General features: G+C 36.8%; 4 protein-coding genes across 5 annotated transcripts; 1 reads left to right on the top strand and 3 right to left on the bottom strand.

Annotated features, from left to right (window-relative positions):
* Positions 1 to 8,655: 8,655 nt before the first annotated feature.
* On the bottom strand, positions 8,656 to 11,537 carry MED19A (mediator of RNA polymerase II transcription subunit 19a-like protein). Of its 2 annotated transcripts, none has more exons than XM_078996888.1 (7): positions 11,281 to 11,537; positions 10,171 to 10,237; positions 9,780 to 10,072; positions 9,486 to 9,701; positions 9,256 to 9,315; positions 9,011 to 9,162; positions 8,656 to 8,928 (listed from the first exon to the last, which is right to left on the bottom strand). In XM_078996888.1, exons 2-6 carry the CDS (start codon positions 10,199 to 10,201, stop codon positions 9,112 to 9,114), a joined length of 651 nt encoding a protein of 216 aa, XP_078853014.1. In that variant the 5' UTR covers positions 10,202 to 10,237; positions 11,281 to 11,537; the 3' UTR covers positions 8,656 to 8,928; positions 9,011 to 9,111. The 2 variants fall into 2 exon arrangements, with proteins under 2 accessions (XP_078853014.1, XP_078853013.1); XM_078996887.1 differs by having other exon boundaries at positions 9,020 to 9,162.
* Positions 11,538 to 46,058: 34,521 nt separating this feature from the next.
* LOC145048412 (uncharacterized) lies at positions 46,059 to 48,105 on the top strand. Its single transcript, XM_078996886.1, has 5 exons — positions 46,059 to 46,349; positions 46,854 to 47,026; positions 47,105 to 47,227; positions 47,327 to 47,545; positions 47,632 to 48,105. Exons 2-5 carry the CDS (start codon positions 46,868 to 46,870, stop codon positions 48,010 to 48,012), a joined length of 882 nt encoding a protein of 293 aa, XP_078853012.1. The 5' UTR covers positions 46,059 to 46,349; positions 46,854 to 46,867; the 3' UTR covers positions 48,013 to 48,105.
* Positions 48,106 to 48,124: 19 nt separating this feature from the next.
* LOC145048411 (uncharacterized) lies at positions 48,125 to 50,603 on the bottom strand. Its single transcript, XM_078996885.1, has 3 exons — positions 50,471 to 50,603; positions 48,675 to 50,182; positions 48,125 to 48,591 (listed from the first exon to the last, which is right to left on the bottom strand). The coding sequence occupies exons 2-3, from the start codon at positions 50,145 to 50,147 to the stop codon at positions 48,514 to 48,516; spliced, it is 1,551 nt and encodes a 516-aa protein (XP_078853011.1). The 5' UTR covers positions 50,148 to 50,182; positions 50,471 to 50,603; the 3' UTR covers positions 48,125 to 48,513.
* A 7,234-nt stretch (positions 50,604 to 57,837) lies between these two features.
* On the bottom strand, positions 57,838 to 60,159 carry LOC145048410 (large ribosomal subunit protein uL18z-like). Its single transcript, XM_078996884.1, has 9 exons — positions 60,057 to 60,159; positions 59,476 to 59,545; positions 59,300 to 59,391; positions 59,072 to 59,198; positions 58,897 to 58,976; positions 58,689 to 58,805; positions 58,467 to 58,601; positions 58,207 to 58,376; positions 57,838 to 58,121 (listed from the first exon to the last, which is right to left on the bottom strand). Exons 1-9 carry the CDS (start codon positions 60,057 to 60,059, stop codon positions 58,001 to 58,003), a joined length of 915 nt encoding a protein of 304 aa, XP_078853010.1. The 5' UTR covers positions 60,060 to 60,159; the 3' UTR covers positions 57,838 to 58,000.
* Positions 60,160 to 72,089: the final 11,930 nt, after the last annotated feature.

Genomic DNA, 72,089 nt, shown 5'->3' with positions numbered 1-72,089 from the left:
GGACCCGGTGGCAGCTATGAGGTGGATATCTGATATGGAGGGATGCTTCTTCACTTGCTCGTCCCCTGAGCATTTGAAGGTTCGGTTCGCGCTGAACCAGCTTCGCTTGGGAGCGAAGGACTGGTGGAAGTTTGTGACTGCGCATTTCACACCGACTGAGCTTTCGGCAGTGACCTGGGAGAGGTTCACTTCCATGTTCCGAGATGAGTATGTTCCTCAGGTGGAGAGGGAACGTCTGGCACAGGAGTTTCTGACCCTCAAGCAGGGTACCGAGTCAGTTACAGCGATTACGAGGATGTTTCAGGAGAGGGCGATGTTTTGCCCTGAGCACGTGTCCACCGAGCAGGCACGTATGAGCCGTTATCTGAGCATTTTGAGGCGGGATATTCGGGAGTTCGCTGCGAACTCCTCGTACCGGACATTTGCCGAGCTTCAGGCAAATGCTCGGAAGAGGGAGATTGAGCTTGAGACTCAGGCCAGGGAGGAGGCGAAGTCTATGGGGAGGGATCGGCGGCCGGCACAGTCCCAGCCGGCAGCCAAGCGGGCCAAGCCCGCTGATCCCAGACCCGGGAGCCAGAAGGGCCGCACTTGTGGGAAGTGCGGCAAGGGTCACGATGGCACCTGTCGGGCAGGGTCTTGCTACAAATGTGGCAAGGAGGGGCATATGGCTAAGGACTGCCCCAGGGGATTTGCAGTGTGCTTCCACTGCAACCAGACTGGACACCGGAAGGCGGAGTGTCCGCTGCTGCGCGGGGCATCTCAGGGGTCTGCTCCCGCCGCCATCAGAGCTGCTGCTGCAGAGAGTCGGCCCGTGAAGGCCGAGGCACCGAGGGCTCGGGGGAGAGCCTTCCAGCTGACTGCGGAAGAGGTCCGCGCTGCACCCGACGTTGTGGCTGGTATGTTTCCTTTTCATTATTGTTTATGGTGTTGAGATATTATGCTTATATCATGCTATGCTTAGGTACCTTCCTTGTGAATTCTGTACCTGCTTTAGTGTTATTTGACTCGGGTGCGAGTCGATCTTTTGTGTCCTTGGCATTTAGTCAGCGTATTAGTGTTAGTCGTGGAGTATTGAGTCGGCCCCTGCGGGTTTCCATAGCCGCCGACAGAGTGATTTGTGCTACAGAGGTCTTCCGGGGATGTGTATTGGAGATATTCGGGGTCGAGTTTCCGATCGACCTAATTCCGATTACGATGGGTGATGTCTGTGTTATAGTGGGCATGGATTGGTTGAGCCGATTCGGTGCGGTTATCGATTGCGAGCAACAGCTGGTGACTATACGAGATCCTAGTGGGGGATTTCTTTCAGTATACGGCGAGGGTACACGTTCTGGATCAGCCTTTTGTTCGGCTGCTAGGGCGAGGCAGTGTTTACAGCAGGGCTGTAAGGGTTATGTAGCGTATGTGATGGATACGCGAGTGATCTCCGAGAGACCGAGCTCTGTGGAGGAAGTTCCGGTGGTGCGGGAGTTTCCAGATGTATTTCCCGAAGAGTTACCGGGTGTGCCTCCCGCGAGGCAAGTGGAGTTTGGCATCGATTTGGTTCCGGGGGTCGCGCCTATTGCTAAGGTGCCGTATCGCCTTGCGCCTCCAGAGATGCAGGAGTTATCCTCGCAACTTCAGGAGTTGCTGGGGAAGGGGTTTATTCGGCCGAGTAGCTCGCCGTGGGGAGCACCCATCTTGTTTGTGAAGAAGAAGGATGGCTCGCATCGCATGTGTATTGATTACCGGGAATTGAATAAGCTGACAGTCAATAACCGTTACCCGCTACCGAGGATCGACGATTTATTCGATCAGCTACAGGGAGCATCTTGGTTCTCCAAGATTGATTTGAGGTCGGGCTATCATCAGGTGAGAGTGCGGGACGAGGACGTCCAGAAGACAGCATTCAGGACGCGTTATGGGCATTATGAGTTTGTGGTGATGCCTTTTGGGCTCACTAATGCCCCGGCTGTGTTCATGGACCTCATGAACAGGGTATGTCGGCCGATGTTGGATCGGTCGGTGATTGTTTTCATTGATGATATTCTGGTATATTCGAGATCTAGTGAGCAGCACGAGGAGCATTTGAGGGAGGTGCTTGGGGTTTTGAGAGCGGAGAAACTTTACGCAAAGTTCTCCAAGTGCGATTTCTGGTTACGGGAGGTCCAGTTTCTGGGACATCTCATTAACCAGAAGGGGATATTGGTCGATCCGGCCAAGGTTGACGCAGTGATGAGGTGGGAGGTGCCGAGGTCACCTTCTGAGATACGGAGTTTCCTCGGGTTGGCAGGGTATTATCGGAGATTTATTAAGGATTTCTCCAAGATTGCGGTTCCACTCACCAGATTGACCCGGAAGGGTGTGGCATTTGCATGGGGTCCCGAGCAGCAGACCTCCTTTGAGACGCTTTGCCAGAGGTTGTGTGAAGCTCCAGTATTAGCCCTTCCGGAAGGTATGGAAGGTTTTGTGGTATTCTGTGATGCATCGATCCTAGGATTGGGAGCGGTATTGATGCAGAAGGGTCATGTGATAGCTTATGCATCGAGGCAGTTGAAGCCTCACGAGACGAGGTACCCCACACATGATTTGGAGTTGGGGGCAGTGGTGTTCGCCCTCAAGATTTGGCGGCACTACTTGTATGGGGTTCGTTGTACGATTTACACGGACCATAAGAGTTTGAAGTACTTGATGGATCAACCTAACCTAAATATGCGGCAGAGGAGATGGTTAGATGTGGTCAAGGATTATGATTGTGAGATCTTGTACCACCCGGGCAAGGCTAATGTGGTAGCCGACGCGTTGAGTCGCAGGGCGGAGAGTACTCCCCTGCGAGATGTATGTTTGAGATTGACCGTGATAGCTCCAGTTCTGGACGCCATTCGTGGGGCTCAGGCCGAGGCCGTGCGTCCGGAGATGCAGAAGAGAGAGCGGGTTGTTGGGATGGTTTCTGAGTTTATATCGGATAATCGAGGCCTTATGACTTATCAGGGCAGGATTTGGGTACCGTTTGTGGGCGGTACCCATACCACATTGTTGGAGGAGGCTCATAGATCGAAATTTTCGATCCACCCCAGGGCCACGAAGATGTATTTGGACCTAAGGAAGGAGTATTGGTGGCCCTGTATGAAGAGGGATGTAGCATGGTTTGTCGAGAGGTGTTTGACCTGTCGAAGGGTAAAGGCCGAACACCAGAGACCGCATGGAAAGTTCCAGCCATTGGAGGTTCCCGAGTGGAAGTGGGAACAGATCACTATGGACTTTATCACCAAATTGCCGAGGACTGCCAGAGGAGTTGATGCAATTTGGGTGATTGTGGATAGATTGACAAAGAGCGCTCACTTTCTTGCCATCAGTGAGAGTTCTTCAGCAGAGAAGTTGGCGGAGGTTTACGTGAGGGAGGTTGTATCTCGGCATGGGGTGCCGATCTCGATTATTTCAGACCGCGATGTGCGTTTCACTTCCCGTTTTTGGAAGAAATTTCATGAGGAGTTGGGTACTAAGTTGCATTTTAGTACCGCATACCACCCCTAGACCGACGGTCAGAGTGAGCGGACGATACAGACACTCGAGGACATGCTTCGAGCTTGTGTATTGGATTTTGGGGGTAGTTGGGACTCGTATTTGCCTTTAGCGGAGTTTTCCTACAATAACAGCTATCATTCGAGCATTGGTATGCCGCCCTTTGAGCTGTTATATGGTAGGAGGTGTCGGACCCCCATATGTTGGGGAGAGGTTGGGCAAAGGGTAATGGGCAGTACAGAGATCGTGAATCAGACGACAGAGCAGATACAGCTGGTCAGGCAGAGGTTATTGACCGCTCAGAGCCGACAGAAGAGTTACGCGGATAGACGCCGGTCCGAGCTGGAATTTCAGGTCGGCGACTTTGTTCTCCTGAAGGTCTCTCCTTGGAAAGGAGTGATCCGGTTCAGGAAGAGGGGCAAATTGGGACCCCAGTTTATTGGCCCGTTTCGTGTGATCGCCAGGGTAGGCCGGGTAGCCTATCAGCTGGAGTTATCAGCAGAGTTGGGACAGATTCACAACACTTTTCATGTATCACAGTTGAGGAAATGTATAGCCGATGAGTCGGCAGTGGTTCCACTTGAGGATATTCAGGTTGATGCGAGCCTGAATTATGCGGAGAGACCAGTGGCTATTAGGGATCGGAAGATCAAGGTTTTGAGGAACAAGGAGGTACCTCTGGTATTGGTTCAGTGGCAACATCGGAAGGGATCAGAGATGACCTGGGAGCCGGAGGGTATGATGCGTGAGCAGCATCCGGAGCTGTTTTAGAGCGGGACTTCGAGGGCGAAGTCCAGTTCTAGTGGGGGAGAGTTGTAACGTCCGGATTTTTACCAGGTATAATGTAAGTTTAATTGTGTTATTTTGTGAGAGGGACTCGGCGAGCTGGGGCTCAGACTCGCCGAGTAGGGACGCGGGATTGATCGAGGGTGCGCACTTGGACTCGGCGAGTCCAAGGTATGGACTCGGCGAGTCTGCGCTGTGTTATGAAACCCTAAATCTCCGGGTTTGTGGCCTATTTAAGGGGCCTTATGGCCGTCATTTGCGCTCACCCAACCCCCAGAGAGTGTCCCTAGAGTTCTTGAGCGTTTTGTGAAGGAAAGAGAGCCAATCTTGATCTTGTGTGTGTTGTTTAGCAAGAAGAAGGAGGCCCTAGGCAAGAGGAAGCAAAGGAGGTTGCTATTTCGTGGATTTGGAGCTTGGATCATCACTCTAGAGGTATTATTTTCGGACCATTTTCTGTTTGGTGAAACTTGATGCAAGTTAGGGCTTAATATGATCATTTATGGGGTGATTTGGTGCCCCTTTGGTTCCCTCTTTGAGTTGAGACCATGGATCTGGATCCATAGAGGTCCAGAGGGCCTCACTCATCAAGCTTTGTGGGTGGAAATGGAGTCCTTGGCCTTTTGTTGAAGTAGTAGAGTCAAAAACATCATTTGTGATCATGTAGAGGTTATTTATGCATCAAGATTGTGACTTTACGTGCTAAATAAGCATGGGGGGACTGGATTTATGGATTAGTGGACTGGATCTGGCCTTTAGAGCAAGATTGAGTCAGTGCATGGCACGGACTCGCCGAGTCCGAAGAACAGACTCGGCGAGTAGCTTGAATGTTACACGACCACTCAGCGAGTGGCCTCGCCGAGTTGGGATGAGTGAACTCAGTGGGTCAAGGGGGAGTCAGGATGGACAGGTGGACCGAGTCAAACCGGACTCGCCGAGTTGTTCTTGAGACTCGGCGAGTTGAGTCGTGGTGGCCCCACAACTCGTGCCAGGTGGAGCTCGTCGAGTTGGGAGGGGATGCTCGACGTGTCAAGAGAGGATTCCAGGGAAATTGGTGAATACGCTCAGAGTCGCCGAGTCGCTATAGTGCACTCGCCGAGTCGGTCAAGTTGACCGTTGACCAGCGTTGACCTAGATTGTCTTGTTATGGTATGGTCAACCCTAGTTGGGAAAGTGTTAATTAGAGATGTATTGTGCTATAGGGGGACTTCAGCTCGGCAGATCGAGTGTTTAGCGATTTCAGGGTTACGGTTTACCGAGACACGCGAGGTGAGTCTTCTCACTATACTTTACCTTGAGTAGGTAACCAGAGTTATGTGATAGAGTATTTGTATGCTATGTATGTTATGGGTTGTACTGCATTACTTTTATGTGTTTGATGCTGTGCATGTTTACAGAGTTAGAACCGGAAGGTTCACAGAGTTAGAACCTGAGGGTTCATGGAGTTTGGGTGCACGGACCCACAGAGTTATAGCCTCGAGTGGCTAATATGTGTTATATGTAGTATTTTGGGAAACTCACTAAGCCTTGTGCTTACAGTGTTGATGTTATTTGTTTCAGGTACTAGTGACGACCGTGGAAAGGCGCCGGCTTGATCCGTACACACACGTTTGGAGCTTGACATTTTGATCTTGGGATTTCGTACTATTTTGTTGAACAATTAAAAGGGGTGTTTCTATGAATATTGATGGAATTATGTTTTATAAAAATCGAAAATTTTGTTTGAAAAATTTAGTGTTACAGTATGTTATGTAATTGTATGGTATGTGGTATGATGGGGGAACTCACTAAGCTTTGTGCTTACAGATTCAGTTTTGGTTTCAGGTACCTCTTCGTCCAAGGGGAATGAACCAGCGGTGTAGCAGCGCATCACACACGCACACTTATGATTTCCACTTAGAGTTTTCTGGGATTGTACTCTGATATTTTGTTATTTCAGATGATTTGGTTTTGAGATATGATATTATGGTTTTATGTATTGACATGATTTTGGCAACGTTTTGATGAACCATTTTATAAATCACCTAATCAAAAGTGAAATTTTTAGCCTCGAATTTTGGGATGTTACAATAGTTTTGATAAGACCAATTGTCAATCTTAGGGAGAATGGATTCAGTTTAGATAAATTCAAATGTTAATTAAATTATAAACAACAAAGTAAAAGAAGGGTTTTATCTAAACTTAATTAAAGTCAATAAAACGAACACAAAAAGAGAGAATAATTTTAGAGACAAAAGCGATAAAGATGTTTTCATATAGAATTCGATTTCGCTTTCAAATATGGTGGATTCCAATCGAGTGCGATGAATATTAGTTATTATTTATCGATTTCTAATGTATTAGTTATCTTGATCTAATTATGTAACGTCGTGGTTTCATCATAAAAAATTTCTTTATTAAAATACCATTTAACATAAAACATGCAACGGAAGTCTTTAATCAAATGTTTCAAAAACAAGAACGATTTACTTAACTTTAAAAAACAACCCCAAATGGAAAATGTTAGTTTAATAATTCAAATTACCAAAAGCGACTACCATGAAAATCCCAAGTGGTATCAACTAAACATAATGACAAACTACCCAAAATCCCAAACTCACCAAACCACACTATCAAACAACCCAAACCAATACAAGGAAAACATGGCAAACAACAACATAAATAAATGTCAATCAGTGCTTAGTGAGTCAACCAGTTGTACAATGTCAAAGTGAAAACATACAATTCCTCTAACGGATCAATCATTCGAATTGTCTAACACATAACATGTTTTCAACTTTACATAGCACATAACATTGTATACTATCAACATTCATCGTTATATTGATATGTTTTTTTATCGTTTGATTGTAACTATTTGTCCCCATTGATCATTGTAATTGCAATTTTAATTTTCATTGTTTTAATAATAGTATTCATCGTTGTAATTACTTATCATCATACCTTGTTGTAATTACTTATTAATAATAGTTCGTCGCCATAATTACACACTCTCGCTCTTTGTAATTACTATTATTAATTTTCACCTCTCACGGGTCCCTACATCGTTAATTGAGTTTCTACCTCGCTCAACCAAAAGGACCACCCAATTCACTACTAGCCTGTCCGGTCGGACTGAGGCAAGAGGTGAGGCATGACTCTCACCCAAGACATGTTGTTCCACTCCGACGTTGCGTAATACAAGTATTCCACTTTTTCATTAAGGATTAGTACAGACAGTGCCTAATTCAACAGTGACACACCTCTCATAGCTCACGTGATGTTTGCACCAGCTTTCCTTGTAAAGCCAACATCACTCCAATTCACCCATCTTTGGTGAACCATGTGTCAAATTGGTCGTCTAAAAAAACATTCGACTTGCTTTCCTCGTAGAACCAACGTTAATTGACTTTCCTCGTAGGATCGACGTTAACCAACTTTCCTCGTAGAGTCCACACATTCTAAATTTCCTTCTGGATTCATAACTAACCGGTTTTCCTCGTAAAACCATCACTACAAGGTTTTCCTCATAGAGCCAACACTAGCCTTGCCCCTCTATGTATATTTCCCATCATTTTTAAATATTTATAATTATATACAAAAGGGTCATTTCATTCCATATTAGTATGTATAATCTTCCTTGTTCAATTATTACATAACACCTAACGGTTTGAATGAAAATTAAAAGATAGAGAATCAACTAGCAGAGTGGACGTAATTACCATATGGACGTTTCATGTAATTATAGCCTGAATGATTTAAGGTTTTAAAAGCCTCATACGGTCATACTCATATACTCATTATCATATAGCTTTTTTTTTAATTCTCAAAAGCAAATTTTAAATTGCCATAGTATCATTATATACGTTCTCATGATTCCATGAACAATTCAAACTTTCACCATACGTGTCCTCCATAGAATTAAACTTGAATCTTGCTAAATGCGGAACTTTGAAGTTTAAACAAAAGAACATTTGTATTTTTGTTTTTGATCAAAATGAGGAATATTTATGGTTTAAAATTATATACCCTTTTGAACCTTGTGATTACGACTACTTCGAGTACTTGTACTATATGTACATATTGTTCCACACAAAAAAGAATCATTAATGACAAAAGTGACCCCATTTTGGGTTTCTTTTCAAGACTTCGAAGCGTCAAAGGAACAAAATATATCCTTTTTTGTTGGTAGTATAATATAATATATGGTTTGGATCCCAAAGAGGAACACATGAAAGGGAATATTTGAACATGAAAACGGATATTTGTTAAGTCAAATGGTAAAATATAAAAATAAGAAAAAAAGAAACACATTTAAAAGACTTGATTAAAAATCAACTATGGTTAATCAATATATAGATGTTGCAATGGAGTTTTAACCAAAAAAACTAGTGACAGAAATATTCATTTGATCTTTTCTAATCTCACTAGTATTTACAAGGTCAAAAAACTCTTACACACATCAACTTAAAAGTTTGTTAAAAATGATTAGAATTGATATATCAAATATGCATGTCACTAATGACTAAACTAAACCAAAGGATACTACAAAGAAGTTTGTTTTCCATCTTTTTTTTTTTTTTTTTTTTTTACCTTGAATAATAAATCAATGGCAAAAGGTGAATTCACCTTCTTGGACATCTTTTAACTAATCCTGTGGCTATTCTGCAGAAAAAGAAAACTAAAAGTTAATTTCTAAATGTTAATCAAGTGGTTTCTTCTTATGGTAAAAGATAAAACATGCTACCTTTGTTACCTCAGTTAATTTTTTTACTACAGTATGTATGGAATCCTTTAGCTTCCATTTGCAATATGAGAACAAACAACACTATACACCACATGCCATTTTCAAGCTGCTATCTTTATTCCCCCTATCTCATCAATCTTTGAGCTCTTATGCTGCAAAATTACATAATAAATCAACACAAAAACAAAAGAAAAACACAAAACTATGTTTTGATGAAAGCATATCTTAAGTGCATTCCAAATTACCTTACTTTTCTTCTGCCTGTGAATGTCATTAACATCTTCATTTCCATCATGCTTCCTTTTCTAAATCCAATTTAAAATAATCCCATCATATTAAATATTGTCACATGTCTTAATGAATCAAGACACCAACCCTTTACTTATTTGCCATTCATTTTTCCTAATGTTAAAACTGTTTGTTAAGGGTAAAATGGTCATTCAGACAATTTATTCAGTCTAGAAAAGAAACAAACCTTGTCATGGTGTTTCTTTGAGTGTTCAGCACCAGAATCATGATGACTACTTTTATCCTTCTTTTTATCCTTGTCTTTATCTTTACTCCGATCTTTATGTCTATGTTTATGTTTCTTGTGCTCTTTATCTTTATCCTTGTGTTTCTTATGCTTCTTTTCTTTATCCTTTACCTCACTCTTAGATTTTCCAGGTATAGTAGGCATCCCCTTCTCAGACTACAAAACAATCATTCAGATTAAATACCACAAAACTGTATTGATTGAAGAAAAAAAAAAAGAAGTCAACTTTCTTACAGATGGAAGGTCAACAGGTGCAGTCTCCTTGAGCTGAAAGGCTTCCCTGAGGAGGTCAAGGTCAAATGGTTGTATGCGTGTGTTTGTATCTCTAGAAAAAGAATTGTTGTATTGTAGGAGTTGATCCAACTGCATCCCTTCACCTTTTCTAATCTCTGTATCCCCAATAACATCATGAAGGTAATGTGTATCTGAAATTGACAAAGGAAGTGACTTCTTGCAGAAGAACTCATAATGTGGTAACAATTTATAGTAACTTATAAGATCCACTGCACCAGTGAGCTCCCTTGGTCCTAGATTATCAACACAACACAATGTAATATTAATTAGTGACATTATTTTAACTGGATATGAAGTGGCAAAAAAGAAAGTATTTGATCTTCAAGATTACCTCTACCAAAATTCTTGCTTTCAGGATCCATTGATCAGTGTCTTGTATGAGGATATACCATTATCACCTGCGAATTGATAGCAAGAATTGTAAATGGTCTTCAATATGAAATTCAAGAACAAATATGTACATCATTATAATTTGGCTTTCATAGTTTCATACAGTATGTGCATACCAATGCACTAATTCTTCGGTAACTACTGAAGAAACTAAATGTATTATCATCGATACTTTATGCATCGTTTTCTTGGATCTGTAGCTATGTAGCTAAGTTATTAGTGTTAGAAAGTTACACTTGGCTAAATATAATAGGACATGAATTGATTACAAGATATATTCATATGTTGGCCCCACTATAATGAAACTTTACAAGCCAAGCTTCTTAAGAGGATTGATAACAAGCATTTAAATTGCTTAGAATCGTAAATCAAAAGACTAGACACATAAAATTGATCAGAGTAAATGAATCAAATATATATCATGTATGCGAATATCATAGATCTCAAATTTTGGAAAATAAAAGCAATCAGCTAATGTAATGTACAAATTGCAAAAGTTTAACCTTTGGGATAAGGTTAGAAAGCAAAAATGGGCACTATTGTATCAATCTTTGTGCCTATCCAAAAGAGAAACTACTATAACAAAACACACAATACTCATGTCCTCATGAGTCACAAAGTCACACTAAAAAGATACAGTTTTCGAAGTTCCCAATAAGGAAAAAGCAACCCCAAAAGAGAAATATCAGAAACAACCAATTTGTGAATCTTATGATTTATCAACTTATCGCGAAAAGTCAAAATCATATTCTTTTGCTGTCAATATCTAAAACAACATACATTTACGCAATCTCCGATTTCAAACTGGACAACACTAACTTAACTAAATTTCGAATCTCATCCAAAATTCCATCCCCCGGAAACCATTTTTTTACACTATTTTATACAATTCAACACCAGATTCCATATTTGCACACTAAATACTAAAATTTGTGCTTATTTCCTTAGCTTAGCATAAGATAGAGGTTGATCTCATTGTAGATCGAAGTAATGGGTTTCAGCAACTATGACTGTAGTTGTAGAAACTTGTAATGCGAAGAGCTTAACTTACCTTATTTGGAAGATGTAGAGCTCAAATGGGATCAATTTGCGTCTAATTTTTGTATGTACTACGAAATCGATGGGTTTTTTTGGGTCTTTCTCGTCGTTTTCCCCTTAACCGAAATAAACCCTAATACGTGTCGAGAGAGTTGAAAAGATGGTGTTCTATCGCGGCGAGGAACTATAAATAGCAAGAGGATTAATCTCAAAGGGTTAAATTGACTATTCGCCTGTGCTTCCTGAGCTTGTTCAGTTGGATGGGAGACCTCGGTTTGTTGGGTTAATATGTCTTATTGTAATGTTTTTTTAATTTATGCAAGAAATATACGTGAATTTTAGACTAGATTACATAAATGTTCCTGTGTCTATATGATTTTTACACTTCTAAGTCCAAACTTTTTTTTCTAACCATCCAAGCTCCATGGTATTGGTTGCTTTCACTAATGGTCCTTCCATCCATTTCCGTTTGTTTGCACATGTTCAAACATGTAAGCTCATGTGCCTCCTACACGAGGGCACAATGGTCTTTTGGTTGGACTCAAGATTTCATATTAGGTGTAGTATAATAGTAGCATATTTTTTTTACATGGTGACACAATAATATAAAAAGTTCAAAAATTTTTGCATTACATACACGAAAGTTAGGCGTTATCAATATCACTGTGAGATACATAACATAACCGCCCATCGTCTTTTCATTTAGCCACTCCATTACCTCCACCCCAAGTTGAAGTTAATTATTAAGACTTAAGCTTACATCAAATTTGGCATCCCCAAACTTATTCGACTATTTATCTATATTATATCATATCATACTATATTATAAAGGAAACATTTTTCTTTTCAACAGATTCATTTAAAGTTCTCATGCATTTTTTTCTTTCACCACATTTATTTGAAACTCCCATGATTTTTCAATTTCTTTCTAATAATAATTATAAGTTGGTTAATAAGGTTAAAAAAATATCAAATCTAAAGTGTAATCATATATAAACTAAATTTTAATATTAAAATAATATCTTTACTTCTACTTATAAAGTTATGTTTTTTAACTTTTAACATAATTTATTAATTTTAATATATTATTGGATATAAATCATTATCATTTTAAAGATACAATTTTGGAACAATTTGTATAAAATATTTCAATTATTAATTTGAATATAACATTACATGGTCAACTTAAATATAAATTTTAGATTAACTTAAATAATCCAAAGAATATTTTGTAAATAGTTAAAAGTGATTAATTGTGGTGGCTTGCTAATAATGATTATAAGTTGGTTAATAAATTTAAATAAGTATCAAACCTAAAATGTAATCATAAATATAATAAATTTTAATTTTAAGATAATATATTTACTTCAACTTATAAAGTTATGTCTTTAACTTTTAATATATTATACTTAATTTATTAGATTTAATATGTTGTTGTGTGAAACTATTATCAGTTTAGAGTTACAATTTTTGAACAGTTTGAACAAACTACTTAAAATGTTAATTTAAATATAACATTACAATGTCAACTTAAATATAAATTTTAGTTCCACTTAAAAAAACCAAAGAATATTTTGTAAGTAGTTAAAATTGATAAATTATAGTGATAAATGCAAAAAACTAAATTGTAATCTCAATTTAACTAAAATATTTCCTAAATATATTTTATAATCAATAAAAGTTTTCAAATAAATAGCTTAAAATAATTTATAATAACAATAGTTAAAAATAATTCTATATATAAATGATTATATTGTTACCTTTAAAATCAAAAAATAATGTCTGGTATTTTAAGTAATTATAATGATAGAAATTAAAGTATTAAGCTGATAAATTTTATAAAATTAATTAACAATAACATTAAACCAATTATATTTAATTATATTCATGTGTAACTCACGGGTACAGTCATTCTAAAAATTGAGATTATGCAATTATAATAAATGTATATATTATCATATAATTAAAAATAATCAATATATATATATATATATATATATATATATATATCAATTTAGTATACGAATTATTATATCAAATTTAACAACCAAATTATTGTTATATTTATAAAAAAAAAAAACATACATTTGTAAATACTTCAATTATATAGGTGTTTATGTGCAACGTGCGGGTATTCGTTTAGTTTTTTTCTATATTGTGATGCATTTGCAAGAGTTAGTGTCGATTATCATTTGGTGGTAAAGTAAAGTGTGCTAGTAAACAAACAGTAATAACAATGGTCTCACATTGGAAAATCAAAGGTGATTGGACACACGAGGAAAGCTAATGCAATCTATGGTATGTCTTATGTCATCGACACTATTGATTGCTTTGTGGTTAATGTCGATAACCTTATATTAAAAAGTATGTTGTATTTTGATATTATCTTGATGTTCATTTTAGTGTTCTAATTATACTTTCTTTTTTGTTGTCACGAGCAATAGCCTTTTTTATATCCAATTGCATCATGTCGGGTATTTTGGTGTTCTCCGGTTGTGATTTTATGTGAATTGATTTCGCATGTCAAAGTATTGTTTGTGTTATTTTCATTATTTAGTTTTTAGTAAGTACAATGTATTAAACTTACATGATCTCTCTCTCTCTCTCTCTCTCTCTATATATATATATATATATATATATATATATATATATATATATATATATATATATATATATATATATATATATATATATTAGTCATAGATTTGAAGGATTTAATAATCAAATTAAGGTCGTATCGCTTTTTTTATAAAACTTAGTTATCAACGTACAACAAATGAGAAAGCAAACGAGTAACAAGTTGCGCCAGCTAAGCCTTTTTATATGGTAAAGTCAATTCTTTTGAATACTACATCCATAGATCTAGGGGATATATATTATTGTTATGCATGATCTATTGTACTCTATTAAGAAGCTCTACCACATCCAACACAACAAATACAAATAGTATGAACACGTGTTGATTTTCCATGCACGGTTTTTCATGTTTGGTGACCTTGCATGTAGCAGCTTTTAATGCAGCATGTTCCGTTGTGAAACCCCCGACCCTTAAGCCTACGAGAGAGGATACCCATGTAAGGTCTACACATGCATATTTCCCTCCAACCCATCGAAAAATCAGAACGTCAGCCGGTCTAAGGGTCGACCTTCCTTCTATTGGTTCAGTCGAGAAATTCACAAGAGCCTCTTTCTTGGCAAAAACTCTGACATGCTTAAATATGTCGAACAAAACATCCTTAACCATATCGTGACTATATTTGAAACTCGAGAGTTCTTTGCAATGAACTGCATGCTCTCCAAAAGAGTCCAAACATGCCTTGCGGCACACTGTACGTATCTCATCACCAAGGAATATTGGAATCATGAGTCGATATTTGAGGATGGTAAGATACTCCACATGATACATATGTTGGCCAAGCCCATTTATAGGGATAGTTAGAAGAAAATCTTGAGCATGTAGTGCACGTAAACACTGAAAAACGACATTCTGAGCCGTCATGTTGAAATTCACTTCCATATCTTCAATAATTGTACTAAAAATGGAACTCGCTAGTGTATTCTGGGATTTAGGGGGTGTCCTTAGTAGTAAAACTGCTAAAGTCAATGTCCGGAACTTAAAACATGGTATAATCTCTTTAATTAGAGATATAATAACATAGAGCATGTTTACAAATTATATATATATATACACACACACACACACACAACAATTTTTTTGGGGATGCTGTAGTTCCCCCAACGTCCTATGTAGCTCCTCCAACACCCCATTTAGCTCCACCACTGTATATATGTAAGGCTTTGCTATAAGATTAGAGAATGACAATTTTTTTTGAAATGGAAAATTTAACCTACTCCTTAAACCCACCTATGTCCATGACGAGACTTAAACTCTCAACCTCAAGGAGGGAGGACAACACCGGATACCGCTGGGCTAGAAGCCCTTTGACACTTAGTCATTAACAACATTCAAGGATCAATTTTTTTCATTAGATATAAAAAAATGAAATGACTCCAAAATGCAACCATGAACTACAACATTCATATTACAAAAGAGAAAGGAACGAGTTAGGTTAGTGCAAGAGGGAGAAGAGCGTCTTTTTTTTCAGAGGTGTTTTTACATCTTACCAAATAAGATGTATTTTTCTTTTTAAGATCATTTATTAAGATCTAAACAAACAATCTGAATCTTGAAGATTCATATATGGCTTCTTTTAAGATTCATTAAGTGTTAAACAAACAACCCATTAGTTACCATTAGAGCGGTAAATAAGAAAATACATACAACTGGTAATGAAAACAAACTTCGAAATCATAACATTAAACTTCATCTTCTCCACTTCAGCTTACATATTGTCCATAACATGTTAAGTAATCCAGTTATGGCCTTATTTGATCTTAGGTAGATTTTTGGTTCAAATAATTGAATGAACCTCTCTCTAAGACTACATCATATTACTCCAAAACATGCTACATGCATATTCATAATTTCGACGTTCTTTATATGCACGCGTAGGAGAAATTATACTCTACAACTTTTGTTTAGACTTCGTTGACTAATTTTGACTTTATTTTTAATATTATTATTTTTAACAGACCGGGACAGGAAAATCCGTTAAAAATTCATAACTTCTTCATCCGACGTCCGTTTTTGTCTGTCTTGTACCGTTGTACTACTATTGACGAGACATTCGATTCTCATTTAGGTTATGTCGGCTAAAACTCACTCGATCTTTATTTCGAGTTTTTTAGTTGTATACTGCTATACTGAAACTTAGAAAAATCATAACTTCCTCATACGAAGTTAGATTTGGACGTTCTTTTTATAAAAATTCTTGGTTTAACGAATACTACGACTTTCATTTAGATCACTACAGCTAAAAAGTAGTTTATTGAAAACTCACTTTTTATGCTAAATAGTGTTTTGCCGGTTTTGTCACGAAACTTCAATTGGTCTTAACTTCTTCGTTATAACTCGAATTTGATGAGGTTTTCGCCTAAATGTTTCTAACGAGATAATCAACAACTTTCAATAATATTATTTTTATTTATTTCCAATTTATATTTCTGTTAATTTCAATAGTTGACTTTTGATCGGAATCTCATAAGACTTCCAATACTTTCCGAATGATTCTAAACATAGTTTTACTTTAATTCTTCATAAAACTATCTTGTTAGAACTCAACACTCAAAATCATATATTAAATAGTATTCATTTTAAACAAAACACAATAACTAAACGTGCATGTTACAAATACCTCCTCATTTTGAGGATTTTGTCCCCGGAATTACAACGATTTAAACAAATGGGCATATTTCGCTCTTATCTCATTCTTATTTTCCCAAGTATAATTTGAGCCTCTATGGTGTTTCCAGTTGACAAGCACCAACTCCACTTTTTTGTTACGCAATTCAGTCATTCTTTATTTTACGATCTCTTCAGGTTCTTCTACATATCTTAACTTATTATCCAGTTTTACCTCAGATAACGGAATCGTTTCATCATATATGCTTAAACATTTACGTAGATAACTCACATGAAACACATCATGAATACCTGCCAAATCTTCCAGCAATTCCAAGAGGTATGCTTGCTTACCAATTCTCTGGATGATTTTGAAGGGCTTACAAATCTAGGACTCAAATTTCTTTTCTTCCCAAATCACATAATGCTTTTCCATGGGGATACCTTTAGCATTAAAAATCACCCACCTAGAATTGTATGGGTCATTTCCTATTTTCTATATAGGACTTCTGTCGATTCTGGGCCGCTTTCATTATTTCGCGTACAATTTGAATCTTGTCGGTGGTGTCTTGAATCATTTCAGGGCCTCCAATGATTTTCTGCCCTATATCACGCCAACATAATGGAGTACGGAATTTACAACCATATAATGCTTCATATGGTGGCATTTTGATTGAAGTATGGTAGTTGTTGTATGAAAATTCGACAAGAGGTAAGTACTTGTCCTAGTTATCACCAAATTCCAAGACACATGCACGAAGCATATCTTCCACTGTTTGGATTGTTCTCTCTATCTGACCATTTGTCTGGGGATGAAGGCATATCTTCCACTGTTTGGATTGTTCTCTCTATCTGACCATTTGTCCGAGATCCTAATTTACATTGGATACTCGCCCAAAAATGAGAGGTGAAGCGAGTATCACGATCGGAAATGATCTTTAGTGGCACACCATGTCTCGCAATAATTTCATCCAAGTATACTTGTGCGTATTTCTCCATTGGAGCCATTTCACGCATGACAAGAAAATGTGTGCTCTTAGTCAGTCGGTCGACAATTACCCAAATGCTATCATTCTGTCTAGTAGTCTTTGGCAACTTGGTAATAAAATCCATGGACAGTTCTTCCCATTTCCACATGGGAATACTAAGACTTTCTGGAATTCCGTAAGGCTTTTGGTGCTCTGCTTTGACTTGTAAGCATACTAAACATTCATGTATGTATCTTCCAGTGTCTTTCTTTAATCCAGGCCACCAATAATCAATTTTTACATCATAGTACATTTTACATGTACCAAGATGTATTGATAGCTTAGACTTATGGGCTTCATCCAAAATCTTCTGTCTTAATTTACCAATCTTTAGAGTCCATATCAGATTCTTAAATACCTTCAATCCTCGTGGATAATCAAGTAAAATGTCAATATAATGTATCATTCCTTCTTTTTTCACATTTTCTGGCTTTAAGGCCTCTACTTGCTCCTGTAACTGTAACTCAATCTCGAGCTCATGCCTCCTAGCGGCCTCTTGTAACTCTAGCAGAGTATCACATCGGTGGGTAGCAACAAACTGACGGATGTCGGTCTTGAGCATGCTCAAATAACATGTCATCTGATTCTGCTCAGAAGCAAACTCTGGGCAGAACATCGCCCTCTCCGTGAACATACGGGTGATCTTCGTCACCATCTCACCATCTTTTCTCAAGTCCAAGAACTCATGATCTAATCGCTCTCGCTCGACCCATGGGGTGTAGCGAGCACAAAACATATCTCTAAACTGCTCCCAAGTAACCACATCTCTTTGATCATCAGTGTAAGACCCCTTCATCAACCTCCATCGGTCCTTTACCCCGGACCTTAACAGGTTCAGGGCACATCTGACCTTCTGGTCAGTAGGACATGAGCACGTGAAGAAACAACCCTCCATGTCAGACAGCCACCTCATGGCTCTAATCGGATCCTGAGTCCCATCAAATATCGAGGGCTTCGTTTTATCGAAGTCCTGGTACTGAAATCCCCGACTGGCTCCCCCTCCTGCCGTTGTTATAGCTGTTGTAGCTTATGCGACAACTGTCTCACCAAGAGTTGCATATTTGTCATCAAAATACTCCATCATGGCAGTCTTAATAGACCCGAACATCTTTGGAATCTGACCATGGACAATATCAATGTAGCACCTGGTTCTTGGTACGTAATTTTTTTTTATTTTTATCTAAGTGTTTTGCATTTTTGGCCTTGGACTCGGCGAGTTGAAGGACCAACTCGCCAAGTAGAAGCGGGACGGGACGCAGGATTTAAGTGATGGACTCGGCGAGTCGGGTCCCAGACTCGACGAGTAGGCCATGGCTGGACAAAAACCCTAATCTAAGGGTTTGCACCCTATTTAAACATCTCATTCAGTCACCCATCGTCCCATTTGCTCCCAGAAGACACCCATAGCGAACCCTAAACGTGTGAGTGAAGATTTAAGGCCTTTTGAGTGATTTTGGTGCTTTTGTGATCTAAGAAAGGAAGGAAAAACTTGAAGAAACAAGAAGAGGCTAGAGGGATCCGATTTTGAGCATCTTCCATAGTGCATTTGAGGTATAAAGCTTATACCTTGCTCATTATTATTATAAATATATTCTTGAAGGAAGTTAGGGCTTCTAAGAGCCATTTTGGCTACCAACCATGATTGCAAGCATGGTTGAAGGCTATGGTTTTGGATCGAGGGGCTATGGTTTTGGATCCAGGGTTCTTGAGGGACCCTAAGGCAGAAAGCAACCATTTTAGAACCCATGGAAAGCCTCATGCATGTTGGGAGTTCCTTTTTGAGCCATTTGGGCTCATTCTTCCATGCATGCACGTAAAGTTTGTAACTTTACGTTCTAGATCAATCCTAGGGGCTATCTATCTTTTGGTTAAAGGTTGTACATCAAAAATCGAGGATTTAGGGTGTGGACGTTACCGACCCGGCGAGTCCAAGGCATAAAGTCCTATATCTGTTGAGGGTCTAAAGAACTCAGTTGGGTGTTAGAAGGACTATAGAAGGTCCGAAGGAGAGACCCAACGCTTTAGACTTAGCCTTGGACCTGGAATTCATGGGACTCAACGAGTGCTAGAATAGACTCGGTGAGTCAAAGACAATCTCCTTAAGATTGAAGATGACCTCGACGAGTTGTTCATACAACTCGGCAAGTCGAGGTTGGGACTTGTTCATCAGATGAATGTGAGCTCGACGAGTTGTTCATACAACTCGGTGAGTCAGATGAAGGATCATTCGATGTTCTTATAGAAGAGGAACTCATCGAGTCATCGCCAAACTAGACGAGTCGAGCCATGGATGATGTCGTGTAAAGGGATAGGGACTCGACGAGTTGACAGCCTACCTCGGCGAGTCGGGTCAACTTGAAGTTGACTTTGACTCGGACTTGATTGGGGGTAAAATAGTCATTTTACCCTAAGAGCAGATGTCAGTTTCTGACTAAGTGTTTTGTGGGGATTGTAGCTGAAGGATTTACGGAGCAGCAGCAGGCAGAGACTTCCTACACGGATTATTAGCAGCTACTTGTTCGAGGTGAGTTACCTTCCAGTAGCGGTGGGTCTACGGCCACAATGTCGGCCCACCAGTAGGATTTATATGTTAGATAATTATCTTTGTGATGTCATATAGGTTTGCTACTACCTGATATGTTATATGCTAGCATGATATGTTATATGTGATAGTAGTAGAGTTCGGTTGTTAGGACCGAAAGGGTAGGTCAGACATCCCATATATGTTTGATAGTATGTGATGATATGTTTATATGCTGGCACGTTATGTTATATGTGATAGTGGTAGTAAGAGGGGAATAGTTCCCGAGTTCGGTTGTAAGGACCAAAGGGTAGTTCGGACACCCCATATATGTATGACAGTATTTATATGTTATGAAATATGTAATAGTAGCAGTAGGGGTGGAATAGTCCCCGAGGGTCAGTTATTAGGACCGACGGGTAGGTCAGCACCCCATAATGGCTTGACATGGGTAGGACGGCACCCCAGAATTGTCGTCCCGGGTAGGTCGGGCACCTAAGAATTACCTAGCAGTATGTATGCTATGTGATTGTATGGTATGTGGTACGATGGGGAAACTCACTAAGCTTCGTGCTTACAGTTTACAATTTTGGTTTCAGGTACCTCTTCAGCGAAGGGGAAGGAGCTGGCGCGGTAACGACACATCATACACACACTCTTTGTTTTCCGCACTATGAATATTATGGGATTGTACTCTGACATGTTATTATTTTTTGACTTGGGTTCTCAGACGTGATACATTATTTTATGAAACGATGTGATTTCACAATATTTTCTTATGAATGTTTTTATGAACCAGTTATTTTAAAAATAAATTTTTGGACTTGAAAATTGGGTTGTTACAATCGATTACCTCCTCGCGGATGATCTCCCTTACATGATCCTCTGTCAATGCTATGCTATCTTGGTCGATGATCTCGGGTGTTGTTGGGGCACCCTGATCACCCTGTCCTGATCCCGATCCAAATCTAGTCATAAAAACACCTCGTAACCACTATACATAAATTACGCCAGGAAGATGTCAGATAATCCGCATAAATAACAGGGAACCAACTCCCAACTAAACCCTAGGGGTTGTGACTTACTTGCTACGCGTATGGGTCTTGTGCTTTTAGTAGTATGGGCCCATACTACCTTCCACACCTACCCATATTTGTCTTAAGTATCATCACAACACCCTAAGAATACACATATGCATGGTGATCGCTCAATCCTCACTCCTAGAGGAATGCTAAATATCTCATTATGGCCTACCGACCTCACACATCCCACCCATGAAACTTCCACCAACCCTACAACACTCGTGTATGCTAGCCATATATAATGTTGGACCCTATAGACTTTCAAATACCTGATCCTACCCTAAGCCCTTCATCAAACAAGAATGGGAAATAAGGTCAAACTAAACATTCTCAGGCTATAAGATATTAATTATGTACAATCGTGATGCATAGATTAAGCGACTACGGTAATGATGTCAATTTTATATAAGGAAAACCCTATGCTTTCAGGCATCATACAATCAGACAATTCTATCATGCAATTCCTGAAGATCTCTAACCTAGTACTAGCATGTTGTTCTAACATATCTCAATATCAAATAACTGCATGGTATTTTGGGGTCTACTTACTGGCTCCGACTGATTGTACACTCTGCATCCTCCTTTAATTACTGAAAACCTTTTACTTAGTTTAAGACTGGATTCACACGAGTGTTCCTCCAATTCACTCAAACTAAGGCTCTGATACCAACTTGTAACATCCATAAAAATCATACCAATTTAAAACTTTTTAAATCATTAAAAAACTAACAGTTATTACAAATTTGTTTTCAAAATAGTTCTATATCAAAGTATCCCATAAACAAAGTCATAAAATGTGAGGAGCTGTACAATCACGCCTTTGCTTCCCGCGATCATCCAAAAGTACCTGAAACCAAAATTGAAACTGTAAGCCGGAAGTTTAGTGAGTTCCCCCCAAAATATTGTTACATAACAAATAATACACATAATAACAACATGTAATGGGTCCACAACTCTACATACTAGATTACCCATGAGCCCTCGGTATGAGTCTGGCTTGCCTTTCAGGCCCACAAATTACATCTGGCTTGCTTCCGAGCCCATAACATAAGTCTGGTTTGCTCTCGAGCCCACAACTTATGACTAGCTTGCCCCCTTCAGTCCTAATACTATGATATAACTGATCAGCCCTCAGTGCGAGTCTGACATGCCCCCGTGGCCCTCAGCTCGCAACTGGAATGCCTAGGAGTCCTCAGTATGAGTCTGACATGCTCTCCTGGCCCTTAACTCACATATGGCATACTCCAGGGTTTGTTGGTTACTGCATGAAGCAGTGCAACCTCAACCCTACCCACACAACATGTAGATATATACAACTAAATGCATATACAAATAATCAAACAATAACACACGTAGTCCTACAGACCTACCAAACTAGCATGCATAACTATATTATACTAAACATATCATCAATTACTAGGATATCATATCAAATGGGCCAGACTTGGTGCCTTCGACCCCTAAGTATAGTGAGGAAAACTCACCTCACAAATGTCGACTGTAGTGATAACATCAAGCTCTCGAATCACAACTACGAACTCCACCACCTATATTCACCATAAAACCACTTCCATAAATTCTCAATTTACTAAAATATACCTAGAAGTCAAATTGGTCAACCTTTGGTCAAAGTCAAAGCCAACGGGCAAGGTCAACAATCTATGTTAACCAAACTCGTCAAGTGCAGCTCACGACTCGTCGGGTCCTTTCAGAACTCGAGAAATTGCGAAAACCCTAGTTGACTCTGTCACAACTAGAAATTTTGTGTCTTGTAATCACAACACTCAAGTAAAGTGTTGAATCAAAAACATAAGAGCATATAAGATGCTTACTTCACAGTAACAAAATTTCAATCAAGCACACCATACAAGCATTTCAAATAGTCAACAAGTAATTGGAAACCCTAGAAGTTCTTGTTTAGGTCCATTTTGGACTAGGACTTCCTTATTGGGCCTAATGGACCAATAAACTTCCAATTTGAATATCTTGGGCTTAGAACCCTTAAATGGTCTCTAATTGGACCCACTTTCATTTATTTCCACATTTTGGGCCATATTGGGCCTAGAATGAAATGAATTAAATATCATGAACTATTATGGACCATAATTAACCTAATCTAGCCTAATAAAGCATAAAAATCACACTTATATTTTATAGGGCCAACAATCATTCAACTTAACTCTAGTATGGGCTTAGGGGCAATAAAGCCCAAAAATCTTTTTTTTTCTCTTCAAATTTCGGCCCAAGCCCATGTAAAAAGGGAGAGTTGACTTTCATAGCCACCTCATTTTTGCCTGTTGGTTTTCCATGCAACATATCTCATACTTCCATGCACATATCACCTCAAGGTCTATTTCTTTCTTTCTCTCTCTTGCTCTCGGCCGAATACAACACACACACACACTCACAAAAATTCATTCCATTCTCTCTAAGTCTTGAAGAACATCTCCTCCTTCCTTCTTCAAAAATTTCGAGAATCAAGAGCTTTTCAAGGAGGTTTTTCCCACAAACACATCATCTAAGGTAAGTTGATGACTAATCCATGATCTAGCTACTTCATTTCATCAAAAATCTCTTCTAAATCTATTCCAACTTGTGATCATGCACCTTAGAAGTCACTAAACTCGAGATCTACCAAGGAGACTTGCTAGGATCGAAAATTTCTTCTTTTCTCTCTTCAAAACCGAAACTACAACTCAAGGTGAGATTCATACCCCCCCCCCTTATTTTTCGGTTTTATAAGTTTTGTGGGGGGAGAATACAAGAAAATGTGTAGATCTATGTGTATATGTATGCCTTGTGTGATTTCTATGTTTATATTTGTGTTTTTGTGTGATTATGATGGTGGATCTAGTCAAAATGCCCTTAAAACCGAGATTTACTTTGGGTTATATGATACTAGCATAAATTATATTACTACATACAAATCATTTCTAGAAAAATAACCAAGTTGTTTAATATTAACTTCTTTGGGCTAAAAACTCATTGTTGGACTTAAAATGTTAAAAATATAAAGTTAAAGGGCCCAAAATGACAAGATACAAATTCTGATGGTTGAAATATGTCAAAACAGTTTCAATAATGTATTTTCTGGAAATATATTCTTTTGAGGGATTAAAATGTAAAATATTAAGCATAATGGGCCAAAAATGGATTTTTCGGCCCAATAAAGCCCAATATACGAGATTTTCAAATTTGAGGGGCTGAAACTATATTTTTCTATAAAACAGGGGTCTACTAGTACTCCAAGTCCATTTCAAGGGTTAAAAACGCTTTTCATATTTAAAAAGGACCAAAGATGCAAAAAATTTCTATTTTGGGCCAAAAGTGTAAAAGTTGCAAAAAAATGAGGTTTCAGCCGAGAAAACTTCATTTTGAGGGACTAAAACTGTTTTTCAAATAAATTTGAGCCGAAAAACACCTTTTCAACAAGTTTTGATACTAAAATGTCAAGAAAAATGGTTTAAGGACTAAAATAGAAATTCTTTTATACAAAGGGTCAAAATTGTAAATTATCCAAAAGAAAGGGGCTGCAAAAAGAAAATCCTAATGTTGTAACCAATAAATCCGTTATGATAAAATACTAGTACCACGACTACCGACGAAACATAATACACATTCAACACCAAAATCGTTATCAAACGAATTGATTCGGTCTCGAATCAACAATGAATCAAAAATTAATACATGGCGAAACTTCAATACACACGTGGGAATTCACCAGAAGTCAATACACACGCGGAAATTCACCAGAAGTCAATACACACGCGAGAATTCACCAAACGTCGATACACCATCTTGGGGCCTGAAAGTTTCAAATCGTGCTTGTTGGGCCTAGCTAGTCCAATGACATGATCTTTAGGCCCAAAGGTAACTCGCTTACATGTAATTGGGTCTTGTATGACCTAATTTCGTGTAAAAGGACTTTCAATGGCTTTTGGTCTGTTGGGCCCCAAGGGTCCTTTGGTACTGCCAGCAAAGTCGAGAATTCACTAATGCGAGTCGGGCCAAGGGCCCTTCGCATTCACGATAGCCTTGAACAACCTATGGAAATATCGGGGGCTTCGCACCCTCTCTTCTCCTTGGTTGTGGGGCTATGAGAATTCGGGGTGGTTGGATTAAGTGAATGATACGGACGACGCCTAAGGGATCGTTTGTATAGTTGTAAACTAGTCGTTTTCATTAATGCGTGTTCATAACGATTCACAAACCATTTTTAATCCAATGACGCCTGCAATTTGATGGGTTTTGAGCATTCTAACACTTCCTAAGTGTACATGCAACCCTAATAACCTTGGATCTATGTTTGTCTAATTATCATGCAAAGTTGAATTCCAAGGTTATATTCCTATCTAGCATACATGGGGAACAATTTTAACATAAAGTATAGATAGAATAACTTACCTTGTTGTTGTTTGTGTTCCTTGAAACCTTGTGAGCCTAGCACCCCAAGTGTGATGCCTCAAATGCTTCACACAACACCAAATGCTCTTGGAAGAACTTATGAGAGAACACACACTTCTTCAAAATCGGCCAAGCCCTCTTATTTCTTAGTGTAGCCGATTTTAGGTGGAGAACATGTTACTTATATAGTGTTGGCACATCTAGGGTTAAACCCTAATGTGTCATGACTCTTCATTTCCATGACCCATGGGTTTGTAACTCCCATGGAGCATCCTATGGGTGGAACCCAACTTGATAGTCCATGGAGCCTTTTAGCCCACTATACAAGATATGGATGATTTACATAATCAACCCATATATTTAATTAGTTATCTTTTGATCACTTAATTAATTCTAAATTAATTCTTGATCAAACTAATCAAATAATATTATTAATATATTAGAACTTATAATATATTAATAATCTCCAAGTGTTATTTCTCTCATTTAGTCTATCCAATTGCATGGTGCCATGCAACCCAAATGGACCATGCCGGGTCGGGTCAAGTACATACCAGAAATAGTTATGGACTTAGACACCTTATCCAACAGTCTCCCACTTGGATAAGTCTAATAACTATTACTGCAAGTATGACTTCAGGAACCGATCGGCAATCGTAGCTCTTTACAAGGTTTCTCGAAACTGAGAAGATGATGGTACGCCATTTAAGATAAGTGATCATATAATCCTCTGTTCTAGATATCAGTCGGACAAATACATGGAACAATGTCTTACTTATTGTCCAACAATTTGTTTCCCGATTTCCGATTTGTTTGACAAAGAACTTCATCGAACACATCAATTTTAGTTCTGACCGGGCCCGGTACATAGGTCAAAACAAAATCATCGAGGGGCCCAGATATCAGCTTCTAATCCAAGAAGGAACAGATAAACTTCGACTCATATGTTTGTTCTACTACTCATTGAATTACACACAAGAGCGCGATTTATAACATCGAGTTACCAATGCGTTTTTCGTACAATCAATGCATAAGCAACTTGTAAGTAACAAATCATATCTCTAGGTTTAAAGACTTATATGATATTACCGTCTCACGATCACTCGAGATAGAATTCCATGAAGTGATTCCAGTGAGCGTGGGTTGAGTCCAATGCTCAGAACTTATGAGCACTCATGATTGTTGTAGCCTTGTCCAAGACCTCTACAACCAAACATGACAGTCTTGATTCATACCTACTTCCGACATATGACCGACTGTGGAGGTTTGAATAATATGTTATACCAAACAAAATTATTCTGGAAGTCAAAACATGCAAAAGAAATATAGTAAACGATCGACAAGAGATAGCAACACTTTACTCATAAATAAAACACTTTTATTCATCATCAAATGTCAATTACACTTTACAAATTTCGAGGTTATCTAACTACTAAATCTAATATCATCCTTCAGCCCTATGCTCCGAGCATGCTGGAGATGCTTAACCCGAGTCAGTCCCTTCGTGAGGGGATCTGCCGGATTCTCATCTGATGATACCCTCTTTGCCACGAGGAGTCATTCTTCGATCCGATGTCTGATGAAATGGTATTTTCTGTCGATGTGTCTGGATCTCCCGTGATCCCTTGGTTCCTTGGCTAAGGCAACAACACTTTCACTATCACAGAAAATTTCCATTGGCTCTTTAATAGCTGGTACAACTCCAAGGTCTCCAATGAAGTTCCTCAGCCATAACGCCTCCTTTTCCGCCTCGCTAGCTGCAATATACTCTGATTCACAAGTAGAATCTGCCACTGTCTCTTGCTTGGAACTCTTCCAAGAAATTTCTCCTCCATTTAGGGTAAAGACCCAGCCCGACTGAGAGCGGAAGTTATCCCTATCAGTCTGGAAGCTAGCATCACTATACCCCACAACTCTCAAGTCATCACTCCCACCGAGGGTAAGGACCCAGTCCTTAGTCCTTCGTAGGTACTTGAGAATATTCTTTACCGCAGTCCAGTGTGCCTTGCCAGGGTTCCCCTGAAACCTGCTAACCATGCTCAGGGCAAAAGCTACATCAGGTCGAGTACACGTCATAGCATACATGATCGATCCTACAGCCGAAGCATAAGGTACTCGACTCATTTGTGCTATCTCAGCCTCAGTGCTAGGGCTTTGTGTCTTACTCAGTTTGGCGTTACTCTGGATGGGCAACTCTCCTTTCTTGGAGTCTTGCATGCTGAATCTCTTCAGAACCTTCTCCAAGTAGGTACTTTGACTAAGTCCAATTAGTCTTTTACTCCGATCTCTCAAGATCCTTATCCCCAAAATATAGGCAGCTTCACCAAGGTCCTTCATAGCGAAACACTTTCCAAGCCAGGACTTTACTTCCTGCAGGGTTGGAATGTCGTTTCCTATGAGTAGTATGTCATCCACATACAATACCAAAAAGCTAACTATACTCCCACTAGCCTTGACATACACACAAGATTCATCTTCACTCCTAGAAAAGCCAAATTCCTTGACCTTTTCATCAAAGCAAAGATTTCATCTGCGAGGTGCTTGCTTTAATCCATAAATGGATTTCTCAAGCTTACACACTCTATTAGGGTACTTGTTGCTGACAAAACCCTCTGGCTGACTCATGTAAACATCTTCAGCCAACTTCCCATTAAGGTCTCATCATAATCCACTCCAGGAATTTGAGAGAAGCCTTTTGCAACCAGTCTAGCCTTATAAGTGTGTACTTTACCATCCATGTCGGTCTTCTTCTTGAAGACCCATTTGCACCCTACAGTCTTTCGACCTGGTACATTCTCAACCAAGTTCCAAACTTGATTGTCATACATGGATTGTATCTCGCTATCCATAGCCTCTTTCCATTTAGCAGACTCGGGGCCTGCCATGGCTTCCTCGTAGCTGTTAGGGTCATCTTGACTTACTAGTGTTCCATCACTAATAAGTGTCTCACCTTCTGCAGTAATATGGAAACCATAGTAATGCTCAGGTGCACTCCTAACTCTCGTGGAACGCCTCAGAGGTACAGATTCGTCAATTGGCTCCACAGGAGTTTCCTCCTCAGGTTGAGGGCTAGAGTTTGAAGTTCCTTCACCACTTGACTCTTGAATTTCTTCAAGATCAATTTGCCTCCCACTGTCTCCTTGGCTTATAAACTCTCTTTCTCGAAAGACTCCTCTTCTTGCTACAAAGACCACATTGTCACTAGGTCTGTAGAAGAGGTAACCAAAGGATTGCTGTGGGTAGCCGATGAAAATACACCTCTCGCTTCGGGGTTCGAGCTTATCATGAGTCTCGCGTCTCACGAAAGCCTCGCAACCCCAAATCTTGATGTGGTCTAGTTTAGGTACTTTACCAGTCCACATCTCGTGAGGAGTTTTGGCAACTTTCTTTGTAGGGACTAGATTAAGGATATGGGCGGCAGTCTCTAAGGCATACCCCCAGAATGAGATTGGTAGCGAAGCTCGACTCATCATGGAACGAACCATGTCCAACAAGGTTCGATTACGCCTCTCAGCCACACCATTCAACTGCAGTGTCCTGGGAGGTGTCAATTGTGAGACAATCCCACATTCCCTTAGATAGTCGAGGAACTCTGAACTAAGATACTCACCACCCCGATCGGATCGAAGCATCTTAATGTTCCTGCCCAATTGATTCTCGACTTCCTGTTTAAATTCCTTAAACTTCTCGAAAGTCTCTGACTTATGCTTGATTAAGTAGACATATCCATATCTACTGTAATCATCAGTAAAAGTCAAATAATAACGATTAGCATCCCTTGTGGCATGTTTGAATGGCCCACACACATCCGTGTGTATAAGGTCCAACAAACCTTCACCCCTTTCACACGAGCCTGTGAAGGGTGACTTTGTCATTTTTCCAAGTAAGCATGATTCGCAACTATCATTTGACTTTAGGTCAAACGACTCCAAGACTCCATCCTTTTGGAGTTGGCCTATGCGTTTCTTGCTTATATGTCCAAGACGACAATGCCATAATGATGCTTTATCCAAGTTATTATTATTAGTAGAATCAATACACAGAACATTATTTCCTAAGTTATCTACAACAGATACAGCTTCATACACACCATCACAAGGTAATGCTTTAAAATAAAGTACATTATTAAAGAAAGCATTAATCGAACCAACTTCATTATCAAACGAAAAGGTGAAACCTTGTTTGTACAATGCATGAAAGGAAATAATATTTCTTGCCATTTCTGGCGAATAACAACATTTATTCAAATCTAAATTTAACCCACTACTTAGCGATAAAGTATAAACTCCAATCTTGGTGACAGGTGTAACTTTCCTATTCCCCATGATTAAGTTTATTCTTCCTTGCTCCACATTCTCACTTCTTCCTAGTCCCTGCAAGTCACAACAAATATGAATACCACAACCGGTATCAAGGACCCAAGATTTCGAATGGGGTGAGTTATTAGAAATGATAGTGTAAATACCTGCATGGTTGGGTTTGACTTTCCTATCCTTCACATCCTGCTGGTACTTTGGGCAGTTCCGCTTCCAATGAGCTTTTTCATGGCAATAGAAGCATTCAGCCTCTTTTGGGTCAGAAGAAGGAGTAATGAAACCTTTCTTGGTTCCACTTGAAGAAGAGCCATCAAGGGTCCGAGCCTTGGTACCCTTCGAAGATCTCTTTCTCTTCCTCCCTCGACTTTGCCCAATTGCCAAGACCGGAGTTGAGTCTGGAGTTGGAGTGATAGCAACTAACTTCCCCTTAAGACCTGTTTCTGCGGTCTTGAGAAGTCCCTGAAGTTTGCTGAGGGTGACCTCTTCCTTGTTCATGTGATATGTCATGCGGAATTGATCATAGCACGATGGTAAGGAGTGCAAAATGATATCTATTGCAAGCTCCTCAGGGAAGTTCACATTAAGCTTCAGCAAACGATCCACATACCTTTTCATTTTCTGCATGTGGCTCGTGACGGACTCTCCGTCCTTCATCATGGTTGTTATCATGGAGCAGATGACTTCGTACCTCTCTTGTCGTGCACTTTGATGGTATCTTTCCATCAAATCTTGGTGCATTTCATAAGGGTAGAAATCTTCATAAGACTTTTGGAGTTCAGCTGTCATTGTGGCCAACATGATGCAAGCCACCTTGGTTGCATCTCTTTCATGAGTATGAAAGTCAGCGATCTCCTGTGGAGTTGCAGTGGACTCATCAATTTCCTTAAGCTCCTTGTCAAGGACATATTCTTTGTCCTCGTAGCGGGTAATCATCCTGATGTTTCTGATCCATTTATTGAAGTTGGATCCATCAAAGGTGACTTTCCCACACAAACTCATAAGAGTAAAGGAGCCATTAGGATTCAAGCCAGAAGCATTATTTGAAGACATCTGAAAGAGAAGAACAAGTTTAGTTTAGATTTAAGAGAGTCCTTAATAAAACACCCAAATGTAATATTAAGGCTAGGATCCAATCACAATATAATATAACTTAGAAGAGGTATGCCGTAATCTAAGCTATACCATATTTGAAAGGTAGATGAATGACGATTCACCAATTTCCACCACGAAAACCGAAATATTAGATATTTAGTTTTTATTGGTTTTAGAAATTCCTAGATTCTTTGAGATCCAATGAACTTTTCAAAGGCATGTTTCAATATCGAGAGTGCCCTCCAAGTTTTGTGACTGGGATGCCGAGGATCACAAAACGAGGTGTGAAGTAACCATGCAAATCACTTAGTACCCTTAAAGTTTATCACTCAATCGATGTGCCGGTAAACCACACACGCTCCACCGATACTATAATAAACCTTAAGTCACCCTTTACCTACCTTGTTAAGTCCAAGTTAGTGTGCCGGTTAACCACACACGCTCCACCAACGACTTAGACAAAGTGTAAAGTGTAATTTCATGGATTAGCACCTTATTCACATTTTCCTAAAGTAACTAAGATTGGGAATTTAATATGACATTTAGTTACTTTATTATATTCATCATACTTTGAATGAGAATTTATAAGTCCTTGTCTTACCCGTTCGGCTAACGACCCTCCACCAGTCAAGCAAGCGGTGGGTGAGAGTAAACACCCATTAAGTCACTATTTTATAGGCAACAACCTTATACCCACCTTATAGACCGGCTTCGTGAATGAGGCGTACTAGCGGTAAGACGACTTTATTCTTATACATATATATATATATATATATATATATATATATATATATATAATTATTAAATCATCATAATATAAGTATAAGGGTTGAATTTTAACTTTTAAAATTCTAGGGGTTGGAACTTAAAGTTTTAACTTAACTTTACTTGTTCCAAAACTTGAGGGCAAGTTTTGTAACTTTCAAAACTTTTCATTTCTTGTAACTTATGAGTTTAATAGAGTAATAAAATGAAGACTCTTCATTTTTCTAACTCTTGTATTTGTTTTAATGGTTTTAACTCAAGTGTGACTCTTGGTTTTCCATAACTTAAGGATAAGTTATGGACTCCATTAAAACACATTATGATCAAGAATTAATCTACCACATAGGTTACAAATAATTCCTATGATCATCTAAAACATCATAAGAACAAGAACATGAATATGAACACAATCAAAAATTACATTTAAAACTTTGTAATTTTGATAACTAGTTGTTGTAAATGAATTAGCAAGAACATTACACCACCAAAAACAAGTTTTCAATTACCAAAACAGTTTAGGGTAATGTTTCTAATTCATTTCCAGCAACTAAATCGAAATTCTGCACTCAGTCGACCCTACCCGCCGAGTGCATGAACTCACTCGCCGAGTTGGTTGAAGATACTCATGAACTCGACGAGTCCCCCTATAGACTCGACGAGTCCATTCGCAGACAGCAAGATTTCCGATTCTTTTTTCAACTTTTAAGCACAAATAAGAGCAAACAAGCCTAGGCTCTGATACCACTGATGGGTTTTGAGCATTCTAACACTTCCTAAGTGTACATGCAACCCTAATAACCTTGGATCTATGTTTGTCTAATTATCATGCAAAGTTGAATTCCAAGGTTATATTCCTATCTAGCATACATGGGGAACAATTTTAACATAAAGTATAGATAGAATAACTTACCTTGTTGTTGTTTGTGTTCCTTGAAACCTTGTGAGCCTAGCACCCCAAGTGTGATGCCTCAAATGCTTCACACAACACCAAATGCTCCTGGAAGAACTTATGAGAGAACACACACTTCTTCAAAATCGGCCAAGCCCTCTTATTTCTTAGTGTAGCCGATTTTAGGTGGAGAACATGTTACTTATATAGTGTTGACACATCTAGGGTTAAACCCTAATGTGTCATGACTCTTCATTTCCATGACCCATGGGTTTGTAACTCCCATGGAGCATCCATGGAGCATCCTATGGGTGGAACCCAACTTGATAGTCCATGGAGCCTTTTAGCCCACTATACAAGATATGGATGATTTACATAATCAACCCATATATTTAATTAGTTATCTTTTGATCACTTAATTAATTCTAAATTAATTCTTGATCAAACTAATCAAATAATATTATTAATATATTAGAACTTATAATATATTAATAATCTCCAAGTGTTATTTCTCTCATTTAGTCTATCCAATTGCATGGTGCCATACAACCCAAATGGACCATGCCGGGTCGGGTCAAGTACATACCAGAAATAGTTATGGACTTAGACACCTTATCCAACACAATTATCGAATACACACGTTGTAACGGTATAAAAAATTATATAACGCGTAATTCGAAGTATTAGGAAAACATCGGGTTTTCCTAGGGTTTTCAATACATACACCTGCGAGATGCATACCAAGTCTAACAATTTTTCTTACCTCTATAGAAACAAACAAGCATACTTACGAATCTTCACACTTTTTATACGATACTATTTTCAGAAAATATCGGATTTTCTGGTGGTTTTTTTTCAAAACAATACAAACCGTTTTATTTCAAACATTACTTATGAATGCACCAACATTTCATATGTTGACGTTTTTCAAAATGCTTGTATTCTCAGGTAACAGGTAAATCGAAGGGAAAAATGTATTTAGTGATGTCATGTTGTTTGTTTAACTAGTATCGAACAATCTACTTTTGGGAATGTAATGTTTTGAAACAATGTACTAAATGTAAACACTACTAGTTGTACTATTTCAATGCATGGTGATGAATGATGTTATGTTTCATGTATATTCACTGTGATGGTATTCAATTGAGTCACAACAGCCCTCGGACGTTTCCACCGTCTGGTTCGGGAGTGTGACAGGTTGGTATCAGAGATTTGTTTATAGTGAACTAGCATATCTAGCCACACATTGATATGCAACTATAAACCAAAAGAGGGCCTAACCCAACTCTGAACAAAACAAGTAAAACACAACAATAAAACACCCTTGCTTGCATTATGAATAAGAATATAACGCCGAACCAAACAAGATAATGCTAGTATCCCGGTTAATTCAGGACTGTTCTTAGTGGTATCAAGGAATGGATGTAGCCTGATCAACCACATTCTCTCGAAGGTATAACTAACACATGTTCTGATGAGATCGCAATAACTAGGGAATCTAAAACTATACCCCTTTAGCACCAAAAAGAGAACGTCTGTTTAGCCTATGCAATAGTGGTAGGGTCATAGGATAATGATAGTTTATTCGTATACCTTCTCCCAGTCTACATGGAAGGAGAGCAGCAGGGCATTCAGTTTCATCAAGTCCTAGTAGCACACGGGATGCTCGAAGATGAACCTGAAGGGAATCAAGAGGGAGCCCACGCTGTCGGACCTGACGAGTACATGGACACTGACTATGAGTTCGAGGAGACCGATGATGACATGGAGGAAGAACAAGACCTGGGCAAAGATCACTCCGCATCCCCTGTTAGCAAAGTGCAGCAGGACCACCCCGCCCCACCAGTGAACCCCATAAATGAAAATCGCTCTCCAGAAGCTGAGATTGCCGCCCTGCGACAACAACTGTTCGCCATGGAAGCACGTGCAGTGCAAGCAGAGCATGAGAGGGATGAGGTCATTGGAGACATGATTGAGATGGCTCTACTATTGGCCCAACACTTCGGCATATGATTCCGCTGCTATATTAGGACACAACTCATCGCGGTTAGGGATAGACTTATCTTACTAGATCATTAGGAACTATGCTATGTACTTCGACTCTATGTTTAAGTGACTACACTACTCATAGAGCCGTTATGTTGTCAAACTAGTGTCACTCATGTATGCTCTTACAAGCAAAATTTTCATGTATCAAATGCGGATAATATTAATGAACTTTTGCGTGTTTATTATGACATTACAAATTACTATGTGTTGAGAATCTATGATTGTATGCTAAATGGTAGAAGTGTTTAAGTTCGTACCACGCACTTAGTCAGTAGGATCACAACCTCACGGAAACCACGTACACTCAACATCTTTCTGTTTCATGACAGAAACATGCCTCGCCAACCTACTTGCGGAAACCCTGGACCAACCCCACCCGAAGCTGACTCCACTGCATTGCAGGCGGCTGTATCTGCTGCAGTCACCGCAACTATGGCACAAATTCACCAAGGGAACAACGGAGGAGGCAACGGGCAAGGGGCCGGAAGTTCGAACAACGGAATGAATCAAGGACCCACCAAAACATGTACCTACAAGGACTTCACAAACGCCAAACCACAAACTTTTAACGGCACTGGAGGGGTGATCACTCTGAAGCGATGGATCGAGAAGGCGGAATCGGTATTCGAGATATGCGATTGTCCCGAGGGAATGAAGGTGAAGTTCGCAGCCTGCACTCTTGTTGATCAAGCGCTCACTTGGTGGAACAGACACGTGGAAGCCATGACACTCCCGATAGCCAACTCCATGCCGTGGGCGGAAATGAAAGAAATGCTGATGGCCGAATACTACCCACGAGGTGAAATTCAAAAAATAGAGCAAGATCTGTGGAACCTCACTGTGCAGAATGCGAATATTAATGCCTACATATCGAGATTTAGTGAACTATCTCTGTTATGCCCGGGTATGATCACCTCGGAAGAAAAGAAGATTGGGCGATTCATCTGGGGACTAACCTCACCGATCCAGGGAAATGTGATAGCTGCAAATCCCGAAACCTTCGATAGTGCTAAAAGATTGGCGAAGAAGCTGTATGACCACAACAACAAGAAGGGTGAGAAGTCAGCGGAGACTGAGGCCAAGAAGGAAAGTGAGGGCAAGAAAGGGAAGAACAACAAAAGGAAGGGGTGCCAAGGCTCCGAGAATTCCAAGAAGCAGCAGACAGTGGTAGTTAATGCTACCACCGCACCAGTTCCAGCCACACCACATACTCCAGCCTCAGCAGCTTCAAATGCTCCCAGACCTTATTCCGGTAATCTTCCCAAGTGCAACAAGTGCGGTTTCCATCACAATGGAGAATGCAAGGAGTTGCAATGCACCAGTTGCAATCGAAGGGGACACACGGCGAGGTACTGCAAGACTTACCCTCCCCAGAACCAACAACAGGGAAACAACAACAACAACACCCGCAACAACAACAACATCAACACCAGCGGCAACAATGCAGGGCCTAGCCACACCTGCTATGGGTGTGGGAGGACTGGGCATTTCCGTCGAGATTTCCCTAACAACAACAATCCCGAAAATGGAGGAACGAGAAGGGTGCTGGCCATGGGTCAGAGGGAAGAAATTCAGGATCCCGCAGTCGTTACCGGTACGTTTCCCCTAAATCACACTTATGCATGCATCCTATTTGACACCGGAGCGAAGCGAAGTTTCGTAAGCAATAAATTTAAACATTTATTAAAACAACAACCCCAGAAGCTCAATGAAACCTTTACGGTGGAAATGGACAATGGGAAAACCGAATCCACTGGGGAAATCTACACCGGATGTACCCTAACCTTAAATCAACACGTCTTTCGAATAGACTTAATGCGGGTTTCCATTAGGAGTTTCGATGTGATTATCGGCATGGACTGGTTAAGCCCCCACCATGCTGAAATTATGTGTCACGAGAAGGCCGTTCGCCTTCACCTTCCTAATCACGAAACCCTAGTAATTTACAGAGACAAACCTAGCATGAACCTTCTCCTCATCTCGTGCATCCAGGCACAGAAACATCTACGAAAGAACAATTTGGCGTTCCTGGCTCATATAGTGGATAAAACCAAGGAAGAGGTTAATGTTCAAGACATTCCTGTAGTACGTGAGTTCCCAGACGTGTTTCCTGAAGATCTTCCTGGAGTACCCCCAGAGAGACAAGTGGAGTTCCGAATTGACCTCGTTCCAGGAGTAACCTTTCTCGCTAAATCACCCTACCGGCTAGCTCCTACTGAAATGCAGGAATTGTCTAACCAACTCAGTGAACTCTTGGACAAGGGATTCATCCAACCTAGTTACTCTCCATGGGGAGCTCCAGTCCTCTTTTTCAAAAAGAAGGAAGGATCTTTTAGAATGTGCATCGATTACAGAGAGTTAAATAAACTCACTGTCAAAAATCGCTATCCACTCCCACGAATCGACGACATATTTGACCAGCTCCAAGGAGCTAGTTACTTTTCCAAGATAGACCTACGGTCTGGATACCATCAACTCAAAGTTCGGGAAGAGGATATTCCTAAAACCGCTTTCCGAACTCGTTACGGACATTATGAATTCGTCGTAATGCCCTTCGGTCTAACAAATGCTCTTGCCGCAATTATGGATCTGATGAACCGAATCTGTCGACCATTCCTCGACAACTTTGTCGTTGTCTTCATTGATAACATTCTTGTCTATTCCTGAAGCGAGGAAGAGCATGGTCAACATCTCCGACAAATTCTAGAAACTCTGCGATCGGAAAAGCTATACGCAAAACTCTCCAAGTGTGAGTTCAGGCTCTGTAGTGTGAACTTCCTAGGGCATGTTGTTAGTCAAGAAGGAATTCATGTGGATCCTTCCAAGGTCAAAGCCGTCGAAGGATGGGTTGTCCCGACAACACCCACGAAAATTCGTCAATTCTTAGGGCTAGCAGGCTACTATAGGAGGTTTATTCAAAACTTCTCTAAAATCGCCAAGCCACTTACCTCACTTACGCAAAAGGGTGTACCATTCAAATGGACGGACAAGCAAGAGGTTGCATTCCGAACCCTGAAGCAAGCCCTTTGTAGTGCCCCGGTACTATCTCTACTGGAGGGAACGGAAGATTTCGTGGTCTACTGTGACGCGTCAAATCAGGGCTTAGGTTGCGTTCTCATTCAGTGTGGAAGGGTGATAGCTTACACATCCCGCCAACTAAAGACGCATGAAGTAAATTATACAACCCATGATCTAGAATTGGGAGCCGTGGTATTTGCTCTGAAGATTTGGAGGCATTACCTTTATGGTACGAAGTGCACCATCTTCACGGACCACAAAAGTCTCCAACATATCTTGAATCAAAAAGAGCTGAATATGAGGCAACGAAGATGGTTTGAATTATTAAACGATTACGAGTGTGAAATCAAGTACCACCGAGGCAAGGCCGACGTGGTAGCTGATGCATTGAGCGGGAAGGAGTACTCTAATCGTCGTGCAAAAACTCTCTCAATCACCATCCAATCCCACTTAACCACTTAGATTGGAGCAGCCCAGTCAGAAGCCATGAAGACGGAGAACAGAGCAAGCGAAGCACTACGCGGAATGGAGAAGAATCTAGAGGTAAAAGAGGACGGAGTATACTATTTCATGAACCGTATTTGGGTCCCTAAACTCAGAGGATTTAGGGAGGTAGTCATGAAGGAAGCCCACAAGACGCGATACTCCATCCATCCCGGCTCAGACAAAATGTATTTGGATATTAAACAACACTATTGGTGGCCTAACATGAAGGCGGAAATTGCCTCCTATGTTAGTAAGTGCCTTACTTGTGCCAAGGTAAAGGTGGAGTACCAGAAGCCCTCAGGGTTATTACAGCAACCGGTAATCCCTGAGTGGAAATGGGAAGGGATTTCTATGGATTTCGTGACCAAGTTACCCAAGACGTCGGATGGACTAGACACCATATAGGTAATAGTCGACCAACTGACGAAATCTGCCCATTTCCTGCCAATAAAAGAATCCTACAAGATGGAGAGATTGACACGCTTATACATTCGAGAAATCGTGAGACTCCACGGAGTACCAATGTCTATTATTTCAGATAGAGACAGTAGGTTCACTTCACGTTTTTGGCAATCACTCCAGAAAGCACTGGGGACTCATCTCGACATGAGCACCGCTTACCACCTGCAAACGGATGGTCAAAGCGAACGAACCATTCAAACACTTGAAGACATGCTTCGTGCATGTGTGATAGACTTTGGGAAGTCTTGGGATACCCATTTACCTTTAGTCGAGTTCTCGTACAACAACAATTACCATTCGAGCATCAAGGTCGCTCCTTTCAAAGCACTGTACGGGCGTAAATGTAGGTCACCGTTATGTTGGGCTGAGGTGGGTGACACCCAACTAGCAAAAGCACATACATCGAACAAGGTGCTAACGGGACCGGAGATCATTCGTGAAACCACGGAAAAGATCATTCAAATCAGAGCTCGATTACAAGCATCGCGTGACCGACAAAAGAGCTACGCCGATAAACGGCGAAAGCCCTTAGAATTTCAGGTCGGGGACCGAGTATTGTTAAAAGTCTCGCCCTGGAAAGGAGTTATTCGTTTCGGGAAACGGGGAAAACTGAACCCACGATACATTGGACCTTTTGAAATCGTCGCCCGAATAGGTCCACTGGCATATAAACTGCAACTACCCGCAGAGCTAAACAGTGTACACCCCGTGTTCCATGTCTTTAATCTAAAGAAGTGCCTATCAGATGAAACACTCGTCATTCCCCTTGACGAGATCGAAATCAACGAGAATCTCCTGTTCGTGGAACAGCCGGTTGAAATCATGGACAGGGAGGTGAAGCGTACTAAGCAAAGTCGCATCCCGATCGTGAAAGTACGGTGGAACGCGAAGCGTGGGCCAGAATTCACGTGGGAATGCGAAGATCAAATGAAGCAAAAGTACCCTCACCTATTCTAACATTCTCAAATCTAGCTTTCAAACAGAATTTCGGGACGAAATTCCCTCTAACGAGGGGATGATGTCACAACTAGAAATTTTGTGTCTTGTAATCACAACACTCAAGTAAAGTGTTGAATCAAAAACTTAAGAGCATATAAGATGCTTACTTCATGGAAAAAAAATCAATCAAGCACACCATACAAGCATTTCAAATAGTCAACAAGTAATTGGAAACCCTAGAAGTTCTTGTTTAGGTCCATTTTGGACTAGGACTTCCTTAGTGGGCCTAATGGACCAATAAACTTCCAATTTGACTATCTTGGGCTTAGAACCCTTAAATGGTCTCTAATTGGACCCACTTTCATTTATTTCCACATTTTGGGCCATATTGGGCCTAGAATGAAATGAATTAAATATCATGAACTATTATGGACCATAATTAACCTAATCTAGCCTAATAAAGCATAAAAATCACACTTATATTTTATAGGGCCAACAATCATTCAACTTAACTCTAGTATGGGCTTAGGGGCAATAAAGCCCAAAAAAAAAAATTTTTCTCTTCAAATTTCGGCCCAAGCCCATGTAAAAAGGGAGAGTTGACTTTCATAGCCACCTCATTTTTGCATGTTGGTTTTCCATGCAACATATCTCATACTTCCATGCACATATCACCTCAAGGTCTATTTCTTTCTTTCTCTCTCTTGCTCTCGGCCGAATACAACACACACACACACACTCACAAAAATTCATTCCATTCTCTCTAAGTCTTGAAGAACATCTCCTCCCCCCTTCTTCAAAAATTTCGAGAATCAAGAGCTTTTCAAGGAGGTTTTTCCCACAAACACATCATCTAAGGTAAGTTGATGACTAATTCATGATCTAGCTACTTCATTTCATCAAAAATCTCTTCTAAATCTATTCCAACTTGTGATCATGCACCTTAGAAGTCACTAAACTCGAGATCTACCAAGGAGACTTGCTAGGATCGAAAATTTCTTCTTTTCTCTCTTCAAAACCGAAACTACAACTCAAGGTGAGATTCATACCCCCCCCCTTATTTTTCGGTTTTATAAGTTTTGTGGGGGGAGAATACAAGAAAATGTGTAGATCTATGTGTATATGTATGCCTTGTGTGATTTCTATGTTTATATTTGTGTTTTTGTGTGATTATGATGGTGGATCTAGTCAAAATGCCCTTAAAACCTAGATTTACTTTGGGTTATATGATACTAGCATAAATTATATTACTACATACAAATCATTTCTAGAAAAATAACCAAGTTGTTTAATATTAACTTCTTTGGGCTAAAAACTCATTGTTGGACTTAAAATGTTAAAAATATAAAGTTAAAGGGCCCAAAATGACAAGATACAAATTCTGATGGTTGAAATATGTCAAAACAGTTTCAATAATGTATTTTCTGGAAATATATTCTTTTGAGGGATTAAAATGTAAAATATTAAGCATAATGGGCCAAAAATGGATTTTTCGGCCCAATAAAGCCCAATATACGAGATTTTCAAATTTGAGGGGCTGAAACTGTATTTTTCTATAAAACAGGGGTCTACTAGTACTCCAAGTCCATTTCAAGGGTTAAAAACGCTTTTCATATTTAAAAAGGACCAAAGATGCAAAAAATTTCTATTTTGGGCCAAAAGTGTAAAAGTTGCAAAAAAATGAGGTTTCAGCCGAGAAAACTTCATTTTGAGGGACTAAAACTGTTTTTCAAATAAATTTGAGCTGAAAAACACCTTTTCAACAAGTTTTGATACTAAAATGTCAAGAAAAATGGTTTAAGGACTAAAATAGAAATTCTTTTATACAAAGGGTCAAAATTGTAAATTATCCAAAAGAAAGGGGCTGCAAAAAGAAAATCCTAATGTTGTAACCAATAAATCCGTTATGATAAAATACTAGTACCATGACTACCGACGAAACATAATACACATTCAACACCAAAATCGTTATCAAACGAATTGATTCGGTCTCGAATCAACAATGAATCAAAAATTAATACACGGCGAAACTTCAATACACACGCGGGAATTCACCAGAAGTCAATATACACGCGGAAATTCACCAGAAGTCAATACACACGCGAGAATTCACCAGACGTCGATACCCCATCTTGGGGCCCGAAAGTTTCAAATCGTGCTTGTTGGGCCTAGCTAGTCCAATGACATGATCTTTAGGCCCAAAGGTAACTCGCTTACATGTAATTGGGTCTTGTATGACCTAATTTCGTGTAAAAGGACTTTCAATGGCTTTTGTGCTGTTGGGCCCCAAGGGTCCTTTGGTACTGCCAGCAAAGTCGAGAATTCACTAATGCGAGTCGGGCCAAGGGCCCTTCGCATTCACGATAGCCTTGAACAACCTATGGAAATATCGGGGGCTTCACACCCTCTCTTCTCCTTGGTTGTGGGGCTATGAGAAGTTGGGGTGGTTGGATTAAGTGAATGATACGGACGACGCCTAAGGGATCGTTTGTATAGTTGTAAACTAGTCGTTTTCATTAATGCGTGTTTATAACGATTCACAAACCATATTTAATCCAATGACGCCTGCAATTATCGAATACACACGTTGTAACGGTATAACAAATTATATAACGCGTGATTCGAAGTATTAGGAAAGCATCGGGTTTTCCTAGGGTTTTCAATACATACACCTGCGAGATGCATACCAAGTCTAACAATTTTTCTTACCTCTATAGAAACAAACAAGAATACTTACGGATCTTCACACTTTTTATACGATACTATTTTTAGAAAATATCGGATTTTCTGGTGGTTTTTTTTTCAAAACAATACAAACCGTTTTATTTCAAACATTACTTATGAACTCACCAACATTTCATATGTTGACGTTTTTCAAAATGCTTGTATTCTCAGGTAACAGGTAAATCGAAGGGAAAAATGTATTTAGTGATGTCATGTTGTTTGTTTAACTAGTATCGAACAATCTACTTTTGGGAATGTAATGTTTTGAAACAATGTACTAAATGTAAACACTACTAGTTGTACTATTTCAATGCATGGTGATGAATGATGTTATGTTTCATGTATATTCACTGTGATGGTATTCAATTGAGTCACAACAGCCCTTGGACGTTTCCGTCGTCTGGTTCGGGGGTGTGACAGACTCGCCGAGTTTCCATACAACTCGTCGAGTCCATGCGTGTCCAAAAGTCGGGAAAAACCCTAACTGACTCGTCGAGTTGTCTCACCAACTCGCCGAGTCCCTGCAGAAGCTAACAATGGCCAATCTTCATCGGACTCGTCGATTTGACCATGCAACTCGTCGAGCCCATTCAGTATATTTCTCATATAGAGGCTTTTTCGTGAAACCAAAGCTCCAAGTTGTATATTCAGGCTTCTAGGGTGTGATTATCACATAATGTTGCTAACTTTACATGCATGCAAAACTTCATGAAGCCAAAACACTCATAACTAGCCTTAGAAGAAGGTTTTTGACATGAAGGAGAGCGAAAGCCTCATAAAGCTTGAGGCTTTATGTTCATAAAGGTCTAGTGGAGTCTAGTTCTGAAACTATGCCCTTGTAACAAGTTCAAATCCGAAAATAACTCCGTTTTGCACCAAAATGCACATATTCTCACATAAGAAGGGATCTAATAAATGGAAGACCAAGGTAGAGGCTTTTTACCTTTAAATGCAAGCCAAGACAATATAGATATTGGATCTACCATCTTCTTCTCGTTCCAAGCTTCTAAAACTCCAAACTTCTTCAATCAAAAGCACCAAAAGCACACTTTAGCCTCTCAAAACACTTAAGAACAAGGTTAGACCGATTAGGGTTTCTTCTGGCCGTCAAAAGGTGGTAAGAGGTTGGAGGTAAGGACTTAAGGTCCTTTAAATAGGGTGCAAACCCTAAATACTAGGGTTTCATTTTCCAGCTCCTACTCGTCGAGTCAGGGTCCTCCGACTCGTCAAGTAGGTCCAATAATCCATGCGGGCTAACCCGCCTCTACACGACAAGTTGGGGCAACCAACTCGTTGAGTAGGTCCATAAACATGTACATAATGCTTTAAAACTTATACATGGGAGTCAAGGTTTTACAATTCATTAATAGTTGCAAAGTTAGGCTGGTCGACTCATATGGGAGGACTAGATGAAATCTATAGGAGGCCCTATAGAATTCGTCCAAGGTTTCTATACTGCTTAAGGCCTAAGCAGGAATTAGGGTTTCATCCAAAAACTCTAGCAGCCCACCCAATTATATAAATCCCTTACACCTCCTGGAATTTCGCCCTTAAGCTTGAGAAACCCTAGGATAGCCGATTTTTCACCTCTCTCCAAGTCATTCTTTGCATTGGGTGTTTGCGACTCCATTAGAGGTGCAACACTTGGGGTACTAAGCTTTCAAGAGTCAAGGTGGTTCTTGTTATTGCTAAATAACAAGTGAGGTAATGATCAAACCCTAATTTCATATGAAATTTGATTATTGTATGCTAGATCTAGAGTTATTGCTTTGGTGTTCATATTTGTATGTTCAATAAAGAAAAACTTAGATCCAAAGCAATTAGGGTTGCATGATCACATAGGAATGTAGATATGCTCATAATCCATCACATATTACATAATATTATTCTTAAAGACGAAGGAAGAGCAATAGGTCGATACAACAAAAACGAAGTTTTTGCCAAATATCGAAGGAGTGGCCATTGGTACGCAAGAGTATAGGGCAAATAGAAGAGAAGTATACGATCGTGACATTCATCACACCCTTCATGCTGATTTGGTGGAACATGAAGAGTATTGACACAATGATTTGTTTGATGAATCATATATGTTCGTCGAGAGTGCGGATTCCGATGACAACGACGAGAATGATATTGATGAGAATGACGATGCCGATGATGTCGATGATGAGGACGACGATTCCAAATGACGTATTTTGGTTATTTAAAATTTGGATATTAATTATGTTTTCTAAGTTGTGTTTTTTTAAATATTTGTTGTTTTCTAGTTTTTTATTTATTTATTTATTTTTAATCTTGATTATTTTAATTTAATTTTTAATTAATGAAGTGATTTTTATTTTTAAGTAATATTTATGTTTGTTACTCATTTAATATATATCTTTACTATCTTATAAAAGAAATCTAACTATTTCTAAAAATAGATTGATTATAATAATAATATTTTTTTAAGACGTCCAAATGATGAAGCTGATAGTACAAGTAACCATTAATAAAATAATATTATATTTTAACCAATTTTTGAATTTAAATATTTATCATCAAATCTCCTTATATTTCTCAGCAATTTGATATGGTTCCCTCAAATCCCGGATTCATTCAAATTTTGAACCCTTTTAGATATCCTTAAATTTAGCATGTTGATTCAAATATCTCTCCAATCGCATATACCTCTTTGTTCCCTCCTCTGCTATAAAGTCCACCGTTCAGGAACAAAAAATGATTTCATCTCCCAAATAACACCATAGTTTGATTATTTTGTCTTCGACATGTACTTTCTTTTGTAACATAACATTTTTATAGAGGAAACATATCACCGAAAGAATTTACACGCCCCGCCGCTTTGTGCGGGTACACTGCTAGTATATATATATATATATATATATATATATATATATATATATATATATATATATATATATATATATATATATATATATGTTCAGGTTCATTTGAGACCATTATAATTTTGTGAGACCGTGAAACCAAATCTAAAAATAATTTTAAAATGCAAAATAAATGGAAAAATCCAAAAATTCTTTTTTTAAATATTATTTTCGGAACTTGAATTAACTAAAAAAAAATCTCGTTTTTTTTTTTTGAAAAATACGTGAAATATTCTAAATTGAATATTACACTGACATATTCTAAAAAATAATTTTAAAATGCAAAATAAATAGAAAAATCTAAAAATTCTTTTTTTAAATATTATTTTCGGAACTTGAATTAATTAAAAAAATAAAAAAAATTCTTTTTTTTTTGAAAAATACGTGAAATATTCTAAATAGAATATTACACTATACATATTCTAAAAATAATTTTAAAATGCAAAATAAATGGAAAAATCAAAAAATTCTTTTTTTAAATATTATTTTCGGAACTTGAATTAACTAAATTTTAAAAAAAAAATAAAAAAAATAAAAAAATACATCTCACGGTCTCACAAAATTAGACCGTCTTACATGAACCTAACCCTATATATATATATATATATATATATATATATATATATATATATATATATATATATATATATATATATATATATATATATATCAAAATCAATTATTTTTATTTAAAAAAGAGTGAAGAAAACTTACTGTACACCCTCGTTTTGTGAGGGAAAGAAAAATAAAGAAAATATGACACGACACATAAAAAGTAAGAGATGGCAGACATCCTCCGGATTAATTATTGAAATATTTTTTTGAAAAAAAAAAAAAAAAAACTTTTACCCTTAAAAAAAATTAAATATAAAATAAACTCATTTTGAAGACACCAAAAACCCTGGCCCCCCTTTTCCCCTCGCCCAAAACTCATCTCCCTCCGGGAACAATCAACGCATCCCTTTCAATAGCCTCACCCCCCGATCACCCTTCTCGTTTCCGGTGACGCAGCCGCACCGTCCTTGACTCCGGAAACGACGGTCACCATTCTCATAGCCACCCACTCCCTCTTCATCGCGGCCCTTTCCCGTCGTCGTCCCACTGGTTAAACGAGGCCCTCGATCTCAGTTCGGTTTCTCGTCTCGGCAACAACGCCTTACCCGCCCTTTCTCGATATCAGGTAGGTTTATCGTTTCCACTTCGATCAATTTCAGGGCTCAGTTTGTTAATTTCTTTTAGGGCTCAATTTTTATTATCTGTTGGAATAGCAGCTATCTTTATGAGAGCATATAGTCTATGGAAGTAGGGAATCCGTATCTGTATTTCTTTAAATCTATTTGAACTAGAATCATCCTTGAAATTTGCTCTCACTGTACTGCTTAAAACTTCGGATGTCGCCTTCATATGGAATAAGGGAGAACCAGATCTTGTACTGATGAGTTTCTTGAATCTACGATTGCCTTTGCACTGACAATGCTTTAAATGTTTTCATTTGTATATGTTTATGCTCATGTCACTGTGAAATACAGTCCTTTAAATTCCAAAATTGATCAATTGATAATGCTTTAAATTGTTTCAAGTGTTCTATAATCGTGAATCTCTCATATACTGTTATTCCAACTATTCTTGCCCTAATTGAGCTTAGACCCAAAAAACATTCCATGGTTTATCATTTCTGTTGCAGGAATAGGAAGTAAAATGAAGTACGGATTAAACCTAAGAGTCCAGTCCTCCCAACAAAAGAAGCAACCTACAAGACCTCCTCGCCCTCCAGCACCTGGTTTTGGTGATGATGATGAAGATGACATAGAGAGAGAAATTTCTAGACAAGCCAGCAAAAACAAGGCTCTCAAAGATGTAAGTCATCCAAGAAAACAAAATTACCATTTTGGCCTTTTTTCCTTTTCCTTTCATCTTATCATGTTTCTTGTGTAGGTAGAGGAGCAACATAAGAAAGCCCTAGAGGAAGATCCATCAGTGTTTGATTATGATGGTGTATACGATGAAATGAAGGAGAAAGCAGTGCGCCCCATTGCACAAGATCGACAGGAGAGAAAGGTATTATTATTATATAAATATTTATTTATTTTCACAAAGTTCACATGTTTTTGAGTCTTCTTTATGGAATATAATCTTTTATGTTTGTTACACTTACAGCCAAGGTATATACAAACATTGATAGATAAAGCAAAAGTGCGTGAGAGAGAACATGAGATAATATACGAGAGAAAGCTTGCTAAAGAGAGGACCAAAGAAGACCATCTTTTTGCAGATAAGGACAAATTTGTCACTGGGGCCTACAAAAGGAAACTTGCAGAGCAAGCAAAATGGTTGGAGGAAGAACGATTGCGTCAACTACGTGAGGAAAAAGAAGATGTAAGTTTTCCTTTTTTTTTGTTTGGATAAATAGCAACATAGTTTAATTTTTTCATAAGTAATCAATTAACATTTTGTTGTTACAGATCACTAAAAAGGGTGGTGATATGAGTGAGTTCTACTTCAATTTATCAAAAAATGTTGCTTTTGGAGCAGAAGGTAGTGAGTCAAGGAAGCCTGAGAAGCAGAGGTTGGAATCAAAGATTCCGAAAGAAGAAAATCGGGGTGAAAATGAAATATCTGTGGGGTCCAAGGAAGGATCTGAATCCATTGAAGCGAAAAAACCTGTTGTTGATACGCAAAATAAACAAGAAGTCTCTAATGATTCCCTGAAGGAAGAATCTGGAAAGGATGACATGGCAAGTCAACCTGCAACAACGGATCATCATAAAAGAAACCAGGATGCTTTGGCTGCTGCAAAAGAGCGGTTTCTTGCACGAAAGAAGACCAAAGTAAATGTAGATTAAGTGATATGTATGTTTTACAAGTGTGATTCCTTTTTCTAAATGTTATAAAGATTTTAGATTTCATCTTTATAAATGTTGTGTTTAGTTACATAATTCTAACTTGGTTGTTGGGTAAAAATAATAAATGTTGCTAATTTCTCATAAGACCATGTTTATCATCGACTGGTTACAACATGTTTTTTTTTATTAAAAACATTCTCTTTAATCCACATGTTCAACTTTATACCCATTTTTTCACTAATACAAAACAAGCTACAAGAATTGAAATCGCCTACAGATTTGGCCTCTGGAATCAAATGCACATCTCATATTCATTGTATCCCACCATGTTTGAGTAATAGAAATCATGGTGCTCTGAATGAATCCCTCCATTTCCGAGTAAGTTTTGTAGATACATACATGGATAGTAAGCTAGTTAAGTCATTCATTCCTAGCGGCTATAACAAGGGCATTTACGTCTTTTATACACACGAGAGCAAATCCTTCTTTTGTACCCTGAATTTATCCAATTGATCGGGAAAAAGCCCACTTCATCCAAGTAGAAAAACAATGCTTTGATAAGTGTTCTGGTAAGTCAACCTGCAAAATATCACAAATCATCAAAATGAATGATACATTAATGAAACATAATTTGACACGAATCTTTAGATAAATCAACTTACACTATTCCATGAAGTAGAATAATCATCAGTAGATAGCAACCAATAACTAGCCTTAGATTGGAACTCCATCCTGTTATATGAAAACCCCAAATCCAAAAGATCATCATTATCATCATAATCATAGCCATCAGCAAACAGAGACATTCTTCTTCTTTTCTTTCTGCTCTTTCCTTTCTTTCTACTCTTTGATCTAGAAGAAGTCCTTTTATCCGAATCAGAATCACTTTCATCCACTAACAATTTATTAGTATATAACAATTCGTGCTTCCCTGAGTGACGAAAACTTATTCCATTGCTATTAAACAAAGATTCCCAAGCTTCAGGAGGCCAGAATCCCTCAGATAAGAAACAATGAAGAGCCCAAGATTGCAACCCTAATAACTTTATCCAATTTAAGCTTTTGGTCTTTGAACATTCTTTAATTAGTGGGACAAAACCATCATGTGACAAACTGCAAATCTGTTGCACAACATCTTTTATTTTCATCTTTTCCTCTATGTGCTCGTTTTCTTGTAAAATCTGCATAAGTTGACGCCCTCGATTTATAACTGCATTTAATAAAAGTAGCTCACTAATCGAATCTGAACCACTGTATCTGAAAAGTATGGCATCCATATTCTGACATGTGTCACCATGATCTTTAGGTTTGAGGAACTTTTGAAGCAAATCAAGAAAACTACAGAGTTCTTTTTCATCAAGAACAATTAGAAGGTGGGAACATAAAGATGAGAAAGGCTCTTCTGCTAAAAAATCGTTAATCACTTCCCACATCTCCTTCATGTCTTGTTTGTACATTAAACCCACAAACATGTTTATGAAGAATTTCGTATCCATTAATAAAATCTCACCATTCTTTAAAGTATCAGAAAACTCATGAGATGACCAAAATTCAGGAACATTTTCAAGAAAATTGTCTACTGTTTGTTCAACATCAAGATCAAGAAAGTAATGAGGTTTTGTTGCAACCATAGCAGGGGATTGACCATGTTTGCCTTTCCATTCCAGCTCTTCCCAACAAATGTCACGATTCAAAAAGGCAAATTGGGATAATGCTTTGGCGCCATTTTTATGCTCCATATCACCACTTCCAGCAAAATTAGAGAACCAAAGAAGAATACGCCTTGGATTCCCTCTAAAGAAATCCTCCAGCATGTGGCTTTTCTTGGCTAAGATAGACCCTGCTTTTTTTGGATGTTTATCAAATATCATTTGCATAAGTTGAGCTGCTAGGTCTCTTTTCTGTGAGCTGGTTTTCAGTAAGGTCACAAACAGTTCACGTTTTTGCCGGGAAGATAGAGAATTTACCCCTGAAAGATCTTTGCAAAGCCAAAGTCGTGCCTCTGATCGACTTTGAGATGCAATCAATAAGCGGACTATGGAGTCTAGGTCATTCAAGAGAGATAATCTGTGTTGAAAAGAGTCATCACTTCCATCACAACTCCAGTCTGGTTCAGAAAGAAACAAATGAACCATTTTGTCACTTGTGGCGAATTTTCCTACCAAGCCACCTGTAGCAGATGAAAGAAACATAACTACATAAGCATAAGTAATAGAGGCAATCTTATTCCTGACGAGGCTCCTATAAATCCTAACAAATTCATCTAATTATTAGGTTAAATTGTGATCATTGAGTAGTAAACAAGTTTGATTAATCCGCTTCCGACCACACCTAAAATATATCTAGCATGATAATCTATGCATAAAATTAACAACACAAAGACGAAAGCACATAAAATTAACAAAATAATAACGCACATAAACTGAGAGAGAGATATATATAGAGAGAGAAGACGTACCAGAAATGGAGGAGCGTGTCGTCGCCGGGGACGATGAATAGTGAACGGTGAACGAGGATTCAGCTTTGAGCCCTAATTCCGATTTCGAGTTTTGGAGTTCGGTTATGATAAAATTTGATTTAAGACCTTTAAGTTTGTATTCTCGTCAAATATCACCCTCTTGCAGTCTTGCACCATTCAAATGCCTTCACTTGTGAGGTGGAAAAAAAGAAGTTAACTTATGTAAATATGAATACTGATAATAAATGACTAACGAGAGTAAGCCTATAAATCAATTTTCAAAAAAGAGCAAAAATAATCACGATTTTATGGACTATCATCTGTGAAAATCTAGATGTTTGTAATATTTTTTATTTAAATTACAAAAACTTTGTTAACGATATAACATGGGTTACGGGAAAAATTTTATTGGTCTACCCCGGTTCGTTTTCAACCATATATAAACCTTTTTTTTATTCATTCTTCATTTTTACACAACATTTTAGTTAATGAGCTACAAATTCTCGCTGAAAAAGATGTTTGGAAACAACAATGATCTATATCAGTAAGTTATTTAGCATTATCTAAATTTATTTATGTTTGTACGCTAAAATGAGACATCATTGCTATGTGTATGAGATTTTTGCATGTGGAAATGGATGTAAACAGGCCAATAGTTGCGAAAATGAATATTTTGGCACGTCATGACCTGAAGTTTATGACTTGTGAAAATCTACGTTTTAGTAGGACATCACCTGCGAAATCTAAAGATTATTTTCAATAATTTCGTGAATTTACGTTTGAGCAGGATGATCAACAAAACCTCTCATAAATTATATGAGTTTTAGACTCAACAAGTAATAAAATTTTCAAACAATGATCAATATTTTCATAATTTAAAATTATTGATAAGACTTATAATCTTTCAAAACTTATGCTAGAAGGTATAAACCAATGCTACATTATCACAACTTTTCTAAAGAATTTTACTTGAAACAATTTTGTTAAAAATAACAAAAATTTAATGCTTTAATGCAAGTCTTTTATAAAAAATTTACTAAATATATACAAAGAATAATAAAAATTCAAAGCATGATTTATAAATTCTAATGAAGCTTTTACTCAAATAAACTCGATAAACATATAACCAAAATCTCGAATAAATATTGAGACCGAAAATTGATTATCAAATAAACTCAACAAAACAGATATCTGAGATCTCGAATAAATACTAAGACTGAAAACTGAAACGTTGCGTAAAAGCAATAATCAATAACTCGAAATGAAAGTTACATGCCTTCCTATTCTGTTTCCGGGTTAACCTAGATAAAACTCCCAAGATGGAAGGAATGTATCCAACTCGTCAATATATCTTAATAACTTTTGAAACAAGGAAGAAACAAATTCTACATATTTTGGTATATTATACATCTATTTTACAACAAAAGGTATCATTACTGGTATACTTAGGGCCGGTCCAAAGTCCAAACATATATGGGGCCCGTGACAAAAAGAAAAAAATAGCTCCTCAAAGACAAATATAATAAAGATTAAAAAAAATATCATGTACTCTTTAATATAGACGTATTCAATTAACACTAAAAAGCAAACTAAGTTGTTTATCTTTTTAGCTAATTTGAGTTTCAACCAACTTTAGGCCCTAAAAATCATTTAGATAATATATATATATATATATATATATATATATATATATATATATATATATATATATATATATAAGTAAGTCAGCCAATAATTGCTTTACTCAAATTAACTCAGCAGTTGCATACGCCAAGGACCGATATTCCGCTTTAATGATAGATCGAGCCACTACCATCTATTTTCGGGAGGTCCAACTGACAAGATTTGGACCATGGAAGATCACGAAAACATATTGAGATCAGTTGTCATCTTTTTCAGAGATCCAAACACCAACCAAAAAAGCAAGAAGAGAGGTGTTGGTTGTAGGTTTGAAGTGTAAATAGTGATGAAGAGTTCCCTTGATATACCTTAAGATTCGTTTGGCAATTTTCCAATGAAGAACAATCAGAGAGTGCATGTATTGACAAACCTAATTCACTGCAAATGCAATGTCAGGTCTAGTAATGGTCGTATATTGTAGTGAGCTAACAACTTAATAGTAGAGGATTGGATCGGAAAAAGGGTCACCATCAAGAATAAGGTGAGAATGGTTGTCAGACGGTGTAGATATCAGAGTTGCATCAATTATATTGGTATGAGTAAGAATGTCATTGATGTAACCTGCTTGACTGAGAGTGATTTTGTTAGGGTTTCGTTTGATTTAAATGCAAAGGGACCAAGTCCCTAAGAGAAAAAACATCATTGAGGTAAGTAATGAACTTTTGAATAAGGGTGTCATGTGTACCTGTGATTATTAAATCATCAACATAAACCAAAATGTAAATGATGGTTGATGAGGATTGATGAACAAACAAGGATGTGTCAGATTGACATACCTAAAATCCTTGTTGGATGAGATAGGTTTTAAGTTTAGTAAACCAAGCACTTGGAGATTTCTTGAGACTGTAGATGGCTTTGTGAAAATGATAGACATGTATTAGTTTGGTTGGATCTTCAAACCTACGTGATTGTTTAATGTAGACAACTTCTGTTAATCACCATTTAAAAAAGCATTGTTGTTGACGAGTTGGTGCATACACCAGCCTTTGGAAATTGCCAAATATCGAAACAATAAGATTGTGGTAGGTTTTACAAATGGACTGAAAGTTTTGAAGTAATCAATACCCTCCTCTTAATTGTACCCTTGAGCCACTAGTTGTGCCTTGTGTCGTTCAGTATAACTATTTAATTTTTCATTTGATCCTATAAATCCATTGTAACCTACAAGATTAACATTGGGAGGACAAGAGATGAGCGACCATGTGTTATTCCTCATAAGAGCATTATATTCATTTTCCATTTCATCTTGCTAACATGGGTGCTGAATGGCTTGTTTCAAAGTGTGTGGCTTAATTACGTATGGGGAGGAAATAGTCAAGGAAAGAGCTTTCGGTTTTAGGGAGTCTGTGCAAGCTCGTGTAATCATGGGATGTTGATTATCTTCACTCGGATGATATTGAGTGTTGAGTGAAGGTTTTTTTGGCACGTGAGCTAATAGTAGAATTATGGTATGTGGGACCAGGAGAGGGAGAAGTGGAAGCAGAGTCGGATGATAATGTAGGTGTAGGGGAAAGTGAAAGTGGTATGTACGAATGAGAGGGTGAAAAAGGAATGGATAGGTCCATAACATTTTGTAAAATGTTGGAAGTATTAGGAGTACGATCAGATGATGATGAATTAGGAAATGGTGTGGCATCATATGGAAATATTTATTCATTAAAGACTACATGACGAGCAATATATATGCGTGAGGAAGGTTGATGGTAGCATAAGTAACCTTTATGAGAAGCACTATAGCCAATGAATAGACATGGTACTAACCTAAAGTCAATTTTATGATGGTTGTAAGGTCTAAGAAATGGATACAATATGCAGCCAAATGTCTTAAGAAAGCCATAATCTGGGATTTTAGAATAGAGTTTTTGATAGGGTGATTGATAATGAAGGACAGGGGAAATAGTACGATTATGTATATAAGTGACATTTTTGAATGCATGTTCCCAGAAAGAGTGGGGATGAGAAAAGCTTACAAGTAAAGTAAGGCATTTTTAACAATCACACGGTTTCGTCACTCAATAGCACCATTTTGTTCTTTTATATATGGACATGAGACACGATGAGAAATACCATGTTGGGTGAGATAAGTAGAAATATTACAATAATCTCCTCCCGGATCAGATTGTAAGCTTTTAATATTGGTTTGAAATTGAGTTTTAACCATTTGATGAAATTGCAAGAATAATGAAAAAACTTGAGAATTTTGTGACATAAAGTAAATCCACACAAACTTTGTGCAATCATCAATACACAAAACAAAGTATCAATTTCCATTGACTGAAAAATAAAGGGATGGTCCCCAAACATCCAAAAAAACTAAATCAAAAGGCTTTTTAGAAGCTACATGTGAAGTAGATGGCTCTTCCCATGTTGACACGAGTCACAAACATTGGTTTGATTTGATCCATAGAAGTACATAACACTCTTTTCTTCCATATTTGAAATTTTTTGTTGATTTATGTAGTTGGGGGAACAGTGGGAGGAGATACATTTCAAGTTTCGGTGGGGGGTTTTGGATTGAGGATAAAGGACTCCATGTCAAAGGTTTCTAGGGCAGAAATTATGGTTGAAACCCCAGAGATAGTAGTTTTCAGTCTCGATTTTGATGCGTATGGAAGGGATTGGGAAGGAGGAACTGGTTGCAAGACGAAGGATATGTTGATTGTTGGCCATCGGTGGGGAAGAGAAAAAAATAGGCTTTGGATACCACAATGACACAAAGAGTACAAAAGTAGTTTGCATGTATTGATTGTTAATTTACAACTGAGTACATGAAGGAATTTATAGAATGAAATACAACTAATTCCTAATTACAAGTTTTAGACTAGGTATTAATATTGACCAATAATTCTTGTACTCATACGTGTGCTTATGCTTTTAGAGCATCTCCAACCCACTCACATTTTACATTATTTCCTCCATTTCTTCTCTCATTCCTCTCCAACCCTACCACATTTATTCCCCAATTTTGGGGGAAATGAATAATATAACACTATATTTGGTGTTATAATATTCATTTCCCCCAGAATGGGAATGAACTTTTAATTATCGATTTTAGTCCATATTTTTATATATTTATGCATTTCTGGTTTTTATCTACTAACTGTAATTTAAATGTAATATTTAATACTTATAATATTGTGTTATATATTAAATTATATTAATTAGTTATAAATATAAAGTTTGTTTTTGTTTATCAAATTCATATTAAAATTTAAATACATATTGAAATTTTAAAACATGAAGATGTATTTTACAAAAACTTATAATTAAGTGTTATAAATATAATTTTATTTATTTAATATTATTGTAATGAAAAAATATAGATTATATATTTGTTAAAACCAAATGAATAGAAGGTATGTGTTTGGCAATTTATATAAGTTAGAATAATGGAATATACTTTTTATGGGTAAAAATGAGATAAACAATAGAGTATGGTTGGAGATGAAATACTATTTACTCCTATTTTTTACTCCATTTTTAGGGAAAAAAAAATAGAAGTGGGTTGAAGATGGTCTTATTAATATTTTTTTTTTCTTTATTTTTTAAACCTATAATGTATTAACTCAAATATATATTATGTGCTTAGTTGAATAGTTGATTATATTCATAAATATACATATAGTTGGTTAGATGCATGCAAAATATTACTTGCAGCTATATGTATATCTCTATCAAAATCATATAACATATAGCTTATAAAATATTTGTCAATAAATTACAAAATCAATAACTGAACACCTTCATTATTAGATATATAACAGGATATTATTTTACAACTTTAAATTTAATAATCCATAACTAATGTAATAAAATATACGTGGACAATTATTGTCGAAAATGTAGGTATTACAACTCCATCTCCCTTAAAATAAATTTTGTTTTTGAAAGCAGACTCAATAACTAAAGGTAAGGTTTCATCGTCTCATTATCGGGATCAATTTCATATTAGTGCCTTCCTCGTGCTTCTTTATTCATTGACAACACAATGCAAGGTTGTTAAAATCGCAATCATGATCGTATGATTGTATGATTTTACAATCCTACATAGGTAATTGATATCGATCATATGCGATTCGTTTTTAGTAAACTGAGAATAGGATCGTAGGATGGGATATGAACCCAAGAAAACAATTTTTGAACCACTTATTGTTAAATGATGTATTGGATATGTATTTTTTATGTTTTCAACTATTTATTGTTAATTGATTGGTCAACTAATTGACCAAAATATGCTTTTTTTAATGATGTAAAATGTTTTGGTAGAATTTTACAATCACGGTCTTGCAAAACACAAAATAATCATATATATATATATATATATATATATATATATATATATATATATATATATATATATATATATATATATATATATATATATGATGTTGATCTTGACAACCTTAACACAAGGAACCAAACAAATGATGAGGACCATTAATTATCTTCTTTTTATATCTATTTTATTTTTATATAAATTCCAAAAATATTACGAAGATACAAAAATGTATTTTCTCTTTATACCTTTTTTCTATAAACATGTTTCTTTATAAAATTTAACCAATTAAAAGTGTAGACTATGTTTCGTATAGCCTAAAATCATTTATTGTTATTTTAAGTATCTCGGAACCTTTACAAATATCCGGGTTTAATGGAATGATTTAGTTTATCCTTACTTTTGGGAAGTTAAAATCCCATAGATACATATCAAGTTTTCTAACTATTATGTGAAAATACAATCCACAAATGAGGTGTGATACAATGATATGAAACTATTATAGTTTTATGAAACATATGAAGTTTTTTTACTATTATGCTAAAATACAATCTACAAATGAGGTGTGATACAATGATAGGAAATTATTATAGTTTTATGTTATATATATTGAGGTTTGATATTAGTGGAAGATATTAGGTGAAGCTTTTTGAAGTGTGATACATCCATATAAATAGAAACATATAAAAATAAGTGGATTGTATTTTTTGAAGTGTGATACATCCATAACTTATAACTCTTCTACCCTTCAAGTTGTCAGCCATATAAAATAGAAACAAATTATTACCTTTTGGTTTTTAGAAGAGTATCCATAGTTTTTTTATAATTTATAAAAGTGGAGTAATCTCTAATGCAAACTTTTTATTTTTTGATAAGTTATACAAAAATATAATGCAACATATAAAAATAATCATTATAGAAGCCAAAATGAAACAAAGAAGCACAAAACAAACACAAAAATCCAACACTATCCAATTCAATTCGGTCCATTCTGGTTCAATTCAACCGGTTTTTTACCAAAACCGGTTAGTTCAATCCAGACAGAAAATCATTATAAAACCGATCCAAATTAAATTGTTGTCCCCTCCGGAACTCGGTTCAACTAAAACAATGGATAAGAATAATCAGAAGATTCGTAAACGTTATACAAAAAAAATGTTTTGTTCAGTCCAAATAATAGGTTCGGTCCGGTTTTCAGTTATTACCCAAATAAACCAAATAACATATTAGGTTTATGCGTGCTTTAGTTATGTTTGGAGAAATCGTTTAAAATAAAAACTACATAATGTTTATTCGGCAATGACATCAGCAAAAAAAAATTGGTTTAAAAGAAAGAGAACAAAAAATTTATAACTTATAACAATAGATATAAATGATAGAAAAAAAATTAAAAGCCAACAAAGGACGGATATAACGAACAAGAAAAAACATACTTGATGTCTCCAAAACAAAAATACTACCACCATTTCAAAAGCAACAAAAACAAGTTCAACATCCCTCAAAATGCTGCTAAACATACTTCTTGTATCTGAATCTAAACAAAACAAATTAAACATCAAAATTCAAACCCTCTTTCACTCGTCATCCTCTTCCTCATCATCCTCATCATTAGCTCCCGCAGCAGCATTCAAAGCATTCAACCTCTCAATAAGCTTCTGCTTCCTCTCACTATAAGTAAGCTTCTTCAGGTTGTATCTACAAACACCCAAAAAAAAACAATCACATAACAACTTTTTTTCAATCCAAAACCCACAGTCAATATAAGAAACTGAAAAACTACCTCTTGTGTTCCTTAGGTGGCTGCTTTGCAATTTTCTTGGGTGTGGGGTCCGCACGAATAGCAGCATGAACCTTTTTGTAAAGCTCCTCAATGTTATCTGGCTCAACTCCAGCCTTAATGTATTCAGAGAAATGAGTCTGATACTTTTCTGGTTCATCTTCAATTAAAGTCTACAAAATTTTACAAAGTTGAAAACTTGTCAAATTGATATAAGAATAAAAAGGGATTTTTATGAGTGTGATGTAATAAATTAAACTCACATTCATGTAAGAAGCAACATGTCCTCCATAAATGTACTTGCGATGAACATCAGCATCAAGGGATTTGCCATCTTTATTGAATCCAGCAAACCTCTTTTCACTGTGGGGAATGTCAAGTCCACCATCAAGAGCTCCCTGAAACAAAATCAGATTAAACATTTTATTTTTTTATTTTTTTAATTATTACAAAATATAAAACAAGTTGAAATGTAAGATTAACACCTTAAGAGCACCAAAAACACGGTTTCCAGTTGTTGTCCTGAGAAGACCAACATCCAAAAGAGCTCTGAATGGCCTCCTGCTTTCAGCTGGCTCAACTGAAAAATCTTCACCAGTAGCCTGAAAATAAAATCATTTTTCACAACTTATTCAAAATATAATAAATAAAAATAAATAAATTTAAGAAAAGGTGTGAATACTTGTTACATACCTCAATGTTACCCTGGTATTCTTCGTCCATTTCAAGCTTTTTCAAAACTCGACGAGCCAAAAGAAGCCCAGTGCAATAAGCTATATGAAAATATTGTAAAGAATAAGTGAGTCAGCTTTTATAAAATATAAGATAAATATGAAACTAGAAAAAAGTTACAATAAAAAAGGTAAACCTGCAGCGTAGTTTGTAAGCCCAACTTTGAGTCCATAATGGGGAAGCTCATGAGCATATGCTGATGCAAGAATCATATCACCAGCAATGCTTGCGGATATGATTTGTGCAATTATATCCTTGTTAGTCTAATAGCATTGTTAAGAATAAACATTGGATTTTCAACTGTGAATGAAATTCAGATTCTTTGAAGCATAAAGAAAGGATTTAATAAACTGAAAAAGGATACAAATCGCACAACATATCTATATTTTGGGGTGTTGTACTTGTTTTTGTCCTGATTGATGAGACGAATTCTAGCACGGTAATCAGTCTTACCCTCTGCATCAATAAAGCAAAGCTAGTTTAAAACGATGAACAGATTACATGATATAAAAAAACAACAAATTGCATTGAAATTCGTACCTCTCCTTCTCTTGAACTTGACTTGAAACCTCTTGAAGTAGGAACGAGACTTTTGTGACTTGACAAAAACCTTGGGAAATAATAGCAAATGATGAAAAAGTTAGCGAACAGATTACATAAAAAAATATTTTAAACCTCTTGCAGATCTAGCGAGTAACTGCTGTAGAAAAATGAGCAACGATGAAATACCAAATAATGTTTTTTCAGTATCATGAAATCTAAAGCTGCCAACTAAACTCATAAACACGCGTAAAGCTATATATCACAACCGAGAAACCCTAAGCGTTTATATTGTACAAAAGGAGAAGAATCTAGCTGAATAATATCAACAGTACACAACCGAATACCTCAAAAAACACATGCGTCATGTATAGAAGAATAAACACACAGTGAAAAGAATTAACAATCTATGCTCAAACCTAAAATACAAAGACCGGTAACTAAAACCAATTCGAGCTAACTTAACATCACCAATGGCAACAAATAAAACCCAAAATAGAACGCCGTTTCATATGAGCAAATCATCACTGATTCAGTAAACAACATTGATTTGGAACAAGAAGATGGATTGATAGCATTACCATGGCTAACCCTCGATCAGCTTCGCAGGAGGCGGGAGGGGGTAGAGATTACAGAGGCAGCAGAAAGAAACGTATGAAGGCGTTCATATAGCAAAAACCCTAGGGTCCTTTAGGATTGGTATTGGGCCGTGAACTGGTCTTTAAGTTTTTTAGCTTGGCCCATGTACATTATAACACATAACGATGCTAGATCCGGCCTGTTAAACTACACTCAAATTAGCTTTGGATAAATTTGGATTGGCTTACATTTAGCATGATATAATATAATTCAAAAAAAATCGTTAAATATATAAGTAGAATAATTAGGAATAATTAAGAATAAAAGTATGTTGCTTCAAATTAATATTACTAATATCGTTTTTATTATGTGAAAAAAATAAAGGACATATCTATTTGATGGAATACAAAATGAAAAATAGTTAAGTATTTTCTATTATAGTATGTGAAAATTTATGTCAAAATTATTATAGTTTTGCAGCACACTAGCCCAAAGTTGCTAGCTTATAATCTATATTAATTTTCAAACTTTTTAGGTATCAGTTTTTAATTAAAAAATAGCTTATAAATTAGTGTTTTTTTATAGATTTGGTGTTGATTATAGCTTCAAATTTTGGGTTGTTTTGGTTTCAAATTTCAGAAAATCGGCATTGATTCATTTGGGTTAGGATTTTAGATTCTGATTTTAGTCTTAGTCTTCAAATTATCGTTCTAGTATCAGATTTGGGGGTTATAGGAGTTGTCGATGGTGGCTACAGGAGGGGCCGGTGGTGATCTTAGTAGGTGTTAGAGACAGGGGCGGAACACAAACATTAAAACTAGGGGGCCGAATCCAACTTTCAAGATGAAACCATATAGAAAGTAAACAATATTTAATGGAAATAAAAAGAAAAATTATAACCTTAAGAACTAGTTACTAGTACCAATCATAGCAAACATTGACAACATAAAGTAATATCATTATTAATCTGTTTAATACAACCCTATTACTTTAGAAAGAGCATGCTCATGTTATTTGGTAGACCACCAAAGTCACATTTCTGGATAACACTACAAAGGACAAACAAATGATCAGAAGAGACTAAGCACAAACAACCACAAGAATATATACAAGCATTCAGTGCAAAAGTAACAACAATCATTGTGTATATGAGACTATCCAATCATCTTTATTAGTTACTTTCAAGATATTTATATGTGAAAGAAAGCATGAAGAAAGCCCAAATAATGGAACTCATTAAACCAAACACAGCAATTTAATTGAATTAGACTTATGAAGCTCATTATTCATCTAGTAACTAATAAGACACCTTTAATCTCATAATAAGAATACAATGATCATGATTAATGAAAAACACAGATTAAGAGGCATAATGATATTCGGCATCTCGGGTAACAAATAATAGAGTAATTCTCATTACACATCATCTACCGACTACAATTCTTGAAACCACTTTTCCATTGTTTTGGGGACTTAAAGGATTTTAATGATTTAATCATATATTTAGCTTAAACTAATAGAAAGCGATGCTAACTTGAATTAGATTCAAGAAACTAAAAGGAACAAAAAGTATAATATAATTACCTCAAAAGATCAGCCTTCGTTACAACTGGGATTCTAGGATGACTAAGGAGCGATGACCCTGGATGTCAGCAACGATGCGTAAGGTAGGCAACTAATTTAATGATTATTGATTGATAAATTGATTTTCGAATCTCAATTCCCGTTCATATTCAAGTCTAAATGTTATGAGTAGGAAATCTAATTTCAAATCCAAAGTCAATGTCAACATTGTAAAATGCAAATGAATTTGTATCAAAATTGGTTGTGCGAAACCCTAATGATCTGATTACAAATACAAAAAATCAAAACTCTATAAAATAAAAGAATTAAAGAGGAGAATGAGAAACAGAATCATACATATTAATTAGGGTGGATTGCCATAAAACCGAAGTGATTTAGCAATAGTAATGACTGGATTGTGTGGCCATGTGGTGTTATTCCGAATACAATGTGATCAAACATAAGTTTATGTCTTTAGAAAAATCGTTGAAGCAAAGCAGGTTTGGGTATGAATAAGCACATTGACTCGATAACAGAAACGTTTTTGTAGATATCCGTCGAAGGAGCCCAAACATTGGGGAGGCCACAACCTCAACTGTCGTAAGTGATCTGCTGCTTCATCCATAACCCTTGAGTATGTCGTACTTGGAAGGGTAAAAAGCGGAGGGGCCATGGCCCCCTCTGGCCCCTTAAAGCATCCGCCCCTGATCAGAGGTGGTAACAGGTGGTGGTTACAAGAATTGAGTAAGAGGAGGGAATATGACAATGGAGTGTCGAGGTCCACCATTTTTATATCTTTTTATTTTTTAAAATAATAAACAAACTAAAATGAAACAAACATTAAATATGGAAATCCATTATAGTCATTTCAAGCTAGATAGTGACGAAACGTACATGTTTTAAACATATTACGGACGGTTCGAGTTAATTTTTTAAAATATGGACTAAACATGTTTTTGATGGGTTTTGGTCATAAGACATCCTATGTGCTCATACAAACCCTAATGCTTGGATATAGGTTTCTCTATTGTGCATGCTTTGAATCCAAGACTATAAACCCTAATTATAGTATATGAAATCGATATTAACATATGAATGGGTTTAAGAACATACCTTGATTTTTATATAGCAATAACAATCCTAATTCCACCTTGAATTGACTTTGGAATGCTTAGAGTCACAAGTGTCACTCCTCTAATGGCTTACAAACACCAAGAGCAAATGGAGAAGGTATAAAGAGAGAAGAGAGAGGTTAGAATTCATCCTTAGGACTTCTTGGGAACAAGTACACGAATTCTAAGGCCTTAGGGTCTTTATATAGGTGTAGAGATAGGGTTTCAGTCATTATCCTTATCTAGTTGCTTATCCACAGAGCAACCATAAGATAAGCCTTGAAAACCCTTATCCTTTATCTTTTGGATGATTTCAAGGATCCTTATCTCCTTGAATTCGTTCAACCCATATTTAGGATAACCATTACCATATTTTGTAACTATCACATAATTACAATTCAACCCCTCTAGTTTAATTAATTACACTTGATCACAAAATTAATTCCTAATTAATTATTGACCAATATTAATTAAACAAATATGATTTGTCCTTTAATATATTATTCTTATAACATATTAATAAATCATAATAACCTATCTCTCTTTATTTATTTCTCCAATCAAGTTGCTTTGGTGAAGGCAACCCAAAAGGACCATGCACCATCGGGTCAAGTACATACCAAAATAGTTATGGACTTAGACACTAATCCAACAGTCTCCCACTTTGATAAGTCTAATAACTATTCTGCATATGACTTCAGATCATGATCTGCAATCGTAGCTTTCCAAAGCCGTTGTCAACTCTGATCCTATCAGATACGCGTGTCCTTAGATAAGGGATCATATATTCCTCCATTCTAGATATCGTATGAGATATGATTTCAAATCATTCTCTTTGTACTACTTCTCGATTCCCGATTTATGACGACAGACTAATTGAACAAATCAAATTAGCCCTAGCCCGACCGAGCATTTACGTTTGTCATCACTAAACCATCGAGGGGCCCAAAAGATATCGCTTTTATCCTTCTTTGGATAAAAGGAACGGATAAACTTTTATACAATGCTTGCTTGCACTCACTAACCAAATCACACACAACAATATGTTCTATAACACCAAGTTACTAGTGTGTTTTCATATTATCAATGTGCAACCGATTAGCAAGATACAACTCACACATCTCGGTTTCAAGAATATAAGATGTTATCGTCTCACCAATCACTCGTGATACAATTCATGGAGTGATCCAAGTGAGTGTGGGTTTAATCCAATGCTCAAATTCATATTTATAAGCACTCATGAATGTTGCAGCAAACATTTGCTTATGTCTAATACTCTTTTAGACAATCCACACACCAATTCACGACAGTCTTCATTCATATCTACTTCCAACATATGAACGACTGTGGCCCGTTTGAATAATTCGATTATTCTTAATAAACTCAATTATTCTGGAAGTCAAAACATGCAAAGTGAAACACAAGAATAATACTAATCCCATATGGCCTCAACCCTTTGAGCATAAATAAAACACGTTTTATTTATCACCATATCGATTACTCATTATTTGTCGTTTCGGGTAATCAACTTCTTACTTGAATTATTACACTTGTCCCATGCTCCTAGCATGCACACAATGTTTACATATGGTTATTACTTCTGTGAAATAGACAAATTGAACACATTTCCAATCATTCTCATTTTACAACTCCAAATCCATTTTCTTAAGTGTAAGAATATCAAATTCTTGTTACTTATAGAATATACTAGATTCTAACACTTTATGCAACAATCCTTTTGTAATGTCACTGCACCAAAGTCTCAAAGACTATTGCCAATGATATTACAAAGTCCTCTAACGTAGATTGTTACAAGACAATTCCTTAGATATGATGTCTCTCACTCAAAGTACATTACTTTGAACATCCTTTTGCATAAAAGTTTCTAATCTAGACATAGATTTTCAATATTTACTTCCTAATATGAACACACTTCCATATTTTCCTCATGACAACTCATTCTTAATAGAATCTTTTCTATTTGTAATGATGTCGATATGGTCTATCCAATATGGAAACACTTCCATATTTTCCAATACTATACTTCCAACTACTCACAAGCGACCAATCCTCGTCGAACTTTGGATTGTCCTTTGATAGTTGTTTAATTATTTTAGTCAAAACCAATTCTAGTCCCTTTTTCCCTCTAAATGCGCTAGACATTTGGAAAATTTTAGAATGGTCAAACATTAAAGCATTTGCAATCGATCCTATACCCGAAGCGTATGGGACACGACGCATAATGTTTTATTTGCTATGTTCTCAAAATTCGAATTGTGAAGAGGAATGCCGTAATCATAATCGAAATTTTAAGAACACACTATGTACCTTTGACTAAATTTATCAACATTTCTCAACCTAATCATTTAGATTTGAAATGAAGCATAATATTCTCTCCCTTAATTATAGCAAAACAACTTTACAACCCTTACGACTTTGCAAGGTATAACTCTTGTTTTTCTATAATTAATATTGCCAACTTGCAATATTTTCTATAATAATCATACAATCATGACTTTTATGCTCCCACTATCATGATGATTACTATAAAACATAACACTTATGCTCCCACTAGCTTCGACATGTATTCATAAACATCTTAACTTTCAGAGAGACAATACCTATTGAATTTCTTAAGTCCATGTTTCTAATACTTAGTGGTTTGATAATCTTTTATCAAGGCTTCTTGAACTTATACACCTTTGCCTTTAGATAGTTCATATGTGTGTCTCAACAATTAAGACTAATTGCCAAACCTCACAATTCAAATTATGGAAAGGGATACCGTAACCATGATCGAATTCGAGAATGCAATTTTACAATCATTATCTTCTTAAAATCTTTCTTAGTGACAGCATTTCCTCACAATCATTTTCATGAAGGAGGAAATCTTATGACACTTAGATTTAAATGGTGTATTTGTTCCTATCCATGTGAATTTGTTAAAACCAAAGTTTACGACAAATTCAAACTCATATGGACCGAGCCTTTTTTTAATCTTGATTTCTTGCCTTATGGTAGCACAGCTGTCCACCACATCTTCCAAGTAGTTAAGCATCTCACCCTTTTCCTATCAATTTACCTTTCATTGATCAAGGTGCTTTGCCTTTTATGCGTTCAAAATGAGTACTCATAGGACTCACATGCATAATTAACTCAATTGGAACAGCACATAATCAAAATATCGTCAACACGATAGGTTGTAAAACTCAACTCGTGTGCTAGTGATGATCGATAAGGTTTATTTGATTTGTTCTTGAAACTTTTCAAGACCATTAAGACTCCCACTGACTCCTTGACATATAAGATTCTCTTGTCAATAAACATTTGTTGACAACCAAATATTCAAGAGTTAGTGTAGCTTTTATCAAAACACTTCATAAATTGGTCCAAGTTGGTCTTTGTCTTATTCAAGACATCACAACTTTCCACATTTTATGAATGTTATAAACCTTTAATACTTTTCACTCATTGCCACAATCTTAACTTTAAGACTTGTTATTGGAACGAAGTATGATATACTTCTTGATTTAACCATTTCCTCAATCCTTGCTTCCTCTTCTTAAACATACAATTGTACTAAGACTTACTTAGAGGATCAATTGAGACATGGTTCTTAATCATTAAGACCCATTATAAAGCATAAAATCTACTCTCCCTTCTTCTTAGAATGGAGAAACTTTTATCTTTCTACCGACTTGATTCTTCTTGTTCGTTCTACTATTGATCTAAACCCTTTAATCAATTCAAAATTACACTTAATCTTGTAAGTGTAATCATATTTACTAAGCCATTAGTAAATCATGACAAATATCTTTGTTACTCTTATGGTGAACTTGATCAACACACAACTTTGTGTACTCGATCTCCTAGTCCTTCACTTGACACTTTGTCAACGAATTTGTCTAATTTCCAAATATGAAATTTCTCATTCACCATGCAACCAAGTTGCGTGATTCCAAATTTCAGTCCAATTGAAACTTTGGGCGATGAGAAACTCTCCCTATTTGGTAAATTCTTGACTTTCCATAACACAATAAGAAACAAATCCATTATTGCTAATAATTTTAACATCAATTTTTCATACACGCCATTGTAAGGATAAATAAATAAAATTTAAAATCAAAATTTATTTTATTGCGGAAAAATTTGTCCTTACAATGCAACTCATTGAAAAACTTATGTTAATACATGTTTCTTAGCAATCTAATTCTAACTCTAAGTAGTAGCTCAAGAATCTAATCTTCGAGTAACCTGATCGAAATCCATTCCTTCACGGTTAGATTCTGCTCACTTCTTCCCTTAAGCTTCTTTTCTTTTCTTCGATCCTTCAAAACATCAATTGTAATCTTATCACATTATGTATTCAGAATCTAGAATGAAGCTTAAAAGAGTTAGTCAATGGATTTTACCTAAATTAGATCCATACATTTCGACTCTCCCATCTCTTAGATCTCTTAGGTAAATAGGGCAGTTTCGTCTCCAATGCCCCTTCTCTTGGCAATAAAAGCAAATTGACTCTTTTTGGAATAGGACATGGAACTACTCCAGACATCGCCTTTCTCTTGTGATCAAACTTTTCGATCATTGCATGTCTTTCATTGCCATTGTCTATATCCATAGAGGTCTAGAAGGCAGATTCACCAATCAACTTTGCTTTTCTATTACGCCAAACCATTGCTGATTCAGCAGCAATAAGCATATAGGTGAGATCTATAAGGGTCACGTCGTGGTTTATCATATAGTACTCTCTTGCGAACTCACTATATGAGTTAGGAAGTGACTGAAGAACCCAATCAACAGCCATTTCCTCACAGACAACGGATCCCAACATTCTTAACCTATCAATATGTGACTTCATCCCTAGGACGTGTGCACACACCGACTTTCCTTCTTTATGTTCACTTGCCAAAAGGGCTTGAGTGATCTTGAACTTTTCAAGCCTTTGAATTTGTGGGTTAGGGAGAATAATTGGAGGAGGAGGAGGAAGTGAAGCATGATTTCTTGTTCCTCGATCGAATCGTGGAATATCATCTTCATGTGGAATGCTTGTTCCACGGGATTTGGGAAGACCATAGTTGTCGAACTTTGACATCTACAAAACGGGAGAAAAACGAATTCAAGTTAGTTGATAGATTGAGTCCTTAGTAAATCACCCAAATGAAATACTAAGGCTAGGACCTAACACAATACGCTACAACCTAGAAAAGGGATGCCGTAATCTAGTTGCAGAATGTTTGAAGGTAAATGAATGACGATTCACCAATTTCCACCATGAAAAACGAAAAAGAAATTTAAATTTTAAATCTATGAAAACTCCTAGATCCTTTGAGATTCATTGAACTTTCAATGGCATGTTTAAATCTCGATATGCCCCTCTTGTTTGTGATTGGGATGCCGAGGATCACAAAGTGGGTGTGAATAACCATGCAAACTTACATGGTGCCCTCACATGTTACAATCACCCATTCGATGTGCCGGTAAACCATACACGCTCCACCGAACTATGACAAACATTGAGTCACCCTTTGCAACCTTTGCTTAGAACCATTTAGTGTACCGGTAAACCACACACGCTCCACTAACGTCTTCGCAAGGGCACAAAGTGTAATTTCATGGAATTGCATCAATTCACTTTTGCCTAAGTAACTAAGATTGGGAATTAGAAAAACATTTAGTTACTTTGTATTTCATTATACTTATAATGGAAGGTTTTGTCCTATCCTACCCGTTCGGCTAACGACCCTCCACTAGTCAAGAGTGCGGTGGGTAAGAGTGGATACCCATTCAATCGTCATTTTATAGGCAATTTCCTTAAACACCCTTTATAGACCAGCTTCGTGAATGAGGCCTACTAACGGTAAGACTGACTTTTACTCATACATATATATATATATATATATATATATATATATATATATATATATATATATATATATATATAATGTTAGACTTTTAATGTTATATATATAATATAGGGTGCATTTCATACTTTTAAAATACTATGTGGTCAAATTTAATAATTATACATTTAATTCAATTAAATTGCAAACCAAAACTTTTATGGATTTATTAAATATCTTTTAATTATACACCTTAATTAATTAATAAAACCATAAGGGTGTGATTTGAACTTTTCAAAACAATACTAGGGTTTTAGAATTTAACACTCCTAATTAAACCTTTTTAATCAACTTTTAAATTCCAAAACTTGAGGGCAAGTTTTGAAACATTTCAAAACAATTTAGTTTTAATCTATCTTAAAATTTCGGATTTATGACATTTAAATTAAAATTTTAAATATTAAAACTCTTGATTTAATAATTATCTTGAATTAGACTATTAATTTAATTATTAAATCATAAGGGATTATCTAAATAATGAGTATAATTACCATTTATACATTTAAGTTATCCTAATCCCTTAAATATCTATATACATTTCGAAAATATGGATGGATAATGCAAGATCTTGAATTACCATATATAACAATTAAAGGATAATTACAAGATATAGGATAATCCAAATCCCTAAAAATTAGGATCTTATCTTGGGGAGGAGGCAAATTTCGAAAATCAAGGGATTATAACAAAACCCTAGATTTCGAAATTTAAGGGTTTAAGGAAAGGATTTGAAGATCTTATTCAAACTCTTGCAAATTAGGGTTTGCAAACCCGAATCTCAAAAAAACCTTAACCTCCTAGGGTTTATTGGCAATAAACCCTAATATATCAAGTTCATACAATTGAAACCAAACCAATGGCTCTGATACCACTGATGGGTTTTGGTCATAAGACATCCTATGTGCTCATACAAACCCTAATGCTTGGATCTAGGTTTCTCTATTTTGCATGCTTTGAATCCAAGACTATAAACCCTAATTCTAGTATATGAAATCGATATTAACATATGAATGGGTTTAAGAACATACCTTGATTGTTATATAGCAATAACAATCCTAATTCCACCTTGAATTGACTTTGGAATGCTTAGAGTCACAAGTGTCACTCTTCTAATGGCTTACAAACACCAAGAGCAAATAGAGAAGGTATAAAGAGAGAAGAGAGAGGTTAGAATTCGTCCTTAGGACTTCTTGGGAACAAGTACACGAATTCTAAGGCCTTAGGGTCTTTATATAGGTGTAGAGATAGGGTTTCAGTCATTATCCTTATCTAGTTGCTTATCCACAAAGCAACCATAAGATAAGCCTTGAAAACCCTTATCCTTTATCTTTTGGACGATTTCAAGGATCCTTATCTCCTTGAATTCATTCAACCCATATTTAGGATAACCATTACCATATTTTGTAACTATCACATAATTACAATTCAGCCCCTCTAGTTTAATTAATTACACTTGATCACAAAATTAATTCCTAATTAATTATTGACCAATATTAATTAAACAAATATGATTTGTCCTTTAATATATTATTCTTATAACATATTAATAAATCATAATAACCTATCTCTCTTTATTTATTTCTCCAATCAAGTTGCTTTGGTGAAGGCAACCCAAAAGGACCATGCACCATCGGGTCAAGTACATACCAAAATAGTTATGGACTTAGACACTAATCCAACAGTTTTTTGGCACTTGTATGAGAGACGAATCATGTAATTTACTCATTTTTCAGACTATTATTATTATTATTATTATTATTATTATTATTATTATTGTTGTTGTTGTTGTTATTGTTCTTGTTGTTGTTGTTGTTGTTGATATTAGTTGTTATTTCCTGTAGCCAATGATGTCTTTTATTTATTGCATAAAATTAGTTTTTTTTTTTTAATTTGATTTACATTGATATATGCAAACCTACATATTGTGCAGTAAAAAAGTAATAAATCATTCAATCTATGGTTTGTTAATACTTTTACCTTAATAGTCTCTCTCTTTCTCCCTCTCTCTCTCTCTCTCTCTATATATATATATATATATATATATATATATATATATATATAGAGAGAGAGAGAGAGAGAGAGAGGTAGGTTCATTTGTTTAAACTAAGTATTGTGTTATCGTATGCATAAATGTGGGTCAATCAAAATTAAATAAAAAAAATAAGGGTAATTTAGTAATTTGTTTAGTAACTTCCAAAATTAATTCCTATAATCATGGTATTGACATAATCTCTCCAATTTAAATCATGGGCTACAAAACCAACTATCACCGGCGTTTTCTTTCTTTTCTTTCTGGCCCAATCAGCAGCCACACGAATGGCGAAGGCAAAGAAGATTGCTGATCTCTAAGGGGGTGTTTTAGGTAGTTTAATTGACTGAATCAGATGGAGAGGAGGGTGAAGCGAGGGCAACAAGGGTTGTGTGACATCCCCAAAATCACGGCCAGAAAAGACCGATTTTCATTTATGCTTTTAAAATAATTTCAGAGTAAATCCTTTTGATTTGAACGAGTTGCGAAATTTGTTCCCAAAAACAAAACATGATAAAACAATGTTTACCAAAGCATTTCATAAAAGAAATGTATTTTTCATTATATAATCAAAACTCGGGGTGTCATGTTTCGATATAGACCAATAAGCATAAACGATAACATTACAAGTCATTCAACAAATATATACATGTACAGACTTGTAAACAAAACAATCTTGATGGTTCGTCCATCTTACGCCCTTGCGCCACTTCCTGTAATACAAATAAAACTGAGTGGGTCAGGCTTGGGAGCCTGGTGAGCATATAGGGTTTTCAACCCACAGTAAATAAATTATATTTAATTTCACCAACCAATCACTATCCCGATTACCCATTCCCGTTATCCTCACTTTACGTCCCTAAAACAACATCTATCTCAAGAGACATAATCTAGGATTTTCATCGGGACGGACATTACTGCTAAGGGGTTTCCTCAACAATAGATATCCTAAAGGCAACCATGAGGGGGATAGAGTACACCGGTGAACACATCGTTCACAACACCTACAGGTTATGAACCTACTAGCGTTCCACGAGACTGTCTAGAAGGAGTCTGTGGTCGTTATCCATACTCCGCTGAATAACTAGGTCAACTACAACAACATCGAGGCCTCTCATCTGTTTATTACACACCAACTATCTACCCATGTTCTACCCAACATATTAGTAGATAAAAATATATATTTTTATACATACTTTAAAACCTATATAGCATTTTCATCCAATACATATTTCACATAACAGATAAGACATACCCACATAACACGTATTTCATAGAAAACAAATCAGATCTATGAGATTAAAGAGAGTGAATATACATTCACGCACATAACAACAAAATTATACACATAACACGTATTTCGTATAAAATACTTCATAATTATGCGTTAGAAGAAAGTAACTACACACTCACTTGATCAGAAGATGA

This window comes from Lactuca saligna, chromosome 5 (assembly GCF_052625555.1).
Source record: "Lactuca saligna cultivar CGN05327 chromosome 5, ASM5262555v1, whole genome shotgun sequence".
Lineage (NCBI taxonomy): Eukaryota > Viridiplantae > Streptophyta > Magnoliopsida > Asterales > Asteraceae > Lactuca > Lactuca saligna.
The sequence above is the reverse complement of the archived record's forward strand: the minus strand, read 5'-3'. Positions and strand labels throughout refer to the sequence as shown.

Coding starts and splice junctions, on each gene's coding strand:
- LOC145048412 (XM_078996886.1), top strand. CDS start 46,868: ATGAAGTACGGATTAAACCTAAGAGTCCAGTCCTCCCAACAAAAGAAG. Junction 47,228..47,326: donor AAGATCGACAGGAGAGAAAG/GTATTATTATTA, acceptor TTACACTTACAG/CCAAGGTATATACAAACATT. Junction 47,546..47,631: donor TACGTGAGGAAAAAGAAGAT/GTAAGTTTTCCT, acceptor TTGTTGTTACAG/ATCACTAAAAAGGGTGGTGA.
- MED19A (XM_078996888.1), bottom strand. CDS start 10,201: ATGGATCCTGAAAGCAAGAATTTTGGTAGAG. Junction 9,702..9,779: donor CACCTGTTGACCTTCCATCT/GTAAGAAAGTTG, acceptor ATTGTTTTGTAG/TCTGAGAAGGGGATGCCTAC. Junction 9,316..9,485: donor CAAAGAAACACCATGACAAG/GTTTGTTTCTTT, acceptor AATTGGATTTAG/AAAAGGAAGCATGATGGAAA.
- LOC145048410 (XM_078996884.1), bottom strand. Junction 59,392..59,475: donor CAAGTTCAAGAGAAGGAGAG/GTACGAATTTCA, acceptor TTATTGATGCAG/AGGGTAAGACTGATTACCGT. Junction 58,377..58,466: donor ATGTTGCTTCTTACATGAAT/GTGAGTTTAATT, acceptor AAAATTTTGTAG/ACTTTAATTGAAGATGAACC.
- LOC145048411 (XM_078996885.1), bottom strand. CDS start 50,147: ATGGTTCATTTGTTTCTTTCTGAACCAGACTGGAGTTGTGATGGAAGT. Junction 48,592..48,674: donor ATTCTACTTCATGGAATAGT/GTAAGTTGATTT, acceptor GATATTTTGCAG/GTTGACTTACCAGAACACTT.